At 44.5% G+C, this 71,734-nt stretch overlaps 3 protein-coding genes across 11 annotated transcripts; 1 reads left to right on the top strand and 2 right to left on the bottom strand.

The window, feature by feature from the left end:
* Positions 1-228: 228 nt before the first annotated feature.
* LOC119222737 (protein-L-isoaspartate O-methyltransferase domain-containing protein 2-like) lies at positions 229-8,532 on the bottom strand. The gene is made up of 7 exons (XM_037479596.2): positions 8,260-8,532; positions 5,497-5,657; positions 5,252-5,402; positions 3,322-3,424; positions 3,077-3,251; positions 2,866-2,989; positions 229-2,772 (listed from the first exon to the last, which is right to left on the bottom strand). Exons 2-7 carry the CDS (start codon positions 5,650-5,652, stop codon positions 2,168-2,170), a joined length of 1,314 nt encoding a protein of 437 aa, XP_037335493.2. The 5' UTR covers positions 5,653-5,657; positions 8,260-8,532; the 3' UTR covers positions 229-2,167.
* A 35-nt stretch (positions 8,533-8,567) lies between these two features.
* LOC119223807 (putative nuclease HARBI1) lies at positions 8,568-15,622 on the top strand. The gene is made up of 4 exons (XM_062562822.1): positions 8,568-14,368; positions 14,479-14,591; positions 14,673-14,784; positions 14,874-15,622. The coding sequence occupies exons 1-4, from the start codon at positions 13,930-13,932 to the stop codon at positions 15,044-15,046; spliced, it is 837 nt and encodes a 278-aa protein (XP_062418806.1). The 5' UTR covers positions 8,568-13,929; the 3' UTR covers positions 15,047-15,622.
* Positions 15,623-21,153: 5,531 nt separating this feature from the next.
* On the bottom strand, positions 21,154-53,393 carry LOC119222217 (myelin transcription factor 1-like). 9 transcript variants are annotated; one of them, XM_037478648.2, is made up of 23 exons: positions 53,310-53,393; positions 46,620-46,726; positions 43,175-43,229; positions 41,407-41,437; positions 40,497-40,559; positions 39,361-39,719; positions 37,066-38,202; positions 35,276-35,410; positions 34,295-34,385; positions 33,996-34,112; positions 32,220-32,434; positions 31,906-32,093; positions 30,101-30,343; positions 29,421-29,575; positions 28,901-28,963; positions 28,441-28,509; positions 27,932-27,994; positions 27,543-27,623; positions 26,830-27,051; positions 26,453-26,544; positions 26,060-26,163; positions 25,372-25,515; positions 21,154-25,259 (listed from the first exon to the last, which is right to left on the bottom strand). In XM_037478648.2, exons 1-23 carry the CDS (start codon positions 53,332-53,334, stop codon positions 25,119-25,121), a joined length of 3,900 nt encoding a protein of 1,299 aa, XP_037334545.2. In that variant the 5' UTR covers positions 53,335-53,393; the 3' UTR covers positions 21,154-25,118. The 9 variants fall into 9 exon arrangements, with proteins under 9 accessions (XP_037334545.2, XP_037334544.2, XP_037334551.2 ...); XM_037478647.2 differs by having other exon boundaries at positions 21,154-25,262; positions 53,310-53,392; XM_037478654.2 differs by lacking the exon at positions 53,310-53,393 and adding an exon at positions 51,019-51,037 and having other exon boundaries at positions 21,154-25,262.
* Positions 53,394-71,734: the final 18,341 nt, after the last annotated feature.

Below are 71,734 nucleotides of genomic sequence, written 5' to 3' on the forward strand. Positions count from 1 at the left end.
TTCACAGCGATTTGTTAGTGTGAAAATGTCGAAGGTTTAAATCAACTGTAAATTAAGCAAGATCTAAATGATAAAAAAAGATATATATATATATATCTTGGGAAGGCCATTTAAGCATTACCTGTATTTATATACCACAGTAATTAGACTAATAATAATAATTATTATAATAATAATTAGAATTATTCGTAAGTGGTTCATCTGACCAAATGACTTATATACAATGGGATTTTTTTGTATCATTGGCTTTATTAACAGTTGGTAATACAGCTCAAATTTAAAAACAAGCAATCGATTGCCTCCAAAACGTAATATCAAATGCAAAAGAAGCCCCAAAAACCCATCCGGATCATGTACATTCAGCAGAGAATCCCAAATGCACAACAACCAAACATGTCGACTAAAGAAAGGTGTGCATTAAGTACTTAAAAGGCAGATCCAGCAGCAGTAGAAAAGGTGGAATGACATGACACTGAAGAGGGATGGGTCACCTGGACGAATGACAACCTGCTAGTGGGCCCCAATCCTTCCATTGAGTGTTGGATAAATGACCCATATAGTCTGCACATGTTCAGATCAGCCCGTTGGGATTAGATACATCATTTATTTTCTTGACTGTGCCTACTGACGCTGACGGCTTCACCTTGTTCAAAGATCAATTTGCTTTATGTCCAATTCTTCAAATACTAACTTTTCAATGGGAGAAGTCCAACGCTTAATTGTTATTATTATTATTATTATTATTATAACTAATACACAATCAACCACTAGTGACATCTCAGTAGTGGTGGAGCAGTTTTTTAAATGAAAAAAACCCAACATCATTCACACATTCACATGTTGATGATCTGCCATTTCCTCTCTTAAGAATTCAGTCCAGGTTTGGCACAGAGGGAAGCAGAACGTTTTGTACAAAAACAAACAGTACAAAGGAATATCGCTCATCTAACGAACTACAACAGAAAAATGTGAGACAATTTTCTCATAAAAGTAGCTTCAGATGTCTTTTAGGCTTCACAAAACATACAATTTCATTTTTACTGTAGACATCAAGTCTCATGAGAATCAAAAAGAGAGAAAAATCCAAAACATTAGTTTAAGGGTTATCATGCTGGTTTACTTCTGTAAATTGGAATATTAGCAAGTACGTGATCTTTTATAGTCATTCTCTTTTGGTTAAGAGTCAAATGGGATGTAGAGAAAACTGTGGGACCACCCTCTGGATACAAATATAATGATTCAGTTTCATCTCCATGCGCAGACATCAGGAACCAAAGTAGACTTTTACTCATACAGGTCAATATATGCATATAAAGGGGGGAGAATTCTCCTAAAACATTGCTGGAAACGATGAGCAAGCATATGCTGTGGACAAATGGATTGTTTATTGGACTGAAGGCTCATGAACAAAGTTCCCCTTTCATTTTGAAACAAGTGGCAATAAAGCCAACTGCCACACCATCTTGGTCACAAGCTGCAATATCACTGAATACGATATAGTGATAGTGAGACATTTTCTTCTGCTCTGAGCCCACTCCATGTCGTCCCCTGTAGTGCTCCCATTAGATGCTCACACCCACCACACGCAGCCCTAATACATTCAATGCATCATATGGAACTTCGGGTACAGCTGTAATTGGAGGATAGAAAAGAGCAGGAGCTGTCCTCTACCTTCTGGTCTATGGCTAAGCTTCTCTGTGTGCTGGATGCTCCACTGTCTGAACTGTGATGGTACTCATGGATACTCAGGTCACTGCTAAGCTGCTGCTGGACACGGCTTGATCGGCATGTTAGACAGAACGGATCATCTGTGTCATGTATTGGTATCCATTTATTTTGCACCTCAATGGAGACACACATTTTACATCGGTGACTGTTTAGCTGTTTAAATAACTGCCTCCTGCCTGCCCCCCCCCCCCCCCCCCTTCACTGGAACTATTGAGCGGACTCTCTTCATCAAGTCTAGAAATGATTGAGCAAAGAACCGTGGACACAGGGCTGAGCGAAGGATTGCCAGGGAGAGCTGATGATGCAGGTGAGGCGAGGTAAGGTAGGTGTTATGTTGTCTTGCCTCGTACAGGTGGTGGTGGGGTTGCAAGGGAGACTTAGGCCCCTGGGGCCCCAGGGGGCCCTGGGGACCGAGGACCAGGCTCTGGCCTCAGCAGGCTCATTTCTCTCTGTAGAACAGTAGGTACATCTTCAGAGGCTCGGGCAGCGGCAGGCCCAGGATCCTCTCTCTGAGGACGTTCACGGGCGGCTGGGGTCGGCGAAGCTCCCCGGTCTCTTTCTCCTCCTCCTCCTCCTCTTCCCGCCCTTCCTCCTCCTCCTCCTCCTCCTCCTGCTGCTGCTCCTCCTCCTCCTCCTCTTCTTCTTCCTCAACCATCTCCTCCTCTTCCACCACCCTTACCACTCCCCTCCCTGCCCTACTGCTCCCCCGGATCTGCCACCTCGCATCCCTCTCACCGGCTTCCTCCTCTTCCTCCGCCCTGCCTCCCTGGCTGTCGTTGCCGTCCAGAGGGGCGGGGCCAATGCCGCTGCTAGCAACAACCTGACGCGTAGCCAGGACGAGGCCGTTGCAGTGGCGGCGGTGGACGCGCCTGCGTTTAAAGCGAGGGCCGTACTTATGGAGCCTGGCCACAGCCAGACCCCTGCCCACGCTGAAGGAGGAGCCGCGGCCGCGGGACTGGCTGTCGGCTCCGCCCGTGGTCACTCGGAGGCTGTGGCGGATGCAGATACGCGTGAGCTCCTGTAGTGTCCGCACCTCGTACTTAGCTACGGAGAAAAGCACAGGACAACAGGGGAATTAAACACCTGGATAGACAGAGATTCTAATTAGCCACATTATTGCCGTTTAGTTGCACTCACGTAGTGGGACAGTCTTGGGTTTGCGACTCGTGCCGTGCTTCGGGAGTATCAGAGGGGCGAAGGACACAGAAATGATCTTTTTGGTCTCCCAGCTGTTTGGCCCTGTTCGAGTGATTTTGGTCAACTGCAGAAAAATCAACAGCAGGAAATCAAAGCTTTTTCATTTTCTTTTTGTGTGCGTTAATTGGTTCCCAACTGCTCTACTATTTACCTTCTCCTCGAGAGGCATCACCAGAACACCCCCCAACTTGAGCAGGTTCTTCATGTAGTCCTCATGCTCCTTCTGAACCCCGGCGCCGCAGTACACGCGGTCATACTGACGGCTCTCTGAAGAAGGAATCTCCAGGCAATTCCCCGCAGCAAAGGACGGCTCACAGAATTCAAACCTAAAAGGGAATTCAGGAGCAATGAAAACACCCACCAACAGTAAAACGTCACTGACATTGGGACACATACTTGTCAAAGCTGTCGCTGGTTTTGATGAAGGAGTCGAGCTTCTGGTAAGCATAATCAATCACATCTGCATGCAACTCTATTCCGTGATTCACTCCAAAGGGCCCTGGAACAGTAAGCACAGGTCATCTCCCACATTGAAATCAGCCAACATTTAAAGCTGACCACATCCAGGCGGCGTTTGGTGCATAATATTGGAGAGTAAGACAATGAAATTTACAAATTTACAATTTAACCCTACAGTTTTAAATAGAAGGCCAAGAGCTAGGAATATAAAAAAAGATCCAAAATGAATGGAAAATTCAAATTAAAAAGTGTAGAGACAAACAGATAACAACACTCTACACTGTGTTGTGAGTGCATGTGTATGTGCATGTGGAGTGTGAAGGGTGTGGAAAAAACGGGATCCTTTTCTCCTGAATATGACAAATCGTCTCACTCATGGCTGTAGTTAGTGATTTAAGCAGAAGAGCACGCCTCGTGGTGGTCATTATAATGTGTGTTGTTTGTCAGTTTAAATTGTTTTCAATTCATATTGCAGTTATTATAGTAATGGAATTACTGTACAGATGAGTTTTAAGCAAATTAGATGTTAAAGCCTTGGGGAAGGATGCTTAATCTCCAAATTTTCTCCCCAAAGAGGGTTTCTTTGATTTTCTCCTGATGTAAGACAGCTCTGCGAGGCAAATATTTTGATTTGGATCATATGATATGAGTTATTATAAACATAATTGTTCAAATGTGATGGGACTGTGAGGATTTAAGATGTTTTATTATTAAAGTGTACTAGCTATTAGATGATATCCATATTATACATGCTTTGTTGACATGTTGACATGAAGAAGCTAGAAGCCAAAGGTGTGTTCATTGAAAGTACTGTAATATTAACTGCATATATAGGAGTGGTCAGGTCAGTAAGGCATTTCAGATAAAACCAGGCTTGAATGTGCTGCCAATCACATACGACTGAAACACAATATTCCCATCCTACCAGAGCCATCGTACTAGAGGGTCTCTCCGGTGCTCCCTTCGAGCCCATGGCGGAGGTCGCAGTGAAGTATGTGGCTCTTAAGACCCTCTTCCTGCTTGCTATTTCTTCCCTCAAAAGAGTTGGAGATATGCAAGCCCTCTCGGTGGCCCCATCGTGCTTGGAATTTGCACCCGGTATTCAATTCATTTTATTTTGTATAGCCCAAAATCGCAAATTACAAATTAGCCTCAGAGGGCTTTACAGTCTGGTATGGTGAAGGCGTTCTTACTACCTTCCCCTGGCTATATTCCTAAGGTCCAGTCCGCTTCGGTCGGGCCTATTGTGCTGCAGGCTTTCTGTCCTCCCCCGTTCCTGACGTCAGACCAGGCAAAGCTCAACCTCCTCTGCCCAGTCAGAGCCCTAGACCTGTACGTCCGCAGGACCGCCCTGTGTAGGCTCTCCGAACAGCTGTTCGTGTGATAGCGGCCCTCCCAATACTGGCGGCCCGGTGACTAAGCAGAGGATGAGCAAGTGGGTGGTTGAGGCCATCACACTTGCTTATGAATCGGCTGGTCTGCCAGCACCTTTGGCTGTCCGGGCCCATTCTACCAGGGGTATGGCGGCTTCTAAAGCCCTTTTTTCGGGAAAAGTATCGCTACACGACGTTTGCATGGAGGCAGGCTGGTCCTCTCCTCACACGTTCGTGAGATTTTACCGCCTTGACCTTAACTATACGCCTGGAGCACAGGCGTTCCCACAGCGTTTTTATGCAGCGTCTCGTTCCCTTCAGGAAACCCCGGTTACATACGCAACCGGAGACGTTCTTTCCCTCCTCACATGTTTGTGGATGGGGGTTACATCTGATGGTGGTTGTCCCTGCAGTGTGTACGTACTGTAAAACCCTCTGAGGGAACATCTCTCAGTGTGTTTACCTAGAAGAACCATTAGAAAGACACCACATACCCAGTATGAGGCCGACCAGGGTGCTGAGGTAGCCGGTGCCACTGCCCAGGTTGAGGAAGGAGAGGCCCGGGTGGAGATCCAACGCCTCCATCACCTCTGAGTAGATACACGGGGCAGACAGGTGGATCTTTCCATGCCGCCATGCCAAGTCCTAGCAGCAACAACAACAACAAGGCAGTAGCACCGTTAACACGTCTGCACCGTGGAAAACATGCTACACAGGTTCTTTAAGAAAGCTGGCTCACCTTGTAGGCATTATCCCGGTACTCTTCCAGGTAATAGTCAGCCCGGTCGATAGCTCGAAAGGCCCGCTCCACAAGGTCCGAGCGGATGTAGTATGCCTCCTTCAGGTTGTCAATCAAGTCGTCATTGTCCTCACCGGCACTCACAGCTCCCCCCATGTTCACTGAGAGCCAAACGGATTAAGAGTTTTCATTTGCTCTCATCAGTTAAACATAATTGGATTCAATTATCAGAATAGTACAAACATCCAGGCGTCATCATGTGGCTCAAAGGTAAACGAGATGGAATTTTTAAATAAAAGACAAATAAAAAAACTTTGCAAAATCTTTTTGTGACCCCTAGAAGATCTCCAGCAAACAAACGTGGAGTCCAGACTCCCTGGCAAACCAGTGCTTTGGGTGATGTACAACACTTTAAACACAAGTCTATAAATCATACGGTCCATATTCTTCCATAAAATAGAGCAAATAGCTGCATCAACGTTCACATATATAATGAAGGACATTAGAAACAATGCCAACATTCTCTGCTTCAAGCTTCTTGAATGCGTTTTTCTTGGTGAATGAAGTCTTTGACTGTCAGTTGTACAAAAACAGCAATATGTAGGCAACAACATGTACTATTTCTTTGTCAATGCAACAACAAAATGCTAAATAGTTGAATAGAAAATGAAAGCACAAACTGTTCGATACAGGATGTCCATCAACCGTTGTGTGAAGAGTTCAGTGGTGTCTGATGAGGGTGTTACACAGTGCAACAAGCTAAACACCAGGCTGCTGCCTGGTACCAACTTCCATTTAGCATATTTTCTTAAACAAAGAAAACAGGACTGGATTTTAATGAAGAAATATATACTTTGTGAAATGGCATACATATTTATAAGGTGCCAGACAAAACCCTCCATCTAAACTGTAAGCCCTTGAGGGTTCCCACATAAATACGCCTGAGCCACCACATGTAGAGGCCCAGATGATGCCAGCAGGATGCAGCTGTAAGAGTGAGTGTCAAACCCAACACGAAGCTCCAGAGATCAGAGATCACAGAGGTCACAGGGGTCACAGGCCACAGTCAAGAGAACAAATGGCTGATGCCAGGGTTCGAAATGAGGGTGGTCTGGGGGGGGTTGGGCAGCAATCAGGGCAGCTAATCATCACAGATTGTTGTTGCGGTCTATGGCGCAGACACGTACGTTACTGTTGAACGCGGCAAAAACGAAGCCTCACAAAAAGCGAAATCCCTAATGAAAATGCTGTAAGTGCTTCGATTATGTTTATATCTCCATAATAATTGCTTATTCTAGTAAAATATTTGGATTTGGCGTTCCTATATCAAAAGTTGCATTAACTAACTTAGATACCCAGTGTAACGTAATGATGAGAAGAGTGCGTTTGTCAACGTTTCTTATAGCTGTACGTGTATGAAGCCAAACAACCTGCCAGCTAACAGCAGCACATTCACAAACATATTGCTCAAAATCTACAAAACGCATCACAAATGCATTGCAGCGTTCATGATTGTATAAGTGAGCACTACATCACATCCACGTATGAAAACACCTATTCAAGAAAATATATTTTAAAAAAAGATCGGAACGATCGGGATTCGAACCCCGTGGGTCAAAACATCCTAAAGCCAACAAGCCCACTGCTCTACGTAGTGAGCTATGGAAATTCACAGGTTTACTGTGCGGTGTCTTAACGGCCGTTATCTACCGGACGGAATAGCAGCTCTGATTTTGGTGCCTTATTTAGATGCCAGGAACAGTCTTTATAGACATTATTATTCAATCCAGCGGCTAGTTGTTTTACAAATTCCATTAACATAAGGGATGAGAAACGCCAGTTGTATTTGATCAAACCCTTGGACGGTGGATGGTGCTGCCATAATGAGTACACCTGGTGGATTTAGGTAACTTAGTTAACTTCCTTGCTCAATGAAAGAATGACCTGTTTTCCACTTTGTCATGTCAGGGATTTATATAAGGTGCTGTAACTTTGTTGCTCCAGAATTAGAGGGTTACTTGATTATAGCCAATCCACTCTTCCAGACACCACTACACTACTGGGACTAGCCCAAACCATGAAAAACATCCCAAGACCATTATCCCAAAATATATCAATATAATTTTGCCTGCAGTATATAGTGTAGCAAGGTAGTCTTCAGTATTTTTTATAGTTACATTTTAGGGGACCCCCCAAGAGTCCTAAGTCATTTCGAACCCTGGCTGATGCCTCTATTTCCATATCACCGGACCTCCACATACATGCTAAGTTGAGAGGAAGAGGATGATTCTCAGAACAAACAGCAGTGTGGCATCAAAGCCTAGGTCTGTCCCGTGTGGAACGAGCCACCACGAGACGTCGCCCACGTGACCACCAGAGGGCCACGCAGCCATTCCGTGAGCGACTCGGGGTTTAGCAGGCTAGTCGGGTACGCTTCATGCAGACACACTGCTCTGTTGGACTAGCATCGCGTCTAGGCAGCTTTCAGCTCGTCGCACACATGCACGCGCACAATGGAGCCGCGGCTCGCTGCGTCCGACAAGGAAAACCCGTCCAATCTGCGTCCTCGAAGTGGATCATCGGCTGGTGTGGACCAACGAACACGAAACACCGCGTCCATAGCAGCCTGCCAGCGGTGGCAAGGTCAACAGTAAAAGAAACCAGCTGCGAGAGGAGGCAGATCGAGACGGAACGCTAACAGCTGCTCGTGTCCCGGGGCACGCGGAGCCTCCTGCACGCGGCCCGGACATGCGGATCTTTTACCTGGTGAAAACGTCTCAGCGGGGTCCCTCGCGATCTGCCTTCTGTTGTTGTGGGGATCCTGACCGAAACACGCCACTGCTGAATGTAAACATTCGGCCAGCTGACGCTGTGACGTCAGACGTAAAGGAGCCGACGCAAGATGACGGCCTGCGGAGGAACGAGTGTTGTGATTCGGCGGAAAAGTTTGGTTGGAGCGGAAGCGAGAGGTTGCAAGTGGCGAGTTCACGGTTTGGGCTGTTTTTGAGGCATAAAAACAGCGAGAGGAAGGAAGCAGCTAGCTGCTGGCTGGAACACAAAGGCCGTTTCTCAATATGCGTTCTTGTGTGGACTTTTGTTCTCGTGGACTCGTGAAACGTCATCAGTCTCAGCCCGAGTACTGTTCCAATTCTCAAGTCCGCATCTGGCCGAGAACGGTCATAATACCCGGATGTGGCTCGCCCCGCCCATTTTACCGGGCATGCATCGAAGCAGGCTCGTCTGTTCTTGTGAGAGACATATATCCCAGAATGCATTTCACCTCAGCAACAGGCAACAACGACAGAGGAAAATAAACACAACTTTATGTCGAAGTTTATAAATACTACTTTTTTTAAGTAACTTAATGTAATTTTCTGACTGAATAGTAAAATGTTTAAGTCAAAAACTAAAATAAAAACGTATTAGCAAGACCAGCTGACGTGGTGACGTCATCAAGTCAGCTGCTGTTCCAACTGCGGAAATGACCGTTCTCCGTTCTCCCGAACCTGCGAGTTAGGACTCCCGAGTCTGTCTCCCGAGTCTATTCTCGCGGGAACGCGAGTCCGTTCTCGCCGTCTTAGGTATTGAGAAACGGCCAAAGTGTATACTTGTTGAGTGTGGGTGACTTAAATCGAGTAGGAAGTGGGGTTGGATAGTATCGGCTGACGGCCTGTATAGGTACTATCTCACACCCACAGCCTCTGATTGAATTAAAAAATACTTAAATGGAGCTGCTTCATGGGCGACAGGAGGAGGATAGTATGGATTACAGTGGAATGGAGGAGAGTGGAAGTGATGGGAGGAGGGAAAGTGATTGGGAAGAGGTAGGGAAAGTGCGTAGGGAAAAGGAGGTCGTAAAAGAAAGAAAAAAGATTGTGCTAGTTCAAATGGGACGGGAAGTGAAGAAGATAAAAGGAAAGCTCCTAAAGCAGGAATGCTTAATGTAGTGGTACGACTTGAGGGAGAAGGAGTTAAAAAAATGGACCCACTTAAGTTAACTAAGATAATAAGAGAAAAAGTAGGAGAGGTGAAGTATGCAAGGATTCTGGGAGATGGAAATCTACTTGTAGGATGTAATAATGAAGAGCAAATGGAAAAAGCAAGGGAGTGATTTATGGAATCCCACTTACTGTGAATATGAAAGAGTTGGTAGAGAATCCGAAATTGAAGATAAGATCAGTCAAAAGTGCAGTGCTGTGTTAGTTTGAAACAAAGGATGTACCAAAAGAGGTATACTATGGATTTATGAGATACAGCATGAGGGAGTATGTGCCTAAACCATTGAGATGCTATAACTGTCAAGAATTTGGGCACATGGCTAATGTCTGTAAAAGATAAGAGAAGGTGTGCTAGATGCACTGGGGATCATGAATATGGAAAGTGTGGAGAAGTAAGACCAAAGTGTTGTAACTGGGGGGGGGGGATCATAGTGTGGCATTTTGGGGGATGTGAAGTGATGAAGAAAGAAGTACAACAGATAAAAACACAAGGAAACATTTCATATGCTGAAGCTGTTAAAAGAGTGGAAAAGGAAAAGAAGAATCAGAGCGAAGAAGTTGAAAAAAGGGTAGTACGAGAAGATCATCAAGAAAAGAAGGAGAAATGGGAAGAGAAGTAGAAAATAGTGGCATTCATAGCAGGGGTGATAAATGCTACGGCTGAAGTTAAGTCTAAAACTGAAAGAATTCAGATTATTGTTAAAGCAGCAATAGACCATTTAGATACGGCAGGATTAATGTGGGAAGAAGTGAGGGATGAACTTGGTGTACAGTCGAGTCAAGAGACAGCATGGGTGGGCTAATAATTTTAGTAATGTTAATCCTACATTGGAATGCAAGAAGCTTGATCGCAAATGGGCAGGATTTTAAGCAATTTGTTGGGAGTAGAAGAGAAAAACCAGATGTAATATGTGTCCAGGAATCCTGGTTAAAGCCAAATTTGGAGTTTATAATATATGGATACATATCAGTTAGACAAGACAGGGAAAATGGTGGTGGAGGGGGATGTATTACATTTATAAGGCAAGGGATTCCGTATAGGGTGTTAGGTATAGGTAAGGAGCAAGAATATGTAGTAGTAGAAACGTGCGGGGAAAGGAAAAGAATTGTAATTAATTATTACAATCCATGTAGGAAATTAAACTTAATCAAATTAGAGGAAATAGAGGGACAAGATAATAATAATATTGTATGGTGTGGGGATTTCAATGCACATAATACATTGTGGGGTAGTGAGAAAATGGATAGTAATTGACAAGTAATAGAAGAACTATTGGACAAGAAAAACTTAGTGTGTTTAAATGATGGAAGTAAAATGAGGATAGAGGTCAAGACTGGGAAGGAATCTGCACTGGATCTAACAATGGTATCTAGTAATATGGCAGCGATATGTAAATGGAGTGTTTATAAAGAAGGAACAAAAGGTAGTGATCACTATCCAGTAATGTGTGAAGTTAATATGGCAGTATAGGAAATAGAGGAGGAAGATGGGTTTTTGAGAAGGCTGATTGGGAAAAATTCCAGGAGGAAGGTGACCGGTACCTGAACCAGATTGAATATAATGATGATATAGAGACACTGGAAAGTATAATTAAAGAAGGTATAATAAGGGCAGCAATGGAAACAATTCCAAAAAGTAAAGGTAATGTGAAGAGGAAAATAATACCATGGTGGAATGAGGAATGTAAAGAAGCAGTTAGAAATAGAAATAAAACATTTAAAGTAATAAAAAGAACGCATAATGTTATGCATATGATTCAATATAAGTATGCTCAGGCAATAGTAAGGAAAATAATTAGACATGCAAAAAGAACGCATTGGAGGAATTATTGTAGTACAATTGGGAGTACAACTCAGATTGGAGAGGTGTGGACAATGATAAAGAAGATGGGTGGTGAAAGAAGAGAATGGAGTTACCCAGTTTTGAGTAGTGGAAATGAAATTGCAGTGACGAATAAAGAAAAAGCTGAAATGTTAGCAAATACATTTCCCGAGGTGCACAGCTCTAATAATATGTCTGAGGAAGAGAAAAAACTAAATCTGAAAATGTAGAGGCACTTGCAGAGATGGGAAAAGTAGAGGATGAGCTAAATGTATTATTTAATATGGGAGAACTAAATAGGGCAATGGCCAAAGCTGGGAAGACGGCGCCAGAAAAAGATGACATTTGTTATAGCATGTTGAAACGGTTAAGTGAAAAGGGGAAAGAAAAATTGTTGATGCTATATAACAAAGTGTGGGAGAAAGGTAAATTACCAAAGAGCTGAAAGGAGGCAATTATTGTTCCGATAAGGAAACCTGGGAAGCACGTTAGTAAACCAGCAAGCTATAGGCCTATTGCCCTGACTTCTCATAGTTGTAAATTAATGGAAAGAATGATAAATGAGAGGCTAATGTATATTATGGAAAAAGGGGGTATGATGACTGAATGTCAAAGTTGGTTTAGAAAAGGTAGAAATACTATGGATGCAATACTGTGTTTAGAAGATAACATAAGAAAAGCCCAAGTAAACAGAGAGACAACAGTAGCAGTATTTTTTCGATGTAGAAAAAGCATATGACATGTTATGGAGAGAGAGATTAATGATTAAATTATATAATATGGGAATTAGAGGAAAGCTTCTGAACTGGATTAAGGATTTCCTGGAAAGAAGAACAATCCAGGTTAAGGGGAAGTAGGGGAAGACTTGTCAAGGGAGCAGGGTGTAGAAAATGGAACACCTCAGGGGAGTGTTGTAAGTCCCACCTTGTTTTCAATAATGATTAATGACATACTATATGTAGACATACCAATAGATATGGGAAGATCGCTATTCGCGGATGACAGGGCAATATGGAAAAAAGGAAGAAATATCAAACATATAGTTAAAAAACTACAAGAAGGGGTCCAACAGGTTGAAAGTGGGGAACAAAGTGGGGTGTTGAATTTTCTGTAGAGAAAACTAAAGTGATGTTTTTTACAAGGAAGAAAATCAAGGAAAATATAAATGTTAAACTATATGGAAGTAATTTAGAGAGAGGTAAAACATTCCGTTTTATAGGAGTACAATTTGACACAAGGTTAACATGGAAAGAGCATATTAAGAATGTAGAAGATAAGTGTAAGAAAGTAATACATATAATGAGATGTTTAACAGAGAACAGAATGGGGAGCAGATTATAACTCATTGAAATACATACTGTATATGTGAGGTTAATAAGACCAAGAATGGATTATGGAAGTATGGCGTATGGATCAGCGACCAAAACTTTACTTAGGAGGCTTGATGTAATACAGGCAAAAGCATTGAGATTATGTTTAGGAGCAGTTAAGACATCGCCAGTGTGTGCTCTACAGGTGGAAGCGGGAGAAATGCCGTTGAGCATAAGAACAATTGATGGTAAATTATTGGGTTAATCTAAAAGGACATGGATATAGTCATCCAACTAAAAGAATATTACAAGATAATTGTGAAAGGGAGAGAGCACAAAAGTTCAGTTTTGGGTGGATAGGGGATCAAGCAGCTAGAGAATTGGGAGTATATGAAAAGGAATTCTGCTCAACTGTAATATGGCCTGATACACCGGTATGGAAGTTAGAAACAATGACGGTTGATTTTAAATTAAATCAAGTCAAAAAAGAAAGAATATTGATTTGGTAGCGGAATGTTATATAGAGGTTAAATATAAAGAATATGTTCAGATCTATACAGATGGATCAAAGGATCCAGAAACAGGAAAGACCGGATCTGCAGTTTACATTTTTAATCAAAGAGGTGAGATAAGTAGACGAACCACAAATGATCTGAGTGTTTATGCAGTTGAGTTATATGCTATATTGATGGCACTAGAATGGATTGAGGAAAACAAAATAAAAAAAGCTTTAATTGGCATTGATTCAATGTCAGCTCTATACAGTCTCATGACTGGGGTGTCTAAGAGTCATCAGGATTTATTCTATTCTATATAGACAATATATACTAGAATAAACTTAACACGGCACAGCACACCTGTGTATAAGGCCAACCACGGCAAATCACGGCACACACTGCAAACACCCCCCCTTCAGTTAACACCATAGGTCAGGGTTTGCCCGGAGCACTGCCGGGGCCTGTTTCAGAAAGGAGGTTAAGTGAAAACTCTGAGTATGTTAACCCTGAAATGAGGGAAACTCTGAGTTTTCTGTTTCAGAATGGGAGGTATGTTAAACCTGAGAAAGCAGAGTAAGTCAAGCCTGTTTCAGAAAGAGAGGTAACTTATAGTCAGTTACCATGGCAACTTACTCTGTGAACCTAACCTGGTCGGGAGCAGGTTTTCTTCGGGAAACCCAGAGTTTATTTCGTCTCCTCCCCTTTTTTAAAGAGGAAGTGGTATTTAATCACCTCATTCATTCTTTCGCTATTCATTCATTGCGCACATTTCAGTCACGCAGAGCGCATCAAATCAAGTGAATGAAATGGCATGTCCTTTTATGGACGATCCTGTGGATGAAGAGGCTGCATTAATCCGTAGGGAGTTGCATTTACGTCGGGAGAGGATTTTGAGACCCAGAGTGGATTTTTTGTCATATCCATATTCATTTTTATTTGAGCGGTACCGTTTTTCTTTACAGTCAATAAGATACATCCATAATCTCATCCATCCTTACATCAGAAACATCAGCCATCGCGGCCGTGCTCTAACATCCGAGCAGATGCTTTGCGTTGCATTACGTTTCTTTGCAAATGGTAGTTTTCTGTATAACATTGGGGATGCAGAACATATCAGTAAGGCTACTGTTTGCAGAGTTGTAAGGAAAGTGTGCCTCGCTCTTAAGCGCTTTCTCCGAATTTTTGTGCTGTTTCCTGGGCACAAACCCGTGAGAGCCATCAAAGAGGAGTTTCACAGGATTGCAGGTCAGTGATGTATAAATCGGTTTAAATGAGGCTAACCTGATAAATGACGTTCAGTTAAGAGCATATTGCTGCGACCCCTGGAAGTAAACTAATAATAGAATTCCTTTTAGGATTTCCGAATGTGGTTGGATGCATTGATGGCACACATATTCCCATCATTGCACCTTCCGAAAATGAAGCAGACTATGTCAACAGGAGGTCCATCCACAGTATTAATGTGCAGGTACACTGAAAGCCTACTGTTTCTAATGGTCAAAGACTACATCACAATACTATAACATGTCTCATTCTTTGCATTGTCAAGATCATATGTGATGCTGCACATCTCATTACAAATGTGGAGGCCAAGTGGCCCGGTTCTGTTCATGACTCACGAATGTATCGTGAGTCAACGCTGAGCAACAGACTGGAAACTGGTAAGTAAATGCATGTATTTCAATGTATGCACTACACACTTACTGGGGAACTTCTATGCAGCTCTAAAGCAATGTGAACTTTCTTAAAGGAGAGATTGATGGCTTTCTGCTGGGAGATAGGGGTTACCCATGCCGACCAACACTAATTACCCCTTACCCAGAACCTGAACCAGGCCCCCAGCGCCGCTTCAATGTGGCACACTGCAGGACGAGAGCCCGGGTGGAGATGACCATAGGCCTGTTGAAAGCACGTTTCCAGTAGAGCTGCAACTAACGATTATTTTAATAATCGATTCATCTGTCGATTATTTGTTCGATTAATCGATGAATCGGATAAAAAAATAAATGTAAAAACATTAATTTCCAACCCTTTATTGAAAAATAGAACTGACTGTGCACTTTCTAAATATGTTTTGCACTAACAGATTGCTCCTTGAACATCCCTAAGTAAGCATATAAAATGGACTAACACAAAAAACATACACACATCGCATGATGTATACTTTACAGCCGCCAAATTAAATATATTAGGCACAAAATCATGAATCATCGCCGTGGTGCTCCCGTGCCAGGCCATGTCGCTTTTGCATATCTTACAATCAGACATGTCAACCCTCCCGAATTTCAAAGCCCCTCCCGAAAATCTCCCGGACCAACCTTTATCCTGATTTCCACCCGGACAACAATATTGCTGCACCACCCGTCACTGGGCGCGCTGTTTCAGACCGAACAATAATAAAGGTTACACCTTGAAGTCGAGCGCGGCGATTAGAACGTAAAACTACTGGCGCTGCAAAGAAAACCGCAGCACCCCCCCCCCCCCGTTGCCCGCTAGGACCCGCACCCCCCATTTCATTGTAAAATATTTAGATCGCATTGGCTTCTCTTCCTCCGCATGTTTCAGAACAGTAGTACGGGTCTCTCCGATGTTCTGCTGCGCGAGCGCTCAACTTTTTTCTTCCTCAGCTCTGCGCGGTGCGCGCAACTTTCTTTTAATACTCAAAGATAATAGTCGCGCGACACAACGAATCGATAATGAAATTCGTTGCCAACGCTTTTAATAATCGATTTTAATCGATTTCATCAATTCGTTGTTGCAGCCCTAGTTTCCAGTGCCTACGTCACCTCAGGGTAACCCCTGAAAGGGCCTGCGACATTATTGTGGCATGTGTTGTTCTCCATAATATTGCCATAAGTAGAGGGGAGCAACACCCTGCCCTACAAATACAAGACCCAGAGGAAGACCCCATCAACCCGGCAGATTTCCAGGAGGGAAGGGTAGTCCGGGATATGATATGCCGAAATGTCTTCACAGATTAATACACATTATATCCACCACCACAACCAACCAACCACAAAATAAAATAAAAATGAATAAACACAAAATCACAGCAATTTATATGGTGTTCTTTATTTCCTAAACATAAAAAAAAAAAATAGAATTTAATATATTTTCAATACTTAGAATTCACCTGTGACCATGCACTCACCTCTAGCTTTAGTTTCAGAATCTCAATTTCCAGATCTGCCGGTCCAAGTATACAAGTTCTTTGCTGTTTTTTTCTATCTTTTTAATAAGAAGAAGTCTATATAACTCCTTAACTGGCAACTGAAAATACAGTAGATTACAGTTACATCATGTAGTTCTAAAATTCTACAATATTAAACTGTGGCATTTACTGAAAAAAAAAAAATCACTGAACTGTGTTCATCTGTGCACCAGAAGTTGATGGACCATCCTCTTGCTGTTCTTTCACACTCTGGGGAGAGATAAAAATACCTGTTTATACTTAGATTTAAACTTAGATTCTATAGGCTACTCCACATAAAAAAGGTGAAGAAATGTGAATGTGTAGATTGTTTGATACACATAATATTAACATTACCTCTGTAGGCATTTCTGTGGCAGCAGAAACTGTTTCTTCATCCCCATCATCCTGTGAAGATGAGCATTTGAGTACACTTTATAACACTATTTGTAATAATTTCTGGTGTATTGAGTAGGCTACTTACAACTGCCTGTGGTTCTTTTGGGACAGGAGGCTCCAAAAGACTAATTTTACCATCAGAATCTGTTGGGACCAATGAAAAACCCACCCCAAAGTAAAATAAATGGAAATATCACAAATAGCCTATATAAAAACACAACACATAGGTAGACCTCTTACATTTTATGAAGGCACTTAAATCTTCTGGAGTGACTGGCTCTGATGAAGTCCCTCCAGGAATTCCCTCAGCCATTGGCCTTCCAGCATTCAGGCTCAGGGCCATCTCCTCTGCATTTGTCAGAGGTGGTGGTGCAGGTCCTCCCCCCGTTTTGCGAGCCTCTGCCTTCTTTCTGTTGGCTGAGTAGTCAAATGAGAATGAACATTTAGACCCATGTCAAAAATGCTGCTGCACTGCTAGACACTGGATGCTATTTAGTTATTTATATGTCAAATGTTTGTAAAGTCAGGTAGACTACAACCATGATATGTTCAAGCCTTACCTGATTGAATTATGTTTTTATATTTCATTTTCAGCTGCTGCCATGTTCTTTTAATGCCTGCAGGATTGCACCTACATGAAAATTAAAATTAGGTTGAATAACACACTGTTCTTCCAGTTTCACTTCTGATATTATAACAGTTGGGCAAGTCACTTATATTACTAACTACAACTGGCTTCTTCAACAGTGTAATTAGATTAATGTAATAATGACTATCTCTAGAAAGTATTGGTCTACTTATTACTAATTACTTTCTAAATCCCATATCAACCTCAACCACTTGAACAATACAAGGAGAGACAAGAAACTGCACTTTTAATGCTTTCAAATAAACATTATACAATTGCATGAATTATTCTTGAAAAAATATATCTTTTAAAATTTGATGTTAAATCCACTATTGTTTTATACAGAATTGCTTTATAGTTTATGCAGCATTTAATGCAATTACATCAGATTTTACTTTAAATTACGGAATTAAATTACAGTTTTTAGATTACATAGAAATTAATTACACACAACACTGTATAACAGTAATTCAAATGTAGGGCTGCAACAACGAATCGATGAAATTGATTAAAATCGATTATTAAAAGCGTTGGCAACGAATTTCATTATCGATTCGTTGTGTCGCGCGACTATTATCTTTGAGTATTAAAAGAAAGTTGCGCGCACCGCGCAGAGCTGAGGAAAAAAAAAGTTGAGCGCTCGCGCAGCAGAACATCGGAGAGACCCGTACTACTGTTCTGAAACATGCGGAGGAAGAGAAGCCAATGCGATCTAAATATTTTACACTGAAATGGGGGGTGCGGGTCCTAGCGGGCAACGGGGGGGGGGGGGGGGGGGGGGTGCTGCGGTTTTCTTTGCAGCGCCAGTAGTTTTACGTTCTAATCGCCGCGCTCGACTTCAAGGTGTAACCTTTATTATTGTTCGGTCTGAAACAGCGCGCCCAGTGACGGGTGGTGCAGCAATATTGTTGTCCGGGTGGAAATCAGGATAAAGGTCGGTCCGGGAGATTTTCGGGAGGGGCTTTGAAATTCGGGAGGGTTGACATGTCTGATTGTAAGATATGCAAAAGCGACATGGCCTGGCACGGGAGCACCACGGCGATGATTCATGATTTTGTGCCTAATATATTTAATTTGGCGGCTGTAAAGTATACATCATGCGATGTGTGTATGTTTTTTGTGTTAGTCCATTTTATATGCTTACTTAGGGATGTTCAAGGAGCAATCTGTTAGTGCAAAACATATTTAGAAAGTGCACAGTCAGTTCTATTTTTCAATAAAGGGTTGGAAATTAATGTTTTTACATTTATTTTTTTATCCGATTCATCGATTAATCGAACAAATAATCGACAGATGAATCGATTATTAAAATAATCGTTAGTTGCAGCTCTACTTTAATTCATACTTTAATTTAATTAAAAAACCCAACATACCTGCTGCATCAAACTCTCACACCCATTCATTCCCTCTTTGCCCGGATCGGTGCCTCTCCTCCCGATCTTGTCATGCAAACTCCATTAAAATCTACCACCCGTACATGTGAAAGAATAAACAAATATTTTTACAAATCAAGAGAGAATGGAGCTTTCTCACCACTACTGGGGGCCCAACCATACCCTGGCCACCCAACAGGAAACTGGCACTTCATGGCAAAGTGCCACTTCCCCTTTTATAGGTGCACCGCCTTGACCCCACAGCGCCACCCCATGGTGCCACCTGCTACAATGAGCAGATTAAGGATCACAGTAATTTGAACAGCACACTTCATATTATAAGGAAGCACCCAATGGGTTTTTGTCCGGGTGCAGAAACAATAGAGCATGTGTTAATGAATTGTAAGCAATATGAAGGATATAGGAAAAAGATGATGGAAGAGTTAGGAAAAATTGGATTAAAAGGGACAGCAGTGAAGGAAATACTAGAGAGTGGGGTGAATGAACAATGTAGAGAAACTATTTAATTTCCCCCCCCGTCGACACCGCTAGCACCCCCCCGTTGACCAATCGTTTGGGGTGGCGGCTTGTCACTAAGGGGTGATGGTGGGTCCCGGAGCCAGACCAGTTGAGAACCACTGCCTTAGAGGATATGTGTGAGTAAACATTTGGATTCTACGACTACCCTTGTGAGATGAAATGGAGGTTGTTCACTCAATGTTTAAGGAAGATTATCCCCAAGCAACTGAGTAAATATGAACAGCTGCAAGTAGATGCACGAGGAGTCTGCAGAACCTGTGGATTCACTAAAAGGTCCACCAGATGTCAGTGCTGTTCATCACACAAACTACATGTAACTGCATGTTAACAGCACACTGAGTCCCCCATTTTGTTCACCGTCTGAAGGCTCACTGCGTGTGTGTGTGAGTGAGTGTGAGACTTTTTTACACTGTGTGTCAATACCTCATATGTACATTACAGTCACAAGCCCCGATGTTACTGCTCGGCAGGATTACTAGTTCCTCTCTAACACTTGTTTTGTTCGACTTGCATCATGACGTAATGCTTATGGCGTGTGAAGGATTTAGTGGCATCTGGCGGTGAGATTGCAAATGGTCACTAACTAAATGCCCAGCTGCTCACCCCTTCACCACAGTTGCCTTCAGGTGCCACGACATTGAAGCTGCCAGTGTTTGCTTGGTGCATTTTGAGCTGCATCATGTTGTGAAGCCCCAGGAGAAGACTTTGAGGCAGACAACAAACGGTGGATGAGACTTGCATTTGGAAACCATGGCCCTACCTAAAGCTCAACTCCCCACTACAAACTGTAGGATTTTAAAAAAATCGAGGAGGTCGTCTAGTCTCATATCATCACATCCATATAATATATTGGCCAGCCGTACTATGAATAGAGCCCTTATCTGAAAAGTAGTGAAATGCATTAATAGCTGCATCCAGGGTTTCAGATGGGGAGGGGGGGATAAGAAACTACAACACACACACACACACACACACACACACAGAGATAAGACGGGGTCATACTTGTCTATGATTTTTATTTGCGTTTTTCATAGAGAACATTTAAAATGATTCATACCCCAACAATAACTGACATCACGTCTCTGCTTTATAACACTGACACAGGAACAGGGGAACATGTACACAAGTTCACAAACACACAGTCACGAGTTTGGCCCATCTACAGTGTTTTACTTCCTAAACAAAATGACTAAAACATCATGAGACCCCGAGGACACACAGCCAAGGCCTGTCCCACTTTACAAAATGGTGCAGTAGTAAAGGAACGAGCACATCTACAAAAGTAACAAAAAGGACCATACAATCTATCGTTGAGGAAGTGCTTGTAATTTTGGAAGTTTTGTACTTTTTGAAAAGGATATGAATATTAATGCCTAGAAAATCACCAATAAAAATAGCTCATCTCTGTAAAAACGTGCTAGCAGGACAACCCTTGGCTGTGGATTTTTTTTGTCTTTTTCACATACTTTTTGTTTTTTAAGTCTTTATTCCATTTTAAACTTGTCTTTAATACAACAACAATTACACTGTTTCTTCTTAAAACAAATATGTATAGAGACTTTGACTTGTTTCAAAATATTGCCCTGCACACTGATGCATTTTCTAGGGATAATGAGGATGGTGATGATGAGGACGATGTTTTCAGATTACTGTCCATGCAGTTTGGTACCTGAATCCACAGAATGAGATCACAGTTTCTTTAGCCGCATGTTTTATGTCCAAATACATATATTACCCACCCCCTCGCCCCCGACAGCATTGTGTAAGAGATCTAGACTGAATGTTTCCAGCACTATTTGAGTCAGGTCTGCAGAGTGTAAATGTGTCCTATGTGGAGATGTGAGAAAGGCACACATGATAAGACCACACTGCTTGTGACTACAGCAGAGGGTGGTGTGGGGGGGGGGGGGGGGCATTGCTTTTGGTTTTGCTCAGCTTGAGGAAAAGTGCCACTCAGCTAGACATTCTTACATCATCTTATTAGTTGTTTCCTACGAGGTGTGTGCCACAGATCTGTATGTAACATGCAAAGATGTGCTGACCCCCCCCGAAAGCCACCCCTAAACACACAGTTGAATTTTGGTCTGGGCTGGTTTCCCTGAAAGTGTTAACTTGTTTATCTCCTTTTTGTACCCGGGGCTTCAGGGAAACTGTGTTTTTACTATTTGGAATATTATCACTCATCACTTCCGTGTAAATAAGAAAACATACGGCGTGTGGGCGAGGAACCGACTGGAGGCTGCACTCTTTTCTTTTTTGATAATGCAATGCTTTCATGGCCTCAGTGTTATTCATTTACATACCTCAGTAGACAGTTTCATCAAGCAGTTTAAAAGGGTTCATGCCATATGTCAAATAAGTTAGGAGAATATTCACAGTCTTAACACTCTTGGGTAGTATTATCGTGCAATTCAAGAGAGGAAGAATATGCTTCTTTGTGAATCAAATGCATCAAAAATGATCTCTGAGGAAAGGTTACACAAGACATCAGGGAGGGAGAGGGTTTTAAAGTCATTAAAACATTCTTTTGACTGATGGACACATATCTAACGCCTCCTCCTAAAACAAAGGGGAGATTGTGTAGCCTGGCAAATCAATTTCCTACTCCCACACGCTCATCTCATTTCACAGGAGGCCCCCATTCAGCCTCTAGCCTCCAGCATCTAGCGTCTAGCCTTTAGCCTCTAGCCTCCAGCATCCAGCGACTAGCCTTTAGCCTCTAGCCTCCAGCATCCAGCGACTAGCCTTTAGCCTCTAGCCTCCAGCATCCAGCGACTAGCCTTTAGCCTCTAGCCTCTAGCCTCCAGTATCCAGCCTTTAGCCTCTAGCCTCCAGCATCCAGCGACTAGCCTTTAGCCTCTAGCCTCCAGTATCCAGCCTTTAGCCTCTAGCCTCCAGCATCCAGCGACTGGCCTTTAGCCTCCAGTATCCAGCCTTTAGCCTCTAGCCTCCAGCATCCAGTGACTAGCCTTCAGCCTTTAGCCTCCAGCGTCTAGCCTTTAGCCTCTAGAGGCAGCTCACCTGAGAAACAAACTCAGCTTCCTGTCAATCTCTTTTGGTTTTTGTTTGGAAAAGAAAGTAGCGTTTCTCTTTTCAAAATACATTTCGGAGTGCCGACAGGCACAGGGCGGTACGTCGGCTTGTTTTCTATGGGATCAGCAACACACAGGTGTGACAGCGCTTTGCATCGCAAAGACTTTGGTGGAATACTTGAATTGATCTATCAGGGTGCTTACAAGTCAGGACTCAAATGCTGGCATTTTAACAGTTATTCAGAAAGTGCAGAAAGTAGTGTCATTCTACATTGGCTAAGAGCACATAAACAACATGCCTTTGACATCACAGCTACACATGGGGGTCACACTGTTACACCACAGTAGCTGCAAGGAATCACTCAAAGGCAGGTCACACTACAGGTCTCCTACCTGCTTGTTTCAACATCAGAGAGAAGACTAGTAACAATACAATAACTGCACAATGTCGGCAAACACTATGTGCAGAACATTATTCAGAGGCATCACCTTTTTTTTTAAATATACATGAAGTTACATGACACTTAGGAACCAACCACCTAGTTATTTTTTAGATTCAGTAGTACAACATACAGTAGATGTTTTTGCTTTGACATTTCAGGATCAAGGACAAACAAATACAGGAAATGAGAAAATAAAAGGAAACCTTTGAAAACAGTTCCAAAGTACTGTACGGTATCATCAGTGACGCTTAATTAACCTTCCGTTGGAGGGACTGGTGTGTTTAAAGCCACAGTTGAGCAGGTCGTAATGCTATGAAGTAAGTTGTAACTGCCCTTCCATCTCTTCTAGACAGCCAGTGATCCTCTGGTAACGTAATACAAGAGAAGAAAAAGAGCAAGTCGACAATTACACTGGAAAAATATATGTATGTTCATATTCATATATATAGCATCTTTAAAATCTATTTATACAGAATGTATATATCAAGTGTTCTAATGGCCATCTTGGCAGAGAAACAAAGGCATCTGAAACAATCAGCGCTCTCTGGATGCCGTGGTCTCTACCGGACCAGACATCATCACAGAATCAGCAAAGAACAGTTTTTCCCCTCTTTTCTTCTCAGTGGCACTTTGTGCATCTAAAAATGAAAATCTAGAGTAAGGCTACAAGGGTGTCTCTGTGTATCTGACAGAAGTTTGTCAAAGGAGGCCATCCTACAGTATCCTCCTCGTGTGGGTGTTTTATCCAGCCTGAACCACAGCTGGAACACATCTGGATATCCTGTATGTACCATTGGGCTGATGGCAATAACTCAAAAGAATCCAAAGCGTGCACCACGGGGGGGTCGGCCTGAGCCGCTACAAAGCGCTCGGGAGAGGTAACGATTTCAGGAACTGTTCCTGGTTTGCTTTTACCTGACAAAAGCAAACACACACGGAGCACACAGCAACTACACGGGGATTGCTTCTGTTGGGCTCTCTTTTTGTCTTTACAATCAGCTGCTGCTTTGTAAAAGTATAATCAAACAGTGTTTGTATTGATGTCGTTTTCTTTATTTAAATATTAGCAGTGGATCTTTAAGACTACTCGGACTCAACCGTCACATCACGCAAATAAATAACAAAATAAATATACAGCCACGTCAGACAATTTCTTTCATATTAAATAAATAACAAATACATACTTTCTTTTTTCACCCTGCATAGGGTTTCTGAATGTAGCAGTAACAAAAAGAAGAAAAACAAGGACAACACCAAAAGATAACCTTTTCTGTGTAAAATTATCAAAAGACATGGTCAGTTATAAAACATCTGCACTTAAAAAGGCTTTGAAAAAGTACTCAAAACAAAATATGCCACGTCAGTTATCTATATAGATTCTTAAAATATTGACGAAAGACATCTGCAAATTGTGTTGACCATGATAATCAGTAAGGATGATGCTGTGTGTGTGTGTGTGTGTGTGTGTGCGTGCATTACAAAACAAAGTTAATAAATAGATTGCTTCAAATAAATAAACCTCAATAGCATAAATGTCAATAAGTTACAATTTAAGAGTTTAAATAATTCATATATGACATTAATTATGGTACCACAGAACTATTCATTAAAATGAAGTGCAACTCCTATGATGATAAATACTATTGATATGACTAACTGAATTTGAGCAGTGTGCACAATATTACTATTATCTCAGGTAAAAAAATAAAAAAAGGAATTAACGGATTTATCTGCTGCTTTTGATAATCCTCACATCAGCTGTCCCGTGAAAATAAACAACCGGCCGTGTCCCTGGACCTGTCTTAGGACTCCCCCCCCCCCCCAACGGAGTGAGTCAACATTGCACTGTTGACACCTTTGCTGCAGTAATACCACAAAGCAAACACAAAGAGTGTACGGCGCCGTGTGTACGGTCATGAATCACAGAGCACACACACACACACACACACACACTGCTGCTACAGGGCAGCACGTCCAACTTGTCTTTTTCCCCCTCGTCTTTGTCCCCCTCGTCTTTGTCCCCCTCGTGTCTCCGAGATGCTTTAAGCGAGCCTGTGTTCCAGTCGATGTGAAGCCAGAAACAAAAGAGACAACAGGTAAACATAGAGCACATCAACCCCCCCCACACTGTCCCTGGCATCAGTCCTCGTCTGAAGGGTCCCGCTCCCAGCAGCATGCTGGGTATTTTGGTCCGCGTCACTTCTCTTGTGGCCGAGTGCTCCCTGGGTCCATTTCTTTTTTAAGTCGCCGTTTATTTAAAATACCTGAATTCCCTTATCTGTTTTTGAATCATATTCCAACATATCGAAGAGTGTTTCAACGTCTGCTGCAGCTCCCCGTCCTTCTCGCCGCCGCGCTTCAGGACGTGTTGTGCGCGAGCCTGTCCAGCCTCACACTTTGATGCCCTTCACAGCTTTGTTGATGGTCTCCAGCAGAGCTTTGTTCTCGGGGCTCTGGAAGCAGTCCTTGTTGGTGTACATGTGGGTCAGGGTGCTCACATAGCTGTCGAAGTTCTGCTCCGTGATTGGCTCCTGCTGTGGTACAAAAAACAACCAATGGCAGCTGAGAGGAGCGGGGAAAGGCCTCCAAACGTGTAAACCGAATCCATCGCACAGCTGTGTGCGTTCGTGGACAATAACTCACCATGTGTGGCAGGCTGATGTTAGCCAGGCTGCGGATCAGCGCGCGGCTCAGGCCGGACAGCTCCACGAACAGAGCCTCGTTCTGCTCCTCGATCATCTTGTTCTCGTGCTCGATGCTCTTCAGGTTCATCTCCATGGAGGAGATCTGCAACACACAGCATTGGTCCCACTTCAGGCATACGGATGCTTGTATTTTAGAGGGGACATATCCCCTCGTGGACATATATTTGTGTCTGAATACAAACAGACTGTGAAATTAGAAACCCTGACAGTTTAGTGTGCTGTCTAGATCCGAAAAAGTGTCATTCAACAAGATGGCGTTCTCCTTCTTCTGTCACACCCCATGACTGAAGAACTAAGTGGAAACGTTTTCTCACAAGCCAGTTAGTTCAGATTGGAGTCAAATGGGGACAAATGATGTGTTTTTAACATTAAAGCATTTAAACATGTGGGAGAAGAACAAAAAACTATAAGTATGCACCTGGAAATTGCACGATATTTGTTCTTAGTCAATCTGAAATGTTCCAAATAAACGCCTCTGTTGCCATAGAAGTGGGGATTACAAGATAATGTTGTAAAATTATGTCACACACCTAAACCAACTTTAATGTGAATGAAAATCCAGCTAAACACATTAGCCAACCTGTCCAGTAAGGATGTTCAGAGATGTCAAACAAATAGAAACACACCTGAGTCTGCAGGTTGACCATGTCCGCCTCCATTTCATTGTTGGATTCATTCAGGTCGTTGATCTCTTTGTTGAGCTGCTTAATATCTTCATCGTTGTCCAAAACTAGAACAGAGGCCAGATACGTTAGCATAGAAAAGAAGAGGATGTGGCCTACATATGTTGAGATAGAGTGTATGAGTTTATGATGTGGTGAGTCCCTCCATGAGCCTGACTAGGCTTCATAGCTGCTGTCACCAAAGGATGCGTTTCAGTCGGGTCATTTTTACTCCTACCTTGACATAACTAGGGCTAAAGCTTGGGTATTGCTTTTCTACACACAGATATACAGCACAGCTCGTTGAATGAGAAAGTGTGCCTGGTTACTCGTACAGACGTCTGTCACACATCTCACCATCACTGGCTCTGAACTTGGTGCTCAGGTAGTCCTCTGTGGGGAACTTCGCCTTCTTCTTGGCGAACAAGGCTCTGGGGCATCCTGACAGGCTGGAGGCAAGTGACACAGAAGGAACACATAAAGGAACCGTTTGCATCTCTATAACGTCACAATAGAATAAACCATGTTGTGCTTGAAGCTGTCATTATGAAGTAATGTAACAGTGTTTGAATAATGACACCACCCATGTTTAAATAGATTCCCAGCGGACAAGGTTCTCCCTGAGATGAAACCACCAGTTTTCTGTGGCTCACTCCATAGGTGAGGTGGTCATATTCTCATCTGGATGATCATGGAAGTTCATCATGAGGCCCTGAAGCTGGTTAAAAGCTGACCTGCGGTGTGTGAGGAAGCTTCCGTTGGCGTGTCCGGAACCGTCACAACCTGGGGTCGGGCAAGTGGGCCCCTCGGTCTTGAAGGCCTTCCAGTTGAAGGGGGTGCCGTTCAGGAGGCCCTCCTTCTGTCTGCGGGCCGCCAGCGGGCAGCCGTAGGCGCTGCGGTGGGTGGCGTATTTGCCACTGATGTGACCCAGACTGTCACAGCCAGGCACGGGGCATCTGCATGGAGAAGAGGACAGGTTGAAGACAGAAAGAGAGTGACAAGGCACAAAGGTTAGGTGACACAGAGTGTAGAAAAAGTTGACAATTTTACAAGATTTATGTCATATACTTTCTATACAGGGCCAAATTGGTTTTCTTACATCAGGGTTTAAATATTGGATAATACCATCGATGCAAGAGCTTTAAGGTTGAGCACATGCGGTTATCATCATGCTGGTACATTAACTGGTGTGTGTGCAAATGCAATATGAAGCCAATGTATTTCTTATGTATTGATAATCTCCTCTAGAACTACATCAGAGTCAGTATCTGGAGTAAGTGTATTTTCCCATCAGTAAGGGCTTAATTCCAGTTTGGGGGTAGGTCACTACCTATAAATATGATTCACAGTGATTTCCTCTCTCTCTGTCTTTTCCTTTTTATTGCATTTTACTTTTACCGTCAGTCTCGCTAAAAGCAGACATTATGGCTTTCTGAGCAGTACGAACTTTAAAAGCTCGGAGTCCTCCTGGTTGTCCTTGGTAGGAGTTTTAATTCCACTTTTCTTGGCACGCGGGCACCCAGAGATACTGAAAACAGAAAGTATGGAGTTGATAACATAGGGTTGAAAAAAGGTCTGGGGAAGTGATTGCTTATTAAAGGGAGAGCACATTATGAGGAAGAAGAATTTTACAGAGGTTGTTCCACCAAATGACAAACCAAATCAACTCAAAAGCGCTCAATGTGGCCAGAAATAATGGAAAGGTGTGCAAATGTGTGAGTATATGATCCCTGTCTAATTCTACCATGAACTGTCACTAGGCCTCTCTGGCTGACTGTGTGTGTGTGTGTGTGTGTGAGTGTGTGTGTGTGTGCGTTTCTGTATTTTGGTTGTTACCTTCTGTGGGAGGTGTAGTTTCCTGTAATGTGACCTGAGCCGTCACACCCTGGAGTGGGGCATCTGAGAGAAGGCGGAGCAGGGGTTAGAATGGAAGTCAAGGCTAGCAGGAGAACATCACAGATGATCCAGAGCAGATGTGGAATTATGCAGATGAAAGGAATGTTCTGTTCAATCACTTTTGACCGTTTTTTCTTTGTCAATGTCTGCGTTAAATTCACAATTAAACCGTTATTGTATGTATTCTGCTGATAAAATCCACCCTCTTGTAAAGAGCTACATATGCTACAGATTTACTGACTCATTTACATGAACTGATTGAAGTGAAAGCAAGCATAGTCCAAGACTAGAGAAAATGGCATGGCGGATGCAGCAGCAGAGGCAGCAGCAGGCAACAAAAGACGAGTTAACGTCAGCAGAATGAAGCATTGTGCCGTGGGGCACTAGGTATCTAGAGCAGTGCATTCAAGTGGCAGTGAAAAGGCAGTGCAGGTGTACAGCACACATACTTAAGTTCAGGGGTGTGGGCTGCCATGAGGGACCGAAGGCTCTTATCAGCGAGAGGACACCCCGACAGACTGAGAGAAAGGAGAAAGAGCGAAGGACAGGTGGGAGGAGGGGAGGGTGAAAAAAAAGGGGGGGACAAGGAAAGCGAGTGTGAGGGGATTGAAAGCAGAGAGGAGAAAGAAATGAGCAAAGGGAAATCAAGAATGCAAGGCATACCAAGGTCATTTAGGAGGAAGAGGACAGGCGGCGAGAAGTAAATTACTGATGCATATCAAAGTCAATGAGCGTCTTTGCTCGCCAGGCTCACGCTACATTATTGCCTCAGGCATGTCGATATCAAATAAAATATTAGAATTCGACTCGGTGCCCCTGCTTTGGGCTCAGCTGCCGAGTGGGCGGCAGGAGAGTCTTCGCACGGCTCACATTTCATATGAGAGCACAGGAGTCAGCAGTGATGCATACCTGCGATGGGACGCATAGTTTCCAGTGATGTGACCACTGCCGTCGCAGCCAGGTGTGGGGCACCTGCAGACAATGAGATACACGGGGGGGGGGGCTGTTAGACTCAATGGGTGGAAATGTGTATTGGCCATCACTCCGGTCCAACAACTATATCTTCTTCTGTGGGGATGCTTTATCTTTTGTATCAGTTGTAGTGAAGTTAAATAAGAGCAACGTCAAATCCTCTGTAACGTTATATTTAGTATTACATTACATTATACACATTATGCAAAATGAATGGTTAAGATCCCTTCAACAAGAATGTCCTGTTATATTAAGTTGTTTTAAAGGAAAATGTGTTAAGTCAGTGTTAATTCACTTTGGTTCTAGCGCCATCATCAGGTCAAAATGTTAATTTGTCCAAAGTCCCAGAAGCCTGAGCTGTACTTTGTGTTGTGCGTAATTCCAGAATGTTAGCGTGCTAATGTGCACATGTTAGCATATCGCTCAAAGCACAGCAGGCTGTAAGAGTGAGACTTACGAGAGCAGTTCCTTCTTGCTATCCTTGGGCTGGAACTTGACCTTAAAGCTGGGGGTCGTGACCTCTCCTGGGTACTTCCTCTCTTCCAAAGAGTCCTGCATCATGTCACAGTCCTCCGCGTCAGACGAGGCAAACGAATGGCATGTGTGTTCCATCTGACATCCAAAAGGAAGACCACATATCAGCTTGTATATCATCTGTGCTCCCTTTAAATTGTACTTATGTGTTAATTTAATCTTTTTATTCATCTTAAGACCATTTCAGTGTCTTTACACATTTGTATTCAAACCGTCCAAATCACCTAACCCTTTTCTAGTTTTTGTAGACAAATGGCGTCTCCAAATACAGTGTCCTCATATAAAATGTACACTCCAAGCCCTTTCAATTTCTTTTGAAAAGGTTCAAAGGAAAAATAGAATTACCATATGCCAAAGTGAGGATGGTGCAATGCACCTGACACACCAGCTCTGTTACACAGTGCTTTTAACGGCACTGTTACTCTATGATTCCCTGAAAGGAATGTATAACAGAAGAAGGAAGAGAAAAAAGGCAAAGAGATTAGAGGAAGAGAAAGTGGTGTGAACAAGGAAGAGTTTCAGGGCGAATTGGTCTTATTTGCGGGTGTCTGTCAGCACCGGGTGTTTGCAGCGTGTACTCCAGCTCAGTCTGATCGTACTCGCCTCGTCCGCTTCCTCCTCCCTCTGGCGGTTGGATTTGGTGTAATCCAGGGGGCCCTCCCACTCCTCCTGCTTGTAGGTGTGCAGGTGTGGCGATGTCATCCCGTGATGGAGTGAGGAAGAGGAGGAGGAGGGGTCAGGGGACCTAACCCCAGGGCTGGCGCCGGACAAGCTGCCTTCTCGCTTGATGGGCTTCTTCATACTCAGGTCCAAGGTGCCATTCTCATCCACCTCAATGGCCAGTTCCTAAAGGAGAGAGAACAATCTCAAGTGTTCAACAGCGTGAAATGAAGAACCACGTGAACCCTAAAAATAAACCAATGCGTCAATTGTAGGAGGTCCCTTTAAATTCCATTATTGAAATCAAATCATTTGGTTTTAAACTCATTTTCTTTTTTTTGAATGGCCACACACGCCTCCAATTTACGGTAAAGCGTGGATCATCCTTCCGAACAGCTTCTCTTGTTGCTCAACAGAAAATGCAACTGACACATTACAGAAAGGACTGGTGCAGTCCTGAGTGATCACATATAATAACATACCTACAGTTTCCTGAATCACATCTTCAGATAATCCGCAGCTGCATTGAGGGGGGATTTAGCTTCAGTCTGAGCTAATCTTTCACCTTGTGAAAGTATTGATTTGTTCCTGTTCCTCCCACTTCGCCCTCAAGTTTGTAGCAAAGCGTTCATACAGCGCAACATGTTGGAATTCAGAACCCCTCGTTCAGCGCATACGCATTCTAGTAGAGATCCCCTCTCTGTGCTGCATGATCGTGCTGGCAGGTGAACACAAGTAGCAGAGTGAGATGAGCTGTTTTCAGTCTTCATCTAAAATGGCGCTCATAAGAGCTGGTCAAGGGCCAGAAAAATCAAAGGGTTAGAAGGAGGGAGAAAACGGGAATGGTTCCCAGAAATGTCCCTGGTTGATGAGCGCTGTGTTCCAATGCTTCAATATTGGATTTCAAGCGGCTCCGACTCTGATTCCAGATCAGTCGGTGGTTGATCGGTGCTGTAATACTGCGCCGATAAGGCCAGTGCCTCGCTGAACAACACCTTGCTCTGCTGTGCTGCCAGAAACATTAATCTTCACTTTTTATCTTTCTAACACAACGTCAAGAAAGACAAAATGATGAAGCAGTCACTTTCTCTCCTCTGTGAGGCAAAAAGGCTTTTAAAAATCACAATATGGGGGAAGTGGTGCTCCAATTACACCTTCTGTGCACAGACAGGGGAAATGAGGGATGAGAGATAGAGTGGTACAGAGAGGAGGAGAGGGAGATAAAATAGAGTAAAAAAAGGATGTGAAAAGAAAATGAAAGGAAGAGTGGCGGGGGAGGAGGAGGGGATTGGAAGATCTGTCCGACGGATAATGAAAAAAGGCTACCTGGTGGCAAAGTAATCCAGGGAACTGGCAGTCAGCCAAATTCAATAACAACATGAAAAGTGTGTGGGATGGAGGGATGAAAGGATGCAGGAGGACGGGAGAGCTGATGCAACCGCATCTCAACACCATGCTATAAGCCAACGCTTCCTGATGATATATTCATGCAGAGGTGATGAGAAGAGAATAAATGAGCAAAAGACAGGAGAGGAGAAAGGAAGAGGAGGCGGTGAGAGAAAAGAAGGATCGAGGTGAGGAGCGATGAGGAGGAAAAGGAAGGAGAGGAGCAGGAGAGAGGAGAGGGTAACATAATAACTCTGACATCACCCAGGAAACAATGATGGACATATCTCCTTCATTTGTCTTTATCACTTTTCCTAAGAAGTGATAATCAACATAACATGTGGCTGCTGATATCTCTTTACCTTAGTGGGGGGTTTGGTGCTGAGGTTCTCAGGTTTCTCCCAGCAGCGTGTAGACAGGTTCAGGATGGCAGTGGCGGCCATGTGAGCGGCCTCGGCATCATGGGAATAGTCGTAGGCCAAGGAGGAGCTCTTCCCGTAACCCGGGAGACCGAGGCTCGGTGACACAGACTTGGGAAACGAGGGCTTTGCTGCAGGAGGACCAGAATTCCACTTCAGATCAACCTCAAATGAATACTTTCAGATAAAAGACACCACATCATGTCTGTACGCTCCATAAGGAGCTGATTAGCTTAGCTTAGCAGATCCTCTCTCACTTTTGAAGGCTTTGGGTGGCGTTTCGCTGGTGGGCATCTTTGGAGCAAGCATGCGCTTCCCGAACACCTGAGCGTCGAAGCTTGCATAATCGAAGGACACCTTGGAGTACTTCTCCAGCTCCTTGGCCAAGTTGGCACGAGGCGTGGCAGGCGCCATGTTGGGCCTGTAGCTGCCGTACTGTGGCACCTCCAGCTGCTTCACAAAGCACATGGGCCTGGAGGAGGAGGAAAGGGAGAGTGAGAAGATTTCAGCGGGAGGCTGGATTGGGGAGGCAGGGGGTGGGGGGAGGTTAAAGAGTCAGGAGGGGGATTTAGCCAAACGAAAGTGGAATAGGATAGAAAAGGAGAGATGGGATATAAAAGAGGATCGACGCCATGAAGAGTCACACAATCGACAAAAAAATAAAAGGAGAGAAATGAACGAAAGAGGCTGGAGAGCGGCATTGAGCGAGTAAAGATAGGGGAAACCGGGTACTTAGCAGGAGTGCAGCCGGATTAAAAGCTTTCTTATCAGCACAGGGCACATTTGCATGTTGTACAGCATAGAATTTATGAGCTTTAAGCCATCTGGTTTTCCTGGAGAGCCTGGGCTTTTGTCAGACCTGTTGGTGTAAATCTACTGATAGACCGAGGGAGGCCGAGGTACGCCCTCTGCCCCTTTTTGTCCTCCTCTGCATCCTGTATCACTGACGCCCACGACTCAGAGTCTGTGTCCACCAATGTGTCCACTAATAAGCTGCTGTAGTCAAACTGCTGTCAGGAAGACTTCCCACGGAGCTGCACACTCAACAGAAGATTGTAAACTGATCACAGTGCTTTCTCTTCTTTATCCAACATGGGATTCCATTAGAACATGGATCGCTTCTGCAACATGTGTAACAGACAACCAAGTTCAGACTAAAACAAAGCAAGCCTTATTATGTTTTTATCCTGTCTGCTTTGTCCGACCACTGATGAGGTTTTCCTCAAGGATAGCAATTATTTTTCCTATCTGCCTTGCGATGCCCCTGTAACTTACATAATTAGCTTATCGTTGCATAGTTAATTAAAATACCAACGAGAAAGAGCTTGGACCTAGCATAGTGCCAGGGTCTGGTTGCTGTTAATTATCATTCTTCAGGCCCGAGCAGCCGGGGAGATGAGTGCAGATGAAGACATCTCGGTGTCTGAGGTGATAGTGATGAGGACCTCTTCGCTGCATTGAGGCCAGCTCCTGTTGAGGGGCCTCTACTCAGAGATCCCTGAGGTCTCCTTGTGGCTCAGTAGCAACGGCTTTCAATGGAGCAAAAGGCTCACCACACTGCGATGCGGATACATATGGTTCTTTTTATTCACATCTACCGAACCCCAAATCCAACAAATCAACATCAAGAAGGCTCGGTTTATTTGACATATGTGATTGAAGATAAATCATAAAAATAAAAGCAAATGTCACAATCTAGTCTCCTAAATACGTCCCTCCCATACAACAGAATTGCACTATTAATTACATTACAAGGCAAGCTTTTTTAAGTCTAAATTGTTTTTTGAAATACCTGCTGAAAATAAGTGTTCTGAATAAGAAAAACTTTCCATTGTGCCTGTCAACAGGTCAAAATTACACTGAGGTACAGCTGAGGTAAAGGCCATTTTAAAAGCCTTTTTCTTTTGATCTACTGATTAATGTAATCACTAATTAACAATAAAGCATTATAAAAACGCAATTGTCACCATCTAATTTACAGGCCGCTATATATATATATATATATATATATATATAATTTTGTGATGACCCACCTCAGCACTCTGTCGTTGAGCCCCCCTTTGAGGGGCTCACTGCCGGGCTGAGAGAGATGCTGCTTATCAAGGCCCTTAGACAGCTTCTCTGCAGCAGCAATGGGGCATCCAGAAAGACTGCAGGAGGAAACAAAGAACGTTGCTGACCATGTTAATCTGCATCACATTGATGTGGACTGACAGATCTGCGTCTCTGCATATATGAATATAAGAGCTTGCAAATACACAAAAGGGAAAATCACAAACTGCATAATCACAAATACAGATCCAAACAGATATTGTGATGTATGCATGAATACCTGCGGTGTGTGTTACGGTTGCTGTTTACGTGACCCTGACCAGTGCAGCCAGGGGTCGGACACTTCAGCACATTCTCATGCATGGCCAGAACTAAGGAGAAGAAAACACACCCACACACACACACACTCAGGGTCAGAGAAATTCCCAGAGTCTAATCTGGTCTGTTTTCATGTAAAGTATTGTATGTAAATATCTTGGTTGGGGTGAAGGGTTGCATCTTATTATTTACATTTATTAACATCAAGACACAACCGAGCGTTATAAATATTTCGCCTCATCTGGAACGATGGCAAACAAAATGTTGAATGTTCCAGCTCCTGTCTATTCTTTTGAAAGGCTGCCAAAAGCAGTTATTAGTTCCATTGAATGTATAATCTATAACAATAAGTAAACATAAAAATATCCGCAATGAGAAAAACAACGAAACCATCCCATGCTCCCAAAAAAACATTGTCTATGCTCTTTAGCAACATATGCCCCCTGTCCCTTTTAAGGTTAAGGACGGTCCCAAAGTCAAAAACACCGGCAGGAATATGAAGTGAACGTATTCAGAGAATAGCACAGGGCATAACAACTGGGTATTAAATGGACCGGTAGTCATAGATACTGGAAGATGGCCTCTGACATTTATGTCTGGGGAGATGAGGAAAAAACACGGTAACTGCAGAATCCTATCTGCATAGCTGTGGAGAACCAAGTCAGATAAATGTAATTTGAATTTTGATAGCCTGTTAACCTTTTCTACCTGTCAACGTTGACATGGTAGCCCGTATCCTCTCGCAGAGGTATGTGCAACACTGATGACTGAATAGCCGGGTTGTACCAAAAGTCTCAAATTGAGACATTTAGCAGAAAGCCTCATGAGCCTCGATGAAACTGGTAATGCAGTAATCTATGGGCAACTCCACAGTGAGCTTCTGTCACACCACCATTGCTTGTCACTTCGTGCTTGTTTTCTCTCTCAGCTGAAGAACACTCACTCTCCGGGGGGATCCTGTCCTTGTGCGGACAGCCGGACAAGCTGCGGTGGTGGGGGTAAAGACCGGTCACGTGACCCGTCCCATCACACCCCGGGGTGGGACACTTGATCTCCCTCTTCTCTGGCCTACTGCTCTCTGCGTAGAGGACAATGGTAGAAGAGAAGAGAGGAGAAGGTGGGATGGATGAGGAGGACAAAGGCCATCAGACATTAAATCTAGACATATTTCCCAGTACAATAGCAACACCATCTGTATCTGCGGTGTCCTATCGCAGTAATGAAATACATGTTTTGTGCATTTATGTACATTTTATTTCAGTGCATTCTGTCTAAATGCTCCCAAGGATGAAGCACTACCCAATCAAAGAAATCAACCCAAAACCAAGATGACCTACTTATCCTGTAGGATTTTCCCTTCCAAGGATCTTGACGGGATCTCGGACAAAACCCACCTGAAACTATATCTGGGGGACATCACGCCTCTACCACTCACACGCGATGAAAGAGGCCTACCCCCCCCCTGCTGCTACATGTAGTGAACAGGCCAGAAACAGATGAACACAAGAGAGGGGGAAAGAGCCAAAGAATGGTTCTATGCTCTATTGAATGTTAACGAGACATGCATCTCCTAATTAGCACTGAGTGGAACAGGAACGCCACCACGGGAGGGAGTGGAGGCCAAGGAGAGGGCATCACTAGTGGGCTGTACTGCGAGGAGCATGACAAGTGGGCACCGTGCCCACGGTGGAATACAAGGCCTGAACACATGCAGCATGTGAAAACACAGAACGGGGGAATATCCTGCACTCCTCTCCTACCCAACACGTGTTGTCATCCCTCTTTTCAAGCACTTCCTCTGTTCTCTGGAGGCCTATTCAGCTGGAAACACTTCATTCACATCACAACGGAGAGGGCAGGATCTAAAAAGAGTGCTCTGACTCATCCTTGCTTTGGTACACCGTGTTTATTTGTGCACTGTGCTCCAAACATTTAGTTCTGTACACAACGCCTTATGCTGGTCCTAAACATTGTAAACACTTTGGAGGGGACACCTTCAAAGAATGCATTACTCACTATTTGTGTCCTTGTTGTAAAAGGATTCACTTTTCTGAGATAGCTAATCACGTCGTGCTAATGGCGAGCAAGGAGACATGTACCCTCTATGCTGCTGCAGTAACTCCCACCTTAAAACTCAAGCTCGAGCTCTCATGCCTGCAGGCTAAACATGAAGCTAAGGCCAAAGGATGATTAGCTTAGCATAAAAAGTAGGAAAAAACACCTGGTTGGCTCACTACATTTTCTACTTCTGCTAATCAATCCCCTTGCATCCTAAAACCATGGAATGTGTCAAAACATAAAGCAGCTATTGAGACTCAATCTTGCGTTTTGCAAACACTTGAGGCTGTGGAGTTTTCCAATTATGTATCTAATGCTTTTAACACCGGGAACACCATTCCATTTACCTCCATTTTATCAGGGTAGCTGCAAAACACAAACATCCGTCAGACATAGGCTGCTACACGACTGAATACCAAGTGAATTGGCCCTCAAAGTAGTTCCCTCTCCAAGGAAAACGCATTGATTTTGAAAAGTTGTCTTTAAAAAAAGCACATTATGCAAAAAGAAGAGCGGGTTTCTGCTTTTAAAGCAAGCAGAAAAACGACTACTCAGTCTTACCTATTTTGTCTGCTATCAGCAGGTGAGTATCACGTCCCAGGTGTCCAGCCTCCTTGAATTCCCCACATAAAGCTATCGTGCCCCTCCCATGTGTGCCTGTCAGCTCGCCCCTACCTTTGCTGAAGTAGCTCTTGCGGATGACGTCCAGGTGCTTGGGCCTGTCATCCATGGTGAAGTATCGCTGCTGGTGGATATCTGGGGCGCGGAGCAGCTCCCTGGGCCCAGCCGGCTTCACCTGCTCCGCCTTCAGGGCGATGGCTTGCTCCAGCAGGCCCAGATTTCCTCGTGTTATGTCAAACATCTCTGACTCGTCCGTCACCGTGGAGCGCTGCGACAGGCTGTCTTCATCATCGCGCTCGTCATCCCCATCCACGTCATCAAAGTCTCTCTCCTCCTCCGACCGATCTGATCGCACTTCGATAATGTCGGGAGAGGTGGAGGACGTGGCTTTGTGCATCTTATAGTTCTCACCCCTGAGGTTGGGGAAATAGTCTTCTAAAGGACTGATTCTGTGCAAGCCGTAGCTCAAAGGAGGGCTGGCCTTGTAGTTTTGAAGGAGGCCAGGTTTATTAAAGTCATATTTGTCTAGAGGAGCAGCCCTGTTACTGTTGTAGTTTTCACAGGGACTGGCCCTGGGTGAGTTGTAGTCCTCCAGAGGACTGGCCTTTAGGTCTTCGGCCTTGATGTGTGTTCCCTGAGCTGTTGCAGTGCTGGTGAAGTTGCGGATGGCGGTTGGCACATCAAAATTGGGCAGGATGTGGCTCACCTCTTCATGTCTCTCCTCCTCCTTCTCTTCTTCAACTGAAGGCACTGCCATCTCTTCCTCCTCTTCCTCCTCCTCGTGACCTTTGCCATCCTGGGCCACATGTTGGTGGTTCTCTTGGATCACGTGGTTGCTACTGTCTGGCCACTCTGCTTTCCCATCTTCTACCTCCTCCTCCACTTCAGCTGCCTCCTCTAATGCTTGAACCTCACGAGCCACCTCTTCCTCTTCCTCTTGTCCCTCAGTCATGCCCCCCTCCTGCTCATCCTTTACGTCTTCCCCCCATTTGGCTGCCACAGTGACGTCCTCCTCAGTATCCACGGCAACGGGCTGATGAATGGCCGCGATGGGAGCATTGTTGTCAGGGACGCGGCTGAGGTGGAGGAGAGAGTTGGCCACCTCCTCTGCGCTCTGAGTGGCCGCCTGGCACTTCTGGGTTGCAGGCGGCGCTGTTCTGAGCTCCGGCTCGATGATCACACACTCCTCGTCTGAGGAAGCAGATGAAGAGGTCAGAGCAGCTAAAGCTATTGTCAGGAATGTCTCCACCTCCCCCACCTGCTGTCATTCACAGGACAAATACACGTGCTGTGAAGGAGTGTAGTTGTTAAGCTGCTGGTGGAAGCAGAACGACATGAACTCCCACAGTCCCCTAGTGGTCAGTAAAAGGATTGACAACTGGCCTCCTGTAATATTCTAGGCAGGTTATTTAAGTACATCATAACCCACTAAATAATAGGCCTTTCTCATGTGTTAGCCGTTAGCTTCATTGTTTAGCTTAACTGGACTGTGCAGCTGCTAAAAGCTAACGACTTATAGCTCAACCCCTAATGATGTTGTTTTAACATTATGACTGCAGAAACCATTTCTACGTAACTGTTCACTCCCTAAATGTGATGCTGTTCAGGGACTTGATGCCCTGGATGCAGAACCTGCAGAGCTCACACCAACACCAACAAAGGAAAAAGATTATGTTAAGTCATACACAACAAAGGTTGAGATTAAACTCTATTCTAATTGTTTATCAAAGGAAACCTTCATCAAAGAACCTTCATCAAAGACCTACAAATCATATTTTGTCACTGATTAAAGGAGCACTAACAGGAATTTAGCACTTCTGAGCTGCACTAAGCCTGTCAAAACACTTCTGTGTCTGGAGGCGCTTTCGAAATAATAATTTAAAAAACATCCCCTGATAGTGTCATAGTGATGTTATCATGGATGTTTGGTCTGTTAAGTCTTAATACTTAATGTTTCATCAGTAGTTTGAATGTAAGCAGAGAGTTTCTTAAGAGGAACCCTGTTGACTTGCTTTTGAATGTAAGATCCAGCCCTTTGGGGTTCTTTACCCTGACTTATCTGAGGCCATTCACACAACATGCCATGACTTCCTTAACTTCATGGAAGACTTAATCAGATGAGAAATAAATACCACTCGTTGTCACCAGAGACCCAAAGGCGTGGGTTTGAATGTCTTGAATGTACAGTGCTGTACACCAAAGAAAAACATTTTTCACGGCTAAATAATCTTTTTCGGTTTAGAGATGAACAGCTTAGAGGAACAACTGCTGAGTTTAGAGGTAGATTTTCCTCACTGGTGAAGAAGAACAAAGACGACTATGAAGCTAATATGATCTGGTTGTTCTCACCTTCATCTGCAGCAAATGAGTTCTCCTCCTTCTGACATACTTCTTCTTGTTCCCTGTCCTCTTGCTCCTCCATCTGTGTCCCATTCTCCTGTCTATTTGTCTCTCCATCCTGCGAAGGGTCTTCTGTCATCTGCTCTGTCTCCTCATCCACCTCCTTGGTCTCTCCTGCTGTCTCTCCATTCTTCTCTCCCTCGCCCTCAGCCTCGCTGCTGGCATCGCTCTCTGCGCTGAACCCCTCGTCCAGGGCCAATCTCAGGGGGGGAGACTTCCTCTTGGAGGTGGGCCGCTCTGCGTCTTGCTCCTGCTCGGCCGCTGCTTCCTCTAGACGCCGCTTCCTGGCTATAGGGCATCCCAGAATGCTAATGGGGGGAGGAAGAAGAGTAAGAACTGCATCATGAACTCAGAAGACCAAACATCTCACACACTCAATGCACCTAATCCAGTGGTTGGTGACTTCAAGCAGCATGACAGAGGGTGTTGGTGTGGTTTGACATGAAGACGGATGGAGAGGTGTTTTTTGGCAGAGAGCATGAGTCAACACACGTGGCCTGTGGCGTTGGGGGGGGGGGGGGGGGGGGGGGGGGGGGGGAGACGCCTCACTCAGAAATCACAAGTTCCAGTGGAGGGTGAAATCCAATAAACTGCCCTTACTTTCACCTGGGAGATGCCGAGGTTGGGGACGATCTATGAACAAAATCATTCGAAATTGCCTGCTGAGCACATGTAAATGGCTAATGTTTGCCCCTCAATAAAGAGGAGTCACGAGCCAGTGAGCTGGCCCAGCAACGAGGAGGAGGATTATGCTCAAATAAAACCTGAAGAAGAATCATGTCTCACTGCTGTATTACTTAGCTTTAGTTTCAGAGGACCTGATGAGTTGTGTTTGTCTTTGTGTCAACGGTTGGTTACTTTAATGCTGAGCTATGTTAACTGGCTGTAGCTGCAGTTAGATAGATATATAGATATAAGAGCACTATGCGTCTCATCATCGAACACTCAAGAAAGGAAATAAGCGCATTTCCAAAAAAAAGATCCAGGCATTACGTTGGCTTCTTGGACAAAGCAGCGCTTTGCGGCAGAGAGGACAGACGGACAGAGAGGAAAGACCGACAGGGGGTGTTTTTCATCCGCCCTACCTTCTGTGTCGTGAGTATCTCCCACTGATATGGCCAGAGCCATTGCATCCAGGGGTGGGGCAGCTGCATGGGATGGATGGAGGTTAGAAATATGTTTAAGACATGGTGCCCTTTGCAGAAGCAATGATAAATCAGGGAAACAAAGAAAGGACATGCAAACGGAGCAGAGACATGCACAAAGAGCGCACATATATATATGCATGAATGCAGGTGGCTTCAAGCCGTGCAGAACATAATATTGTACGTCGTACGTCATGCCTGGCCTATATCCTGTTACCATGAGCGATAAGAATCAGCCGACAATTTCCCCTGCTCTGCTCACCATCATCATCAGGTCTCCCCCTTTCCTCTGATTGAGGTTGCCATGACCCCTCAGGACAGCTCATTTCAATTCTAATTAACTTCCAGCAATTGCCCTTTATTACTCCAATTATCTTTAATATTAATTTCACTTATTAAAACTGCTGCATTTGCATTTCAAATGAGGTCCTCCCTGGCCTCCCTACTGATTTTTATCTTAATCAAGCAATCAAAAGGTCTTTTTTTGGAGTACGGAGCTCGGATCGATGCTCCGAGGTGAAGTATGACAAAATGGGAGGGAATGAAGAAAAACTAAACCATCGCCCTTTTCCATCTTTCAACTGCGAAAAAGAGCTTCTCCTTTAATTCCTCTCTGTGTGTGTTCATGGCAGGGAAAAAGGCTGTAAGAAATCAATCGCAGCTTGTTGGAGGCACTGACCACAAGCTGAGAAGTGCTGACTATGAGAAATGTAAGTATATATATATATATATATATGTATATATTCTGCATCATCTGAAGAGGCACATAGTGAGCCAGGGGTGCTCTACAGCACACATAAAAGAACTTTATGAAAGGGATTTGCACAAAGATAAAGGTGTGTTTCCCTACCTCAGCTCTTGTCCTACGAGCTCAATAGGAACTGGGGAGAGAGGGGAGAAGGGGGGGAGAAGAAAGACACAGGGAGGGAGAACAAAGGTCAACAACTGCTCCGAAAGCTCCACTGCTAAAAGAAACTCAGATCAATAAATCACAAATGCACAAGAATCCCACGAGGCCTCCTCGTAGAGGCTTACACACGGCTGACTGCATGATCAGGAGAACGTGCACACATATCTACACGCACAAACACACATACAGCATACAGGGGAACATACAGAGGTGTAAGCGCTGGCCTGCACAGGCATGGGCTGCACCAACAAGGGTCCATGTATTTGAGGAGTTCATTGCTCCACAGGGCTCACACAGAGACACACACGCATTCACACACCTGGGGACAATTTAACCCAAACGTCAAACCTCTGTTAACAGAGGATCACAGGTACATTGTAGAATAACACACACGCTCTCTGCCACCTACACACACAAAAAACACACAGTCAAATTGTAGTTCAGCCAAATGGCCGCACACTTTTCAGGAAAAAATGCCGACTTCAGCAATAAGCCACGAGTAGTCGTAATTGGCTAGATTAAATTAAAAGGGGAAACTGCCTTCTTCAGTAGAAAACAGGGGGACAACTTAAAGTAATTGCTTTAAAACATAAATCACAGCTCACAAACAGCTCTTAGCTGGCTGCAGGCATCGATCAGGGTTCAGAGGTACAATGAGTTTGGAGAAATATATCCGATTTGTATTTGGAGCAAACGAGTAAACAATATGATCCTGCAGAATTGGGTTTGGGCTCTGATATCACATGCATCAATCACATGTCAGGAAGACCAGCGGTGTCAAGATACACTAAGCGCATAGGAAATAAACACAAGCTTGATTGTGTGTCTGTGTGAGTGTGTGCAGCGTCTCAGTTTCTCCTTCTTTCATCATGTAGTCAGACGGACTGAACTGTTTCTCTGCGTGTTGAGTCTAAACACACAAACACTCTAGTACACATACAAACGCACAGAGAAAGACACACAAACTAACATGTACGTGTATACAAACATTTCAAATGTAAGAATACACATGCGTATTGTGTAGTTTTGCATGAATATCTCTATTTGAATTAGACTAGAGATGGACTCCATCATTACTGTCTCCTCAGGTGCATCACTATTATTCTCAAACAATGTACCTAAAAGAATGTGATCGAGAAAAATATGTAAAATACTGGGAAGGGTGGGAAGAACTTCCGGTTGGTTCAACATTTATATCCAGAAAATGTCAAGACAAAATCTGAGTACCAAGGACGTTGTGGACAAGGAGCCATTTGACAGTGTTTTATGGAGCCAGAGTGTGAGGCCCAGAGAGGCGGTGGCTGCGTTAGCTCATCTGTGAGCATGACATTTGTGCCAAATATGAGGAAATTGCCTCCGAGCCGTTGGTGGATTGCGCGTTCATGAAAATGGACAACCAGAAAACATGATGCTCCTGACACACTGTCGCTGGCGCGGAGGCATGCAAATGGGACCGGGTCCACGTTAAAAGACACCCACTGAGCCAGGAAAACACACGTGTGGAAACGCTTTTCTCTCCCACTGTTGTGACTGAAAGAAACTGCTCAACTCTGTGAATTCATCCGTTAATACTCACATGGAGAGACAGCACGCATCTCTATATACACATACACACAGCATTGCTGGGTGTGTACACACACTGATTGTTAGCAAAGAAGGGCCTCTAGCAGACATGGTCTGACATGTAGGAGAGATGACAAACACTCACCTCTGATTCCCTTGGACCGAGTGCGAGTTCGCTTGGCATCACCCTCTACACTCATCTGGGGAGGAGGGGAGGGAAGAGGAGAGAAGAAAAGGAGGAAGGAGAGGTTACTTCTCAACATATTCCAGCCTCACTCAGGATGCTCCTATCGAATCACACCAAAGGTCACTTTGACACAAAGAGACAATCATATCTTTAGTTATCTTCACCGCCTATAAATGAACAAACCCACTTACATTGCGAGTCTTTGGTCTTGCTCACTTCATCGGAAGAGAGGAAGGAATAAAGAGCATGTAAAGGAAACAAACCCCGTTATTCAAACTACTTTTCAGACCCCCCCCCCCCATTACTCCCTGTAATTTCCTTCATTGTACACTGTAGCAGCCCCGGTGCTTACAAGGGCCACGGCCCCGACAATCTGAACTATGCTGAATATAATAATAAAGCAAAAACACACAGGCTGCTAAAAAGCCACTGTAATAACCCTTTTAAGAACAAGTGTGTGTGTGTGTGTGTGTGTGTGTGTGTGTGTGTGTGTGTGTGTGTGTGTGTGCGTGCGTGCGTGCATGTGTGTGTGTGTGTGTTGCCTGCTGGTTGCTCCTGTTTCGGCTTTTAAGCCACAAAGGAGCAGGTGTTGACCCTGCTGCCTGGAACACACACTCACACACACACACACACATTGACCCTGGGCCACACCTCCTCAACACCACCTCTCCCCGCTCAGTGCACTCTGAAGCTATCAGATGCTTTTAAGATACAATGGAGCCATTAGCTTTGATTACTGGACTTTTTTTTCTCTTTCTGCCTCACATGCCCACCCCCCCTTCCCCCCTTCAGCCCCGCCCATCCCAACCCAAGCCCTAACTCCCACCCCGGTTGCCTCTCCACTGCCCAGGCACTTAGCTGCTTTGTTGCTTCTCTATAGTGTGGTTGGCACCGCCACAGTGGTAATCAAACACGGGGGCCCTGTTCCTCTGCGTCTTCTTGTTCCTCTCCTCTCTCCATTTGGCAATGCCCCTTCCTGCTAATAGACTACTTATGAAAAGAAGGAGGGAAAGAGTGACGAGAGGAAGATGAAGCAGGCTGTTGTTGTTGTTGTTAAGGCCCCCGAGGAGGGTGCGCTTCATTCATTAGTGTCTAGTGTTTGGCCGGAGGTACAGGTGCAGGCACAGGCTGCAGTAGCCTTGGCTTGCCCCCCCTTAACTCTTGTGTTTGGCTGTGTAAATGTAGAAGTTGAGCAACAAGCGGCAGCGTTGTGCCCAGACTGAAGGTAGCAGCAGACTCTTGGGAGTGTGTGTGTGTGTGTGCTGCCCTTTGCACGGGTGAGTTCAAAGTCCATCTCCCTACACTTCAACATCTGCGTTGTTTGTGATCAAGAAACATTGGTGCTGCGATTTAGTTTCCATCTTATTTAACTATATGGTGTATCATAATTTACATAAACTAGCATCTCTTCCATTAAGATGCTGCATTAAGGGCGCCTCTGAAAGGGGAGCTTCCCTTCTGCAGTAAGAGGTCTGAACAGGACACACACCTGTGATGTGATTACGGCTGTAAAGTCTCTGAATTAAATGGTTCCATAAATGGTGGATGTGTATTTTGCTGAACCACTTTGACAAGAGTTCTGATATCATGTGTGTGTGTGTGTGTGTGTGTGTGGAGGAGATTAATGAACGCCTTCTTTCATGAAATGAGGTTCCTTCTGTATGTTTTCATCCCCCTGCCTTTGCCTCCTCTCATATTGATGGTCATCAGATGAATCAGAACCTGGACTGAAAAAGAGGGCCCTGATTGCTTTCATGTTTGCGTAACCATAGCTACGCACATTTAAATAGGTTAGCATGTCTGCCTTTCTCCTCCTTTTCTCAATTCCATCTCATTAAACTGGAATGAACACAAAGTCACAGCCAGCAACTCGAGATGGAGAAAGACATTCACCTGATCTTCATCATCCAAACTTGTCCTTCACCTTGTTGTCTGTTAATTAGACAACTGCTGTCTGTTGGTGGGCCTACACAGCACAGAGAGCCCAGAGAGACGCAGGGGGGAAGACATGAAAGGATGTGGGCTTTAACTAGAAGAAGGGAGAGGAGGAAGAGGAAGAGGAAGAACAGGCTGTGTTGTACATTATCAATGATGTCCCTCTCTGTGTGCAGGGGGGCCCCGGCCCTGCATTCTGACGGCTCTATGTAAATGTCTGGCTGGGGGCCATGACTTCAGAGAGAAGGTCACCCTTCGTCCCCCCGGTGCACATGAATGACACTTTTATTCATTTCCAGGTTTACAAGCGTGCGGACGAGAGAAGGAGGAGGTTGAGGTGGGGCGGAGACACAGAGCGACGAAGGCTGACATCTCAGGAAATGACCTGCGGACAGCAGCTGCTAATTAGAGTTCCCTCGCTGCGCAGCCTCCGTGTTCCACAGTTTCACTTTAATAATTCACTCAAAGCGGGGAGGGGGAGGGGGGGGGGGGTGCTTCTCACTCACTCTGTAAAAACACTGAGCATGTGTGACAGCGTGATGCGTCGGGTGTGAATGTGCATGCTGTCAGAGGTTTGCCATTTGCAGTGCGAGTCATACTGATGGGATGGAAGCGTTCAAGACCGAACATCTGCTCATCTTTAAGTGTGTTCACCGCACCTCGGCCTGCCCCAAGTCTAAAAACAGTAATAAGGAGGTTGAGTGAAGGCCGGTTTCCTCACCAGAAATCAAACCAAATCAATAAAAGTAATCTCTTCAGATGAACCCGAGCCATCTGGGGGAAGCACAACTACTTTTACTGGGCCCAGGGGTAAACACCCCAACCCCCGCTCCTCTCTCTCCATCTCTCCATCTCCCCTCAATCCCATTTCTTTGTTGGGTGCCACGTTCTCAGTTGTGATACAGAGCAAAAAACAAAAAGAGCAGATGTTTACAGAATGAAGAAATAACCTTGAAATGGGGGCAATTTGTGTCAGAAGTATTGGATGAAGAGAGTGTAGGATTGCAGAGAGGGTTAGAGAGGAAAAAAGAGCTTTTCTACCCTGCTGATAAGGAGAAATCTCACAGACAGAAAAGCTACGAGCAGTTCAAGGACATCGTTTTGAGTTTCTTTATTTATTGTGTTCCAATAAAAAAAAGTCCCATAAACTGAACTCAGCAGCGGGAAAACGCTGAGCTCTACCAACCAACTAAGCCGAGGATGGGCGGGGCCAAGCGGGAAATTTGATGTGCTGTTTGATTCATGTTTTTCTGTTCAGTGGGGCCATCACCCCCCCCCCTCCTCCCTCCACACAGACTGCCTCTTTTCTCCAACCAACCCTCCCTCCGTCTCCTCCACCTTTTTTACTTTCCCTGCTGGGTTAAGAGATTGTGGAAAAGCTCAGGAAGCAGAACCCGGTTGGATGGGTGTGTGTGATGGGGGTGGGCGAGGAAGCGGTGGGGAGGGGTGGCGGGGCCTAGTCACTCACCATGATTGGTTGACGGCTCTGCAGTCTCTGGGAGGCCTGGCAGCGGGGGCTGGTCCTCTCGCCTCGTGTCCACCGCTGGTTCACCAGCTCGCCCCGGAACTCATTCTCTACAGAGACAACAAGCAGGGAGGTGGGACGACATGGGGGGAGGGGGGGGGGGAGAGGAGGAGATGGAATCAACAGCATCAGCACCAATGGACGGGGCAGCAGTTTGGATAAAGGGAGGGGCTGCTTTGAAGGAAGGTCAGGGCACTGGAGCATGCTGCAGACACTCTTTTATTAACTAAAAGAACAGTGTGTATGCACACACACACACATACACACACACACACACACACACACAGGCATGGCTAAGTGCCCCAGCTGGGGTCTCTGTCAGTCTGCTATTAGAATCAATCAAATTTCCGCATTTTTATCGAGCTGTTCAGGGTGCATATATAAGCACAGGGGGATGGGCACTGTGAGATGAGAGGGGGGGAAGAATGGTCAGTAAATAATGAATCATACATAAATCAAGCCTTCTTTCTCCCTCCCCCACTCGCCCTTTTTTCATCAAGGTAATAGCTCTTCACTTGGTATTCCTGATCGTCCAGAGGAAACACACTAAATGCATCACATTCTGCTGTCTCTCAGATGGAGGCGTTCCACAGCAAACAGGAAGTCGTCTTAACAGTGGAGGGGTCTTACCCCCCGGCTTCAAGTTCAGAGAGAGTGCAGAATATTTGATAAATGCTTAAGGCTGAACTTTTCAACTAGTAGCTGTAAGTCTCTTCCTCTGTGAGACTCTGTTTCTGCACTGCTGAGCTGGTACATTGAGATCGGATTCTTCGTCTATATAAATGTATTCATTCAAAACCAGATATATGTACACACATCCTGTGGATTGCAGTGAGCAGCGTAACGGTGAACGCGCACCTTTCAGTTCAATATCTTCAATATCAACATCTCAGAGGAAATGAGACTGTGGTGTTGGGCATCAATCCACTCCATCGAGCTGAAGCACGGTAATCCTCACCGAAATCACCTGCTTCACAGTGAGAACTCAAACCCTTCGCATTAGAAGAGCGTGCAGTTCAGATTGGAAATGATTGCAGTGAGTGAGGTGAGACGTGTCCATCTAGTATCTCTACCTTTTCATGTCTCCTTGTTGCCGTCAACGACACAGCGAGACGTGTCCTCTGTGCTGCTGCTGTCCTGTAAGTGAACCCACAGCGCATGCAGAGTGCACACACAAACGCTGCCCGTCCTTATCTGAAGGGTCCCCCCCCCCCCCTACTTTCTGCATTGAGTGCAAACCTTGACAAAGCCCGGCCAGCACTCTTTGCAAAATGCTTGTTTATCAACTTTCACTCTGCCCTCAGGAAGAAAGTGATGACCACAGCAATACTGTTGGTCTGCATCTCTGCCACTGTGTCTCTGTCTCCTCCTCCGTCCCCACAACTCGTCCTGTAGCCGAGAGGCTGAGAGAGCGCAGGACAGCACTTCCTTCACCCAGGCCGCACACGGGAAGCACATCTGGACAGCTGGAACTCACATAAGGTATCAGAGAAAAAGGGTTCTATCTTCTATTTGTTGTTGGGAACACCTGGATCCCTCAAAGCTGAAAAGACCAACACAAAGCTGCCTTGTCTCTTATTCTTTCATCCGATTCAGCTCATTTTCAATAACAAGATTTCACTGGGGAGGAATGGATTAAATATCCTATATTACTACCACAATTTGGTTATTATCAAAGTTTTTCTATGAGTCAAATTCAAGAAAATCTTTCCTGTTTTTGGCAAAAACCCTGCAATAAATCAAACAACTAAAATAACTTTTACCAGAGGACAAAGTTTAGGCTGGAGTAATACCATTATGGCAGCTTACTGTACAGGGACAACGTAGGCCTATAAATCCCTAGTTGTATTAAATACCAGGGCGAACTGTAACGGTATTACTGTAAGTGCGGGGCAGCGGTCCTGAAGCAGGATTTAGAGGATACTTAGTGTGATTACAGCGGGCCGAGTAGAAGAGATGGAGAAATCTAAAGTTGTGGAGCACAACGCCCCGTCGTACTCGCTGCTTTCTCTTGTGTCACAGAATGAGAAAAACTGACCGAATCATCTGGCTTTTTTTGGGGGGTGATAGAACCATAAATATACAATTCATATAAATCCTTGAGTGAAAACCCTCATTCACGCTACGCAGCCTGCAGTGGAAGTTAGGAGGAGGTGGTTCCATCACTTAAGTAAGTTTAAAGGAAGGCATCGCCATGGAAACCAGCCTAGAGGGGCTCCTCTGAGGGCCCACCTGACCTCAGCATCAGAAGAACAACTCAACACTGAAGGGACCAGGGCTCCTTACTCAGAACGTATGCGCACACTGCATACTTTCGAATTAAATCTGTTTTTGTTTTAATTTAATTTTGTATTTATTTCCTTGTTAATACATGGCATGAAATTAATTCTTTCCAGGCTTTCATTTGAAATGCCTCGCCTCCATTGAAAGGCGCCAACCCTGACCTTTGCTTGTATTGCTTGTATTTCTGATAGGCTTTGAATGACGAGGGTGCAATTTGGCCCCAGCTGCTCCTCCAACACGTTTATTGCCCTCCCTCCTCCGGCACCTGCTGTCCTCACCACGGGGCTATTCAGCCCTGCGTAAATAGAGACGCTTCGTCCTATCACAGTAACTAAAGAAAAGACACAAGCAACTTTAGGGCCTGCGCCGCAGCAGCTACGCACAGCATAAGGCACCAATAACCTAATTCTGTAATCCCTGAAACTAGGCTACATTTACTCAGGAAAAGTAAACACAAGAGCAACAATAGGTGTTTCATCATGACGTCATGAGCTATATAACACTCATGTCAGTCAAATATCACAAAAGAAACATAATTCCAGTTCAATGAATTTATAGACATTTTCCATAACAAAGTAAAATGGGTGCTTTTCAAATAGGGGAAGTGTGTGGACGGTGGATGTGTTCAACCTCCTAAACGAAGCTCTCACATCCAAACCAGCAGCGGAAGTGTGTCAGTGATGGAGCGACGTGCCGCGCCGCGCCACCGGGGATGGAGAGCAACTTCGGAGCGGGTGACATAACACTGTATCATCATCCCTCATCTCCTTCCTCCATCTTAGGACGCAGGTGCTCTGACAGACCGCGAGGCGCACACACAGAATGGAAAACACAACGCACAGACTCACATTCTCAGGTCAAATCCGACTGGAAGCGCGCTTCCGAACCCCGGCGTGCCCGCTGCTTGTTTCTCGCGCGCTTCCAACCACTTGGTTTTTTTCTTATTTGATGTGCATCACTAAAGGCGGCTGACATTTGAAGAGAGCATCTCTGTTTTTTGCTGCAGAGGATCAAATGGCAAACCCCTCCCTCTCTGGAACACACACTCACTCACTCCATCCATCTGTCCGTGCGCGGACACACGCACGCACGCACGCACACGAGTCCTACTCAACGCCCACGGTAATATCGAAATAATAACACAATTCGGTACCGGACTCGAGACAGACACTTCACCTGGAGAAGCCAGAGAGAGAAAAGGGCTCGCGGTACCCTAACCCTTACTACAGGGGGACGGAGCGAAAAGCCACTTCACGCGTGTCTCAGTTCCCCCGGAGAGCCTCCAGAGCAGCACCACGGAGAGGGAGGACCTGTCCGACTCCGAAGTGGCTGAAGCACGCATTCGGAGAAAGCGCCATGAGTTCTATTCACACTTATTATTCGTATTGATACTGTTATAAAGCAAACATTGGAGGACAAACGAAGCATCTTTTCTATTTCTGCAGAGAAGAGGCACATCGTGCATTTCGCCCACAGTGCGTTTTGAAAATGGAAATACATGAAACAAAAAAACACATAACACAACTGGTAAAGTGTTGAAAACTGTCTATGTGAGGAAGTTTGAATTCACACTTCTATATAAAAAATAAAAACACCAATGCCAACAAAATCCCGCTACCGATGCGTCTATAACGTACTACGGAGGAGAGGAGGAATATCAAAGTTACGCAAAACCCTTTTAAAGGCCGTTGGATATCGAGATGTACCATCATCCATCATCAAAACATAAACACGGAATTACCTTTATTCAACAATCTGTCCTCCGGGCTGCGGCGCTGCGTCCTCGCTGCGTTTGGAGAGTTGTGGTGTCGCTGTCAAGTAGTTTGCTAAAAAGATATATCCCGAGTAAAGGTCTTAAAAACGATCATCTATCCCGTTACAAATGTCCACATCTGATCAATTAGAAGCGCGAGAGCGAAGGCTGTTCCGCGCGGCCTCTCCCACCCAGCGCGCCGGTGCACGGCTCCGGATCAACGCGCTCAGATGCTACTTGTTTGTAAGCAAAAACATGGCTTCATTTGCCTTTGTCAGCGAGAAAAAAACCGTAATATTGACTTACCTTTCCCTCATGAGCCATTGTACCCCCCCGCCCCCTCCCCCCCATCCCCTCTCTACACCCCCCTCATCCCTCCGCCCTTTGCCATGACATCACGGAAGCTGTAGTAAAAGCTCCAGCATCAGATGGGCAGGGCTTGAGGTCCCCCCTTACTACGCTCCGTGGGATGTAAACACACACTCTCTCTCTTTACATCAGGATGAAAACTAGACTCTTTACATCGCCAGAAGTAAAACAATTCCCCATTCTGCCCCCCCCCCCCCCCCCCCAACATGTGTAACATCGTGAAACATCTGTATACCGAGTCCGGCTCTGGCTGTGCAGGACGCGTCAACACCAAGACACCCAACGGTTCTTCATGTTTCCTCACATGGAATATGCCCCCCCCCCCCCCCCCACCCCCGGACTGAGAGTCGGTGTAGTAGTTGTGTACAGAGTTAAATGCTCGCCGCACCGACACCATCTGATAATCCCTCCGGGTCCTAACGATATCACAGGCAGAGGCGTGTTTAGGATCCGCGGATGGAAGTGCGGGATCAATTTAGATTATCGCGGAGAAATCACGCGCCGACCAGAGATGCCTGGGACGCCCGCAGGAGTCGAGAGAGGGGTGATCACTACCGGCTGCATGTTTGTTGAAGCTTTCTTTAAGGTTTATTGAGAGCAATGCGGATTGTCAGCGCAGCTTCCAACAACAGTCAGTCTTAGTGATGCAACTTGGAGCCATTCCCAAATGTTGCTCTGCTTTGCTGTTTTGAAGCCATTAGTGGGAATGACAACCATTCATTACAAGCCATTTGAGAATAGTCCCCACAAATGCCATCCTTTATCTGCTGTCTCCACGCCGCGCACGCGGGGAATATTCAAAAAGCCCAACCTTCAGCTTTCAGAAATTCTATTAAATTCTTATCTCTTTGCGCCAGGCTCTTTTTGTGCAATCCCATTGTTATGCATTGGAGCTGAAATCAATCACCGGCGTGCACGCCGCAGCAGTATGATTTCAGACCGAGAGAGAGGATTCACTCAACAACACCATCAACAATCCAATAAACAAAAGGGAGAAAATAAGAGAAACGTCGGGCCTGGATCAGCGAAAGGGATCGCGTGGGACTCAGGTCGATGCCCCCCCCCCCCCCCCCCCCCGCACACACAAATATTATAAGAAACGATAGAGTAGTTGTCCCAAGACAAATAACATACATTAAAATGACTATTATTTCGCTGTAGGATTACAGGACTACGGACAGCTCCACAAAGCCGCGCATGTGCGTGTGCGTGGGCGTTCAGAACTGCGGACAGTTCCGGCCCGCTGAGCCGAACTTCACATGAACAAAGAATTCTGTCTGAACTCCTTCAAAGTTCTTTTTTCCGTCGAAAGATCTTTTCTGATGGTACAATCTGAGTATCAGAGAATTACTGATATCAAAGTTGTTTTAATAAGACCCTTAATACGACAAAATATGAAGTACACTTCATCCTCCACATGATTGTCTTTTACAAAACCCAATTGTCACAACTAAAATGAATCACTATTGAATCAAAGGAGTCATTTCATATTTAAATACATTTTTACCTTTTTTCTGAAGCATGACACGTCTGTTGGAACATCAGCAGCCTTGTTTCCTGTCCTTTGTTGTGTGTTTTGTCTGACCACTAAACTGTACGTTATTTTAAAGTTTGTGATTAAGTTGCTGTTATTCAACAAACAAAAAATAATAACCACCATAAATTAAACATCACTAGAAGTTTGAATATATATTTGTTAATAAAATAAATTGAACCCAAAGAGACAGAAAACATGTATTAATGAAACTAAAGGGATATAAATACGTCTTACTTTGAAAAACTTTTGGTTCTTTGGCAAAGCCTTTCTGCAGATGCAGATGGCACGAGGGGCCTCCAGCACGTAGAGGCGCACGTCACTGCAGACTATGGTGCATATTGTGCAGCCAGTATAAATATTACATGGGGCAGCAGCTGACTGGGCGCTGAGGTTGGGACCGGGGGAGGCCCCTATAGTCCCTCGACAGATGGAACAAGCCGACAGACTAACACAACAAAAAAAGTTTTTAATAAGCCCGCAGCTCGGCATTGTCCCCACGGTACCGGGGCCACACGGTCCCCTAGGGGACCAACCGTCCTTTGTCTGGGGAGTTTTTTACCCCGGGGGGGGTCAAAGTTTAGTTTCACTAGTGAGCTGGTAGAAGTAATGTGTTTGTGTCTGTAGTTTGTGGTGGCGAGTTTAAAAGTTACATATGCGCTGTGAAGTGGAATCAGGTGAGCGGGTTACGAACCTAAGAAGGTGCGACACAGCTTCATGTTGGCGCTCCTCCGTTGCGTCTTCCTTCCGTCTCTGAGCGACCGGCGAGTGCTGCTCACAAGTTTACTTCTGCCGAGCAAAGTTCCTCAAACTTTAGTTCAACTTCCCCGGACGGCGGAGGGAGGGTCGCGCAGGGACTGACAGCCCGTAGAGCCAATGGGGCGGCGCTATGTCCCCCGGCCGGCGGGAGGTGGACCAATCCCTGTCTCCCAGTTTGGGGTTTCAACAACAATAGCCTGAAGAGCAACAAAGACCATCTGCTGCTCCCACAACTTCTCACACTAAGCTCCCCAGCAAAGTGAATTCAACTATAAACCTCACACCGCACTATTTCTGAATCTGCACTATTTAATATCAAACCTGAGCATAAGACACAAGAACAAACTCCAAAAGAACCGTGGCAAAAATAGTATATTACACAAATGATACACAAAATCCTTTGTCAAGAAGAATACAACCCGGTGAAATTTTAAAGCGCATTCATATTCTAAAGCTGTGATCTGCAACAGAAAACTTTGTGTTGTTTTATTCTTTCAGTAGATTCTAATCTAGCCACCACTCATTGGTAGGATTTAGCAAAGCTCTGCTCATGCTAACATTGTGTTCACTGGAGTCCAACATAGCAGATGTAAATGAGAGGACCATTTTCCCTGTGACTCCAGGCCTCTTCAGAGGCTCTGTGTCTGGGACGGACAGACAGTTCCTCCCTCCCAACAGCAGATGGTCTGCCAGATAATGAGCTCTCCCATTGCTTGCTCCCATTACCCCCATCTCTCCTACATGGAATGGGGGGAGGGGGTGTAAAGCAACCTCAACACATTCGACTGCCTTTCTTTACACTTCATTTGATTTCCCACACATTTGATTGTATAATTGTTTGAATCACATGAGCCCCCCACAGCACCTAAATCCCAGATTGTGTGATATTAGACCAAAGTTATGAGCCCACAGAGCTTAATCGATGTGTGCTACTAAACTAAACTCTGAAAAGTTGTGTTAGTACACTAAACTAAATTAAAGCACTCTAAACACAACTTCCCTATTCAGTTGGAATAAACATTTTCTAAAATATTACTCTAAACAAGACAAGAAGTACAAGAAGCAAAACAAAATTCATTCACCCCAATTATTCAAGTTCAACTAAAGTAAACTAAAAAGAATTTAAAACAAAACTGAATCAAACTTATTTGAATAACACTACACTTAATAAAACTAAACCCAAAACATTAATTATTTACCTTAAATACAAAAATACAAAAAATTCTAAGCAAAGAAAGTGGACTGAACAAAACTAAAACAACATAAAAATAAACCAAACCATAACAAACTACATTGGTTGACCAGTGTTGACCAGCCAACATTGTTATTATCAAAAGGAACTAAAATAAAGCTAAAACCAAACAATTTTATCCTCTAAACTCAACTTACTTTGTTAGTTGTAAAATCTAAATCAAACAGAATTAAACAAACCCGGTTATAATAAGACCACATTGTTGTTAATAAACCTAAACCTAAATCTAAACTAAACTATTTAAAAAGTAATAAGACTCTCTGTTGTATACCTCCAACTAAACTAATTGTTTGTACTATTAACCATAATTAAACCTAAAATATAATTTCATTTGAAACACAATAATTTAATTAAACAACCAAATCTGAATTTCAAGCTATCAAAGATCTGAATAATTCTTGAGTGAACAGATCTCCTCTCCACCTCCATCGCCTTCCCCGCTTCCATCAAACAAACACAAACAAAGAGAACAACATATAAATAAGAAATATTCTGCCTATACAATTGTCTTTGGTGTGTGGACAATGAAGGGGACGCTGCTACGGAGGACGTGTCCACTCGTCCACTGAGAGTGTTTTATCTGAGCGTGCCAGACAGCCTCTTGTATTCTTCCTCTCATTAGCCTATTAACTCTACTATTCAGCCCCACCCTGCTGTTCCCCACAAACACACACAGACACACAAACACACATGCATATATGCAAACCAACACAAATACACACACACGCACAACCCCCCAATTCCTCTTATTCTCTGCTGTGTATAGCAGCTGAACTCTGACATAGCCTCCAGCTGTCCTGGAGACGGTATGACAATAAAGTTTACACACACACACACACACACACACCAAAGAGCAGTAACCTTGTTGAGAAAATGACCCACGTGAGCTAATTAATGGAAATTTCATCATAATCATTATTCAAAAATTAAAATGTTCACTCCTACGCTTTCATCATCATCGTCATCATTATTCAGCATCTGGAATAGTTTGAACTTTCCACACAACAAAAGGGTCACTGCTTTGCTGGAGGGGGGACGTTTTTTCCTTAATGTGCAGAGTTTGAAGCCAGAACCGAAGTGGTGTTTAACTCGGGGACACACTCTGGGTCTCAGTTAGTGAAGAAGAGAAGAGACTTTTGTCTTCGTCCCCTCCTCACATCCCGGCTCACGCACACATAGACATCGGAAATGTGAGTCCTGCTCCCGGTGTCATGACAACAATCAGGGACATCTTTGACCTCTCTCCCTCTTCCTTTCTCACTTTCACCGCGCCCCCCAACCTCCCTCTCTCAGCACTCAGCCATCTTTGTAGTCTTAAACATGCATCCATGCTTGGTGAGAACGATGCTCTCACAATAACAGAATCCTTCCTGTTGGGGCTCCGATGGGGGGATGTTCAAAAGGGACACAACAAATGTAGATGTGCTCATTTCATGTTTAATGTATTATTCCTATTCACAAAACTATATGCTCCCACACAGCTTTTATCACGCTCTCCACTCTTGGCTTTAAACATGTAAAATGAAACAAAGCCAAACTAAACCAAAATAATGCTTGGTAATAAATGAAGGGTCTATAGGGTCTGTAAGTCTAGTCAACTACAGATTTGGATTCAAATAAGACAACACAAACACGCATCAAAGAAGACAAAATGCATCTGGCATGAAACATAATTCACAATGCCAATTGTTGTCGGTTAGGGTTAGGGTCTATGGGTTGTTAAGGAAAATGAGTCCAACATGATATTTAGATGGCCAGACATGTGATGAATTAAAGCTGCACACCATGACATATGAAGAACTAGAAGAAGAACTGCATGAATTCAATGATTGAATGGTGTTTTTTGGTAGAAAAAGGACTGTAAACAGTATGCAGGGATTTGGTGACAGTTTGTCATGTGATTGACCCTGACATTTCTTCTGACTCATTATTTCCCTTGAGCCACAGAACAAGGGGGTCAACACAAAGAGGGCAAACACTGCACATTTGGAAGATGCCTACCTAAGCCGAGGCCCCAAAGTAACACACAACTCACAACACACCCTCTTTTTACATGAACATCGGTGAAGCAATCCTGTGACACGGAGGAGAGACTGCTGCCTTTGAACATGACGAAGACGGCCTCTGGCTCTTCATTACTCACGGATTGCATTTCCTTTCTCTTTTGTGGGAGATGTGAATGTCAAAGAAACAAACTCTCTCTCACACACACACACACACACACACACACACACACACACACACACAAAGGGGAAGGAAAAGGCCAAGAGACAGACAAAGTTTGGTCTGGATGCCACTGTGGATAACCGTCATGTTTGGACACGCCCCCTGTACCACGTAGGCCTCATGGGGGGTTACATGTGGAAGTGGGTCAGCTCTGCCAACAGGCATCACATCGCTTGTGCCTCTGTCTGCCCACCGTGCCTCTCCATCACCGCTCCGTCACGTACACTAATCCGCTCTCTTCCTCCACCCATCGTCTTCTCAGCGCGCACCGACGCCTCCAGCCACGTGTGAGGGAGTCGTCATGAAGCCGTCCTGCCCCCCCTCCCTACACTGTGCTCCAAACATCGTAGTGCCCACACACTCCTTTCCCCCCTCCCCCCTGTGCCCCATGCTGCCTGACCCCTCCTCCTGTCACCACCCAAAGTCACCGAGTCACGTTCTTAGAGGCCTCCCTCCACCCTGAGTCGCTGCACCTTCTCTCCACACTTGACCCTCCGGCTCTCTGTTCCCTCCCGTCTCCTCAGCAGCAGCCTGAGCGCCGGTAAATACAGGCAGCACTTCACACACAGGCCTGATTACAATGACAAAGGCTGCCACACTTTGGGGAGGAGCTTGGAGCAATTTGGAGGCGGCGGGGGCCATTGAGCGAGTGGCATACTTAATGGGCTTTGTGTGCCAGAAGAAAAGGTTCTGAGCTTCTCGGCCCAGCTGTCACTATGGAAAATATCAGACTGACACAGCACCCAGCGCTCTCTGGCTTGCTCTCTTTTCTTGGTTAAAGCCCCCCCCCCCCCAACCCCCCTTCTCTCTCCACCCTTTTTTCTCTAGTTAGGGAGCACAAAAAAGTGAAAGCTGTCTGAAAGAAAGAAGTACCACTAAGTGAGAAGTCTCTGTGTGTGTGTGTGTGTCTCACACACCCACAAGGAGAGGAAACCAAGCATGGTCACACACACACACACACACACAAATACAACGCGTAGTAGGCTGACTCTGCAGCAATTATTTAAACCCTAAACCCAGAGGGATGAATTACATTATTACATTTCACTACTTAATTAAGTGTGTGGATAGTTACTAAGCGTTGGCCGTCATGCATGCATAATGCAGTACGACACAGGCCCTCCGCTTCACAAAGCACTCTTTCACCCCCCAATATATGCTCTGTGCAATAAAGTCGCCTTCACAAACAAACTCCCACATTTGGTGGCTTTCTAGCAGTTTGATTTCTGGAGATGATTTCCCTCCGGTGGTGACGAGGCTTGAATCAGAAGCAACTCTTTGCTTTCTGAACCCTTGAACACAGAGAAGCGCTCACACTGCAGATCCCACTGCATTACACTATCCCTGAGACACTGAGCACAACACACACGCAGCCAGCCTGTGCCAACCAGCGCGCACTGGAGGAAAGTCCATTGAAACGCAGCACAAAGAGTTAGATGTTGTTCTACCTAATCTCCTTGATACCACTGTGGTGCTGCTAAGCTGCAAAGAATCAGCTTAGCAGATGTCCTAAAGTGTAGGTGGCTTGTTTCGTGCAGCAAGAGAAGAAAACGCTTGGAGAAGGAGTGAGGGTGGGGGCAGGCCCCTGTGAGTTTTTACTTGTGTCTGCCAGTTGTTCCAACAAACCAGATGGAGGCCTTTTCCAATCACTGCGTCAATGTTTTATTCCCAGTTCCAAAGAAGTTGTCTGAAAATGCTGCAGATTCCAGTTCTTCTTCAAGCCTTAACCCAAACTCAGTCAGCTGATTACAGCCGCACACACACACACACACACGCACACACACACACACACACACACACACACACACACACACACACACACACACACACACACACACACACAGGGCATGCATTATCAGTACAAGTGAGACATCTGTATGCAAATGTCTTTATGTCGGGCGGGGGAGTCTGAGTGATGTTATGGCATTGAAGGAGGGACTGAAGAAGGTCAGGGCTCTGAAGGAGTGTGTGTGTGTGTCAAGAGCTGGTGGATATATGTATGGTATCCATAGTAACCCGCTAATCCAGCCCAACATGGCTCACTGATGCTACCATCTTTTATCTTCTTCTCCAGGTGAATGCGGTGCGCTGGTCTGACTTCTTCATGAAGCTCATCTCTTGACATTGACAACACGATGCAGAAACCAACCCGGCTGTTAAAGAGTGGTAAAAAATCAAATCCTTCAACAACACACCGACAAAAGAACCGCTTCACGTCCTCTTGAGCATGTGAAAACGTAGTTCATGGCACTCTGGTGCTATGAATGTGCTGTGTGGCTCTTTAGTGGCGTACCGGCAGCTTCTGGAATGTCAAAAGTGGCGAGAAGGAAAGAGGCCAAACTAAACGAGAAGTGAGGGGTCCAAAGTCCAAAGCACAAAACGACTCTACAGTGGAACCCAGGGTCATTGTGCAAACATCCATAACATCATTACTGAAAGGGAAATGACAGTTTCATTAAAAATTCCCATCTACATCTATTCATTTATACTCTATAATTAGTTATTGTGGACATGATTTTCTTCCCACAACAATCCGTTCATGTGCCGTGAAATGACGTTTCAGTGTTACAATAAATATAAATCACATGGATTGGAACAAAAAGCTGAGAGCAGAGGAGTTTGAAGAATTGCCAGGGAGCATATAAGACAGAATTAAGCCAAAGACAACCTCTCATGACGAGTTATGTCTTGGATTTATGAGGAGCAACGAACACGGAGCTTCTGCAAAGTGAAGTACAGCAGAGATGGATGAATAAATGAGACAAAAAGATTAGAAGTTTAAACGTTAGTTAAACATTGTCTAGTAGTTTCTCCTATTATTAATATGTTCTTCTGTTCTTCAATCCCCCAAAACCCCAAACTAGGGCTCGTGGATCCCCACGCTGGGTGCAGACCAACTGTCATGTACTTTGACTGTGGCATCATCCTGGAGACCTCAGCATGGTGTCTCGCTTGCTGATAGACACGTGGTTAACTTCTTCCTGCTGGTTGTAGGCCTGGATGGACGAGTGAAACAAACAGGACCCTGAACCAACACGTTACATACATTAACACATGAGAAGCTGTGTTGATGTCATATAATACATTTTCCTTTCAAAATGTTCAAAATGTTCCAGGAAGTGCCGTCCTGACAGCAGGCTCCTGGGTTTGAGACAGGAATCAACCGAATGTCTGTTATGTTCCATCAGAGCGATAGAACATACAAAAAGGGCTTGAGAGAGAGGGTTGGATACTTTGATGAGTAGTTTGGGATTTAAGTGCAATACTAGTGCACCCTCCAAAACATGAAAGATAAAGAATCATAAGAAATAAGGACTCATCCTTCCATGCATCGCTCTCTGTCGGGCTGATGGGTAATTGAGGCACTCACAATGCCGATCAGGGCTGCAGTGTCATGCTGGGTCTGGCTGGATGCCCCGTGCTTTTGGCAGCGTGCTGCAGCACGTTCATGAGCGCGCGCACACACACACACACACACACACAGAACTAAACAACAAAGGCTCGCTCCCCTGGTCCTTCTTACTCCTCTTTAACTCCTAACTTTCTCCTATCGTATCTCTTCTTTTCCTTTTATTTCCTCCTCTGTTTCACTCTCTTTACATCCTATGTCTTATCTTCTCACCCTTCGTTCTCCCCATTTATTCTCCTGCACTCTCTACAAATCAGTTTGGTTCTTCTCTCTTTCTGTCTCCTTTACTCCTCACCCTTCTCCCCTCTCCTCCACCTGTTTGTCAGATCTTAGGCAAACAGGTTTGGCCCGAGGCATCGCTGAAGCCTCTTGTGCTCCTCTTTCCTCTGCTCCCTCTCACTGGAGCTTCCTCACTCTTTCCTGGCGTTCCTCCAGTTTAAACAGAAGGCTGAGCTGTGAAAAGAGTGGGAGAGAGGGGGAGAGAGAGAGAGAGAGAGAGAGAGAGAGAGGCCGGTTGCTAGTGTGAGTGCCTCATGATTCATGTTGCCCTGTAATGAAGCCGGTCCACTCATTCAAGTGTTTGGTGTATAATGGAGTTTCATGGACAGGCCTATCATTTTCTCCTAATAGCGCTTTCTCCGCCGCACGCCATGACCCCTCTCTCCAAGCCCCCGCCCCACACACACCTACTGTGGTAGCTGCACATTACCACGCACACACATCCACACACGCAGCGATTACCGACAGCTGCGGGAGTTTCTGAACGGCAAAAGTGGCCAATTTTCTCTCCCTTCCATTTAAACAACAAACAGGGCATCGTGTTAAAATGGCCAAGGAAAGAGAGAAGGGAAATTGGGCTGATAAGGGTTATTGTGAATTTGGAAGAGAGGGGGTTAGCTGCTGGGAAGCAGCACTGCGGGGCCAGCAGGGATTTTTAATATTCTCGAGGTCTACTTTGAGAGAGACAGCACTCACAAAGAAATGATGTCCACTGGAGTTCAGCTTCTGTGGGACAGTGAAAACACCCTTTCTATCTACATTTTGAAAAGTGATGGTCAACCTTTTAGTAATCAATTGTCCTCATAAGTATAAATGTGTGTGTGTGGTTTTACCGCAGCAGATTGTGGAGTGTGTGTACAGACCAGACCTGAGATTACTGAACAGATTGCACAGCTGGCAAGCAGCCCTCTCTCCACACGCAAACAGACCCGCGCACACACACTCACACATATGCAGAGCCAGAAAAACAAATATTGACAAAGCATTGATCTTGGGTGTATTGGTCCATATTGCCAAGGCACAAAGGGAAGGAGTAAAGACGTCTTTGTGACAAAACAAATTCCACAGTTCACATGACATCACGGAAGCATCAAACACCTCCTTCATCTAATATGAACTGGTTTAGGTATATAGGCCTTAACACTGTACCTGCTACAAGGGAACCAAACGACAACTCATTACTATGTACATGTAGAAGAAGGAGAGATGGAACATCACCTGATTTATAACATCAGGTGATGAACACAGCAATAACTTCATTACAGACATGATGTGAAACAAACCTCATTGCTGCTGAGTCCTCCCGTAGCAATCATCCCATAGTTATCATAATCTTGAACAATTCATTACTAGAGATTTCATATATCTTTCATACATGTGCTGCTATTTCCACCCAAAAAATGAATTATCTCGTAAATACTGTCCATTTCAAAAACTAACTGAAACACGTCAATGAATGTGCACAAGTGGCTTCACGCTTCCGCATTGCACTTTGTTGCATATTGGGCCATGTTTGGTACACACACAAGGAACACATTTTAGACTGGTGGGGACTTTAAACTAAAGACGTGTTCCCAAAATCAAAACGCCAAAAGTGATTGCGGACTTAATCAATTATGTTCCCTCATACATAAGATGTATGAACTCTCTCTGTACTGCAGCCATCATAAGAAATCTGATAAAAGTATTTTTTCCTTAATGCTTGTGTTAAGTAAAACGTGTCTTCAGGGAGCCTTATCTGTCCATGTGTGCCGGTTAATGGTTCACTGACTACGTCCTTGAACTTCAACAGAAGGGGAAAAAAGACAAAAGTTGGCTTCCAGTTTTGCTGTCCATGGAACACCTGCCATTCCATATCATGCCATCCCTGACATGTGTAGCCCGGCTTTGTGGCTGGCAGGATGCAGAGGCAGTGGCGTCTTTGTGTGTGTGTCTTTGTTTCCTCCAGGCCTCAGCGAGAGGGGAGCTCTCTACGAGTCGGACAAATAAACAGCAGAGAGCACGAGAGACAAAGCCAGGCAGGGAGCACCTGCCAGGGGCTTTGTATATCTTAATAGGGCACACTACTGTCTGCCAGCCACACAGCTCAAACTGGGAGTGGTTATCTTACAATGTAAGTGGTCTTAGAGTCAAATATCCAACTTTTTACTGGAAAGTAAAACCGCTCATCTTTTTCATTTTCTTAAGTCACATTTCTGTTTTTAAAGCGCACGGAAAGAGGATGAATTACTGAATGAATGATGCAAAAACATGCTGCAAAAGAGAAAAATACTTTTTCCATTTCTCCTTCATGGTGTTGTGAACTTTATTACATCCTTTGTATGTCAGATGAACCAAAGGAAGGTCTATGTAATGTGTAGGCAGAGTGTGTGTGGCTGTGTGAAGACAGTATAGCTTTATGGTTGAATGGGACTGTCAGTCGTAAAAGCGTGGCAGCGCTCACGTGAGACATATAAATAGTCAGGGTCTCCATCTCTGACACCTTCTTTATGGAGGCCGCCGAGGGCCAAGGTCATGCAGACGAGGTTTACTTGCAGAGCAGCACGACAAGAAGCTTTTCTCCACCTAATCACACAGTCACAAAGGAAGGTATTTACTCCACCACAGTCGTATGTGTGTGTGTTTGTCAGGAAAAAACTAGGGAAAAAGGGAAAGACAAGATTAGAAGTAATACACAAAGGGAGGAAGAAAGAAATAAAGTAGGAAAGCAGTCTAAAAAAAGTCTAAAATGCTTCTTTATTAATTGGATACAGGAGACAAGGAGGCTTCCACTTGGGGACCTTCAGTTTGAATGTTTCATGTAAAACGAGGGTTACTTGTGAGGTAGAATGCTTTCTTGATGGGACCACTGTGCTAAGTGGAGTCCATACCTCACTCAGAGGACCACTCGTGTCCATGTCCATGTGTCCTTGGGTAAGACACTTAACCCCAAATAGCTCCAGTAGCTGTGACTACGGTGTGTGAATGATAGTTCCTGATGGGCAGGTGTCTCTGTGATTGGCAGCTGCTGTCATCAGAGTATGAATGGGTGAATGATGCCACGCGGTGTAAAAGGGCTTTGAGAGGTCAGAAGACTAGAAAAGCCCTACAGTGCATTACCGTACACCTTTAGGATCAAACTGAAAACAAAACCCTGTGTAGAAAAAGGTGTTCCATTAAAATTATCGAGCAGCATTTGCTCCCAAAGTATCAATAAAAGAAGCAACGATGAACGATTTACCTTCAAACCCTCCATCCAACTACCAAATCGTCTCGTGTTAGCACTCACAGATCGCTTTGTGGAAGACACTGAAGAGAAATGAAGGGTGGAACACGTGCAGCTGTTACATTACATACACTACATTTAAAGCTTATTACACTCCTGACAAAAAGATCACAAATGTGTTTGAAGAACATAACCAGCCGTTTGAGTAAAGCAAGAAAGAAATGGTGACATTGAAGTATTTCCAAAATCCAGGCCGCATGTCGTCATCGTCCCTCATGTGAGAAAGATGCAGGCAGCTCAGAAACAACACAGAGCTGAAGATGATAGGCACTGCTATGCAGGAGAGGCACTGCCCATCTGGAGGATGCCTCCCAGCATTTGGTAATGACAAGTAATTATTCAAAGGTCAAGGCTGGTTTTCACAGAGGTCACGGTGTCTGAAAGGCTGGTTCAATTTATTTCACGGAACATAAATGGATGTAGCAGTCCAGTTAAAAGCTGAAAACAGCCAAGCGGCTCATGGAATTTTATGTGGGGACGTGCAGGCATCCTGGCTGCAAGATCTCCTCTCCCAGTGCTTCACCATCACCTGGATGACATACCCTTTGATTTACTCCACAAATTCCAGCGCATTATTTGTTAAGGACATGCTGGATGAGACCAACCTGAATCGATCCCGTCCACAGTAAGAGACGATCCAGAGCTCCGTCACCGCTGCGGGAGGCAGAAGGACTCTGCGTGTTCCCAACCCAACTCAAAGGGGATATATACTTTGTTTTATTGTTAATAGCCACATACAGTACATTACTATCACAGATCACGCAGCACGAGAACTACTTATTAATGTACATTTGCAGACTGAATTCCACATTAAAGAAGACTTTGAAACATATATTGGAGATTAATATTTGCAGTCTTGGGAGATTACAACATCTTGGGAGGCTTCATATATTAGAGGGCATATTATATATTATAGCCGAAGCTAGAGAGAAAAGAGAACGTAGGGTTAAAGAACTTGAAAAAAGAAGTCAAGGTTAAGGATTTAAAACTGTTCCTTTCATTAATTCCAGCTCAGCAAGATAAATATCTAGATGTATATATAAATATATATGTGTGTGTTCATGACGTGTTTTTATGACTTTTACCAGTAATTAAAGGGCTTGACATCCTTTCAGGCAATAAATAAGGTAATTCAGCCTCGCTATGAAATAAACACACATCGACCATGTCTACTCTAACCCTACTACACAACAAGAGTTGAAGCCCACAACAGAAGCAAACATTAGGGAGGCCACTTTCCAAATAAACAAGACATTATAACACGTTTATCAATATGTTTGTCCCAATAGTGCAAAAAATGATATATATATACTGTATATATATATTCTACACATAACACGTAACATTAACAATCCTAGATGAAGGTAAATCCAATCTGGTAATTCAAGAATTGCGATCAGGTGCTTAATTAAAGGAACAGTGTGCTGCATATTGGGGGACTAATTGGCAGCAATGGAAAATAATGATCTAACTAAGTGTCAACCTTCACATTGAGGTTATGTTAAACTAGGACTACGTTGTGAAACACTGCAGGCCAAACAAATACATATTGGGGTATGAATATTTCCAGACATTACTGGTGCTTTACATCAGCAGTTTGGAATGTTTTGGGCTCATTTATTGTCGTGCTGCGGCACGAGGCTGCTCTCTCTGTCATGCTGAGCTTCTCCAGCTACACACACACACACACACAAACGCACACATATTAGTGAGTATAAGAATAATAGCACCTCTGTTCAACAATGGCAAACATGTAAACAAAAGGGAAACCTAATGCAATCCGCTTTGTCTGCATCCTCATCCATCACCAGACGTTTACAAAGCACAATCAGCCAAAAGTATTCCTTCATAAATCACTGCTCCTACTACGATGCAAACTGGCTTCACTTTACAGGAAAACCAAACAGGAAGCCACTGATTAATAATGCAATGCTCTATCTAAATTCTTATTTGTGTGCAGCAAAGAGTTCCCCTGAGATTCCTGTATTATGCATAAGCATCAGAGAGGAGGAAACAATCATTTAGCACAATGTGTGCGTAATGTGTGGATGCGTTTAAACATGCAGTACAGTACCATGTCAGTGCAGTGTGCATTTCTGTTCATCTTTTGCCTCACGCTTGAACCTGTCTGTGAAATATCTAGACGCCTTTGTGAGATGGAGGGGGGAATTTGCATCTGTTTATGTGTAAATGCATGTATGTTTGTGCATTCAAGTGATTATGTGAGCGGGTAGTGAGCATGAATGTTAATATGTGTGTTGGTGAGTGACAAGCAGTTGGGTAATGGAATCAGGATGTGCGTGGAAGTGTGTGAATGCGCCTAAGTGTTGTGTGCTTGAGTTTGCGTGTGTGTGTGGGCTTATATGTTGCGTGATAATATGAACATGCAGAGCCACTTGGTATTCCACGCAGACTGTCCCTTGTCTGTCAAGTAGACACATGGGGATCGCAACTGGAAAGATGGAAAGTTTGAGGAGCTGGAAGACCTGCATGCCAATGAGACAAATACCCTCAGCTTCTTCTTCTTTGTTAACCCCATCGTCTTATTTTGTCTTTTTATCAAACCCTTCAGAGCAGGTTTTACAGTGTGCTGAGGAAAATGTCAAACCAGAAAGCAGCAGCAGATTCTCTCTGCAATCAAATAAAACGAGTTGTTCTGCAGCTCTCCACCCAGGAGCTGAATAAAATCTAAAAGCATCTACGGGGCGAGAGGATGATTTCCATCTGTGATCTGGTATTAATGGAAGTGTTAATAGGGGTGGCGGCTGCATGTGGAAGGACTGACAGGAGGCGCCAGTAGCATTCGAACCATCAAAAAGCCTGGCGAGATAAACGACCACGCTGAGTACAGATCCACAAACAAACACAACAGGCTATACACATTAATGCAAACATGGACACGCAGGGGAGGGGGGGAGAAAACCTAGTAATTACAGGTGCCAGGTTCACTTAATGAGCATGCATGTGTACCAAAAGCATACATGGACATATGCATACACACACTAACAGATACGACCCGTGGGAGTCACAAATAAACAATATTACACTCACAGCACTGTACAGCGTACACAGATGTACACACAGCAATGGCATGCACAAATACAGATATGGGAGGCAATTATGGAGAAGCGTTACAATGGCGCTCTAAGAGCTAAATGGACCTATTTTCATAATCTTGTGTAGGATGTGTGTGTGTAAACACATATGATGCATATCAATGTTCGTACTACCACAGAGGAGCAGGTGTGAAGAAAGAAAAATGGCTTCCTGAAAGAAATTGGTTTAAAAAAGAAAATGAGGTGTGTTTATATGGGTTTGCACACTATATAGTGTGTGACTATGTGAATAAACCTTGCCCCCCCCCCCGTTTGAGTCATCCAGTCAAACACAACCTGCTCTAAGGCCTGCAGCTCTGCACGCTGTCACACACAGCCTGAAGCTGTGAGACAAAACTAAAAACATCACATCCCAGGTCCTACTGTTGGTCTCACAAGTGTCTCTACAGGACAACACGGTCAACAGGCTGCATACATCATAGACTACTGAGGGGGGGCGAGAGTTGGCCCTCAATCACACGATCCGCAGTTTGATCCTCTAGTCCAGCAGCCCCCAACCTCAGTGACAAAACCCTATTCGCCAAGACAACATTCTCACAGAGACCAGCCTTCAAGGTGTGGGGGATGATTCTGACCAAACAGAGACACAACTAGCATTAAAACCCTTCTAACGTGCCTAAAAACAAGACGGCCTCATGTACTGGTAATGGGAGACATTGGGAGACCCCCAGAGTGCGTTCCTGAATGCGTATCCTGTCCTCTGGCAGTGATCTCTGTTGCTAACTGTCCTCCGGCAGTGATCCCTGTTGCTAACACCTTAGTTGTAAAAATACCAAAACCAACAAAGAGGTGCTCTATATTCCTTGTGACCGCGCCGACCTGTCCAAACCCATTGGTTCCTACCCAAGCTCCAGTTTAACAGCAGATAGCTGTGATATGAGAGGATGGTCTTCTTATATAATGACACACATAAGAGAGACCCCACAGAGCAACCTGTAGTGGCAGGCTGATCGGCATTTCCTCACAGCCTCCTCTCCGCGTGTCGTATTTGTTGCTGGTGAGATCACAATAATATCATTGCATGTTGCAACATGTCAGCCAAGCTGCAGCTTCTCCATCTCATCAAAAGAAGAAGTGACTGAATGAGTATGAACTAAAGGGAAGGTGTGCCATGTTTCCTCTGAGTAATAGAGGAACGGCAGGAAGACCATCAGGTAAAGTCAGAGTTCTTCACGCGCAATGAGGAAAAAGGACCGTGCTCATTGTCATTTTAACAAGTACTAATGGTAGTGAGTATGGAATCCAGGCTGATGAAAGGTTTGTGGTCTGAGCTCAAAACAAGGTGAAAATTGTGAGCCAAGGTATGAGAGGCAAATGTATATGTATATTCCCTTGATTACTGATGGGGACGATCCCGTTAAATCAGGCCTGCCGTCCTTTGTCAACCAAGATCAACAGCAGATGCACTGTTGTGGCAGCAGAACAAGGTGCTGTGATATGACATCACACCCCCACTAAGAGCGTGGCACAAACACAGGCAGGCGGTTGCCAAACAGAGGGAAGCAGGGCACTAACACACACACAACGTAAGGAGTAATGAGTGTTCCTGGCAACACGAGAGTGGCCGACAACAGGCAGCATTCAGCTCTTTCCAGACACAGAGTCATTGTCTCTGCAAGTATTTCATTTCCTGATATTTAAATATGTGCTTCAGTGTGGGATTAAGTAGGAAGACAACAGATTGCTCATTTCATATCTGAAATGTACGTTCAAAATGTACATTTTTATTGTATACCATTTTAATGTCAGAAGTTCTTATGGAGCCATGAAAGGCAAAAGGAAATAAAATTGCAGGCTCTGTATTGATAAACTTTTTATTTTATTTTAGTGAATTTAAAACGAAGAATGGGATCAGAGTACCACGTCAGATGGACCAATGAGCGCACACTCAGGAAAAGCTCCTCCAATCTTCTTTTGAGATTTAAATACATAGAAGGGACAGATAAAACTAGAATCCCCCCTCCACACCCATCACTAGGGGCGCACTCCACCGGGGGGGGGGCACACAGGCTGTAACAGCTTGAAACGTCAGCAGCAGAAGGTTGACAGATTCTGGACCGCCCAGACTCCCCCAGGATCAGCCAGGATTCTTGCTGATGCTGTTCACGGGGCAGACTACTAGCAGTAGCTGTGACCCTTATGGGGGGACGTGGCTCCATTTAAGTGGCTGCAGCCGCTAACTGAGGGTCTGCCTCCAGGAGCCTTCGGTTCCCCGCCCATCCAAGTGGTCTCCTAGCCGCAGAGACAGCGCGGGCTAGTCTTGTCTCGATTGTGGCCTGATTGATGGATTCATCAAATTCAGTGAACCATGTTCCACTTTCCCATATTACAGAGCTGTGAAAGGGACCCTCAATGGAAAACTGAAAAGAGATCTCACAAAGGTACATTCTTTTATTTCTTTGTCTGTTCCAAAGTAGTCTACATGGGGAACGCTGTTTTCAAAGGATAGCATTTATTCCATTTTTACACCCCATATTTGTTGAACATTTTTCCCACACATAATCAAGTAGTCATTTTGAGCTTCTTGATCAGTGACGACATGTACAGCCACATGTTGCCGCTGGTTGTCGAGGTGGTGCCCAGTAAATAACGTGGGCCTTGTTGATCACTGGAAAACAATTTGGGATGAGCCTAGTCCGATTGGGAGGGACGGTATCCGTCCCACTTTGGATGGAGCTCAACTCATTTCTAAGAATCTGACCCAGTTTCTATGTGGGTTCAGACCTGAAAGCAGAGTCGCAGTCTCCATCGAAGCAGTTACCCACCCGAAACATAAATTATAGAGACTGTCCACTTAAGTTTTGTAAATCAAAGGTAAACTACCGAGGAGTTTAACGAAACAACTTAATGAAAGGTTAAAACCAACAACACAACAGCATAGGAGAATAACAGGTGGACTTTTAAATATTAGATATTTGTCATCTAAAGCTGTTTTAGTAAATGAACTAATATCAGATCAGCATGTAGATCTATTTTATCTTACTGAAACGTGGCTATCTAATAAAGAATATGTCAGCTAAAATGAAGCGACTCTTGTTAATACTCATATTCCTTGAGGCCCAGGCCAAGGAGGTGGAGTGGCAGCTATTCATAACTCCCTAATAAACCTTATACCTAAACTGGATTAGAACTCATTTGAAAGCCTGTTTTTTTTCTCCTGCACCTAACATGGAAAACAATAGAGCGGGTTCTCTCTGCACGAGGCCCCAGGTCTATGGAAGTAAATCTGTGCCATCGGGGGTTGAAATAAAAAGGTGATTGAATTTCTAGCACTGAATATTTATGCATTGGAATTATGTACCTGAATGTTTTTCAACATTAAAACACTGAAAAAAAATTCAACCTAAAAAAAAAGCTGTTAAAATATTCAGCCGCAAAAGAAATGAAGGTTACAATATTCAACCCAAAAAATTGAATCCCGGTTGTGGCGGACTTTTAATAAATGTTATTTTATGTATTTCTTCATACGTGGCAGTGACGTAGTGCTCACTTATACAATCGTAATCACTGCAATGGATATGGGATGCATTTTTGAACATTTTCAGCACAATATGTTTGCAAATGTGTGACGACTCAAGTGACAAAGGCAGACAACACCTGCCTGCCGGGGGAAAACAAACACGCACCCTTAGCCAAACCAGTAGTTCAAAAACCAGTAGGTTCGAAAACCAGTAGGCACGTAACACCGCCATTGAATTTATGTAAGACTCTGCGCTACTTGCAGGTCGCTGTGTTGTGCCAGATCCTCAATAAAGTTTACCCATGGTCATGAAGATCCTCATTTAACATTACGTGGACTTTGAATGCCGCTTAATACCCAACTGAGATCGGCTTGTGCCGCTCAGAAAAAGGATCCTTCCACCGACCACTTTCCGCACTACTGCGCTACTGCGGCTATTCCTGCATGTCCTGTCGGACATCTCCGCTAAAGTCGCTGCCCCCCCACTACGCTACAGCGGCTCATGTGCCTCTTCAAGCGCGTTCCTGGATTCAAAACTCCGCCAATCACTCCTAACAGCTTGTCGAAGGATCTCAGCATCATTAAATTAATTCAAAACTAGAAGAAGAGGCGTATTCTGAGCGGCTGTACGCTCTCGTTTAACTTCCGCTTAGTTCATGTCCAATACAGTCTGTTAATGTACAAATGTCAGCTGTCTATTACGGAATCTTACAGACACAAACCACACTGATGGCATAAAGAAGAGTTAAAGCCCCGTTATTATTGGACATGGCTACAATCCAAAGCCCAAGGTGTATTGGGTGATTAGCTTGACGCACGCTCCTGATCTTGAATCTAGGATCGATTGCTCGATTGATCGAATATTTCAACAGTGATTTTTTTTAGGTTGAATTTTTTTTGCGGTGTTTTAATGTTGAAAAACATTCAGGTACATAATTTCCATCCATAAATATTCAGTGCTAGAAATTCAATCACCTTTTTATTTCAACCCCAGATGGCACAGATTTACTTCCATAATTAGTCGCCAAAGTAATCATTGTGGATGATTTGAGATTTGTGTGGATGTTGAAAACAACAGCCAACAACTACTGCTTTCATTGATCAATTTGCTTCTGTCGGAATGTACAGAACCCTTCTCATTGTTTTAATCACGTCCTCGACTTGGTTCTGCTGTATGGGGATAGAAAATGTAACACTCCTTCCACAGAACCCTCTCTTGTGTCACGGTTTGGCTCCGCTTCATGTCTTATTTTGTAGTTTTCATGTCTCTTGTGTCCCTGGGTAACTTCACTTCCTGCCTTGTCCTGTGATTGCCTGATTGTTTCCACCTGTGTCCAATCACCTGCACCTCCC

The sequence above is a fragment of the Pungitius pungitius genome, chromosome 1 (genome assembly GCF_949316345.1).
Source record: "Pungitius pungitius chromosome 1, fPunPun2.1, whole genome shotgun sequence".
Lineage (NCBI taxonomy): Eukaryota > Metazoa > Chordata > Actinopteri > Perciformes > Gasterosteidae > Pungitius > Pungitius pungitius.

Coding starts and splice junctions, on each gene's coding strand:
- LOC119222737 (XM_037479596.2), bottom strand. CDS start 5,652: ATGGGGGGAGCTGTGAGTGCCGGTGAGGACAATGACGACTTGATTGAC. Junction 3,425..5,251: donor CCTGGTCGGCCTCATACTGG/GTATGTGGTGTC, acceptor TTACTGTTCCAG/GGCCCTTTGGAGTGAATCAC. Junction 2,773..2,865: donor ACCCAAGACTGTCCCACTAC/GTGAGTGCAACT, acceptor TTTTCTCCGTAG/CTAAGTACGAGGTGCGGACA.
- LOC119223807 (XM_062562822.1), top strand. CDS start 13,930: ATGGCATGTCCTTTTATGGACGATCCTGTGGATGAAGAGGCTGCATTA. Junction 14,369..14,478: donor GGAGTTTCACAGGATTGCAG/GTCAGTGATGTA, acceptor AATTCCTTTTAG/GATTTCCGAATGTGGTTGGA. Junction 14,785..14,873: donor GAGCAACAGACTGGAAACTG/GTAAGTAAATGC, acceptor ACTTTCTTAAAG/GAGAGATTGATGGCTTTCTG.
- LOC119222217 (XM_037478647.2), bottom strand. CDS start 53,334: ATGAAGCTGTGTCGCACCTTCTTAG. Junction 34,113..34,294: donor AACCGTAACACACACCGCAG/GTATTCATGCAT, acceptor TTCCTCCTGCAG/TCTTTCTGGATGCCCCATTG. Junction 26,164..26,452: donor CAAGTTCAGAGCCAGTGATG/GTGAGATGTGTG, acceptor CCTCTGTTCTAG/TTTTGGACAACGATGAAGAT.